The sequence below is a fragment of the Numida meleagris genome, chromosome Z, assembly GCF_002078875.1.
Source record: "Numida meleagris isolate 19003 breed g44 Domestic line chromosome Z, NumMel1.0, whole genome shotgun sequence".
NCBI classification, from domain to species: domain Eukaryota; kingdom Metazoa; phylum Chordata; class Aves; order Galliformes; family Numididae; genus Numida; species Numida meleagris.
In genome coordinates, this window is record NC_034438.1 from 45,601,469 (window position 1) to 45,659,535 (window position 58,067).

General features: G+C 39.4%; 1 protein-coding gene across 4 annotated transcripts; it reads right to left on the reverse strand.

The window, feature by feature from the left end:
- YTHDC2 (YTH domain containing 2) lies at positions 11,246-52,381 on the reverse strand. Of its 4 annotated transcripts, XM_021380756.1 has the most exons (31): positions 51,999-52,377; positions 51,642-51,732; positions 44,974-45,170; positions 42,636-42,835; positions 42,039-42,205; positions 41,705-41,740; positions 40,447-40,549; positions 39,144-39,300; positions 37,536-37,643; positions 36,771-36,919; positions 34,268-34,403; positions 33,796-33,922; positions 32,664-32,729; positions 31,128-31,306; positions 30,846-30,942; positions 30,678-30,765; positions 30,509-30,589; positions 29,509-29,591; positions 28,352-28,457; positions 28,118-28,237; positions 27,536-27,808; positions 26,967-27,093; positions 26,257-26,462; positions 25,530-25,725; positions 20,626-20,732; positions 19,760-20,043; positions 19,148-19,325; positions 17,905-18,108; positions 13,859-14,041; positions 12,288-12,382; positions 11,246-12,147 (listed from the first exon to the last, which is right to left on the reverse strand). In XM_021380756.1, the coding sequence occupies exons 1-30, from the start codon at positions 52,216-52,218 to the stop codon at positions 12,293-12,295; spliced, it is 4,359 nt and encodes a 1,452-aa protein (XP_021236431.1). In that variant the 5' UTR covers positions 52,219-52,377; the 3' UTR covers positions 11,246-12,147; positions 12,288-12,292. The 4 variants fall into 4 exon arrangements, with proteins under 4 accessions (XP_021236431.1, XP_021236434.1, XP_021236432.1 ...); XM_021380759.1 differs by lacking the exon at positions 41,705-41,740 and having other exon boundaries at positions 12,302-12,382; positions 51,999-52,380; XM_021380757.1 differs by lacking the exon at positions 41,705-41,740 and having other exon boundaries at positions 51,999-52,379.

Here is a 58,067-nt window from a genome sequence, read left to right on the forward strand (position 1 = left end):
AGGAATGAATCCAGGGTCATGTAACATTTCCACTACAGCGCATTCTCTCAAATATTGGATGCCTTTTTCCATAGTAGTCCATTTCTTTGCCTCAGGCATCAGATCATTGTTGCCCGCATTCTCCACTAGGTATGTCCACTACATGATGTTATGATGTGGAATACCAATAACCGAAAATCACAAAACCATGACATTGACAAAGATACTTTCAGAGTTTCACTCAAGTGAAAAATGTCACTGTCCTATTTTTATTAGGACTTCTACATGTCTGGGAGCTGGCTGCTAAGTTTTCTTCTTACCTTGTTCAGTGTTAATATTTGTATAATAAAGGCATAACGAAATAAGTAACCACTAGTTCAACAAAAAGATGAATGCACTTTCAGAAAGCCTAGTGCAAAAGGTAGATATGTATGAGACCATACTTCCTCTGTATGAAGTCAAGTGGCTATTACACATTGTACAGGCAGCACTGAGTGTCTTCTGCTGTAGTCATAGAATCATAGAATGGTTTGGGTTGGGAGGGACCCTTAAGATCATCTTGTTGCAACCCCCCTGCTATAGGCAAGGACACCTCCATCTAGACCAGGTTGCTCAAAGCCCCATCCAGCCTGGCCTTGAAGGTCCATTGACTAGAAATGGAAATATCTCTTAGTGGAATTGCAAGCAGCAAATTACGTTCTATGTGGAAACAGAAACACAGTCCTGCTAACAAATATGTGACAAACACTGCTAGTGCTTTCTCTTTATTCAAATAAAATTAAAAATTCAAGTGCAGAGAATATGTAAATTAGGAGAAATTAGCTGCCATGGTCAAATCTGTCCAGAATGAAGCAACAGCACTGTGATGTGCCCAAGACACTGGATGAATGAATATGGATGCTCCTTTTTCAGGAAAATTAACCGACAGTTGTTTAATTGGTAATATGTTGTAACAACTGTTTTGGGACTTTTTTGACATCCATGTTGATTCAGAAATATTGAAGAATTTATTAACACTCAAACCAAGAAAGAATGGGATTCTTAAGTTCTTGAGGTTTTGTTTGTTTGGTTTTTTTTTGGTGTTGCGTGTACTAGTCATTGCCCTGAGATACCAGCACCATTTCAGGAGTGCTTGTCAGCTCTTGTCATCTACAGCTTGTTGACTGCAGATGAAAAAGAGAAGTGTTTTCTAAGTTAGATTACAGTTTTATCTGTGTCCAGTTGAAGAGTGCCATTCCACACAAATGAACAGTTGTTAGCCACCTGCTGAACAACCATTCAGATTATGGTCTTTTTTAGTTTTATTTTCATGTGTTCTCTTTTTATTTGCACCCATTGTATCTCCTGTCTCTTAATAAGTAGTAGCTGGTACATCATGTGCCTTGTCTCTTTTAACGCTATACTTTGCCTTCATCCAAGGCTATTCAGAACAAGAAGGCTCGCTTTCCTCAAACTGTTCATTCAATGCATGTATCTTCTGAACTCTTTTCCACCTCATCTAATAATTTATTTGCCCACAGATTTTCCATGTGATACTGTATGTTCTTATGAAGCACCATATGCCACTGGCATTTCACTTATGAAAAAATGTGTATCTTCTCAGACTTCCACTTACAAGATAGTGACAGGTGTTTTTGGACATGTCACCTTGAGTATGTTCTGTTTTAGCATTTTTCATGTTAAAGGATGTAGTGTAAGAAAAGACTCCTGTAGTACAACATTTTGTACTTCTCACATCTGTTAAAAGTTTTAATGAATACCAAACTTTCTGCTATTCTTTACAAAGTTTTTGCATGCCATCTTTACTCAATACAGTGTTTTACTGAAGCTGAAATGTCAAGGCACTATAAGGAAGCTTGATTTGCCAAATTGACACCACTGATTTCCTTACATATAGTTAAGTATTCTGTTGTAAGACCAGAAAAATTGAGAAGAAAATTACTATTTTCATTTTAAATTCTCAAACTGTAACGAGTGGCCTTGTTTTTTGAATGACTTCTTGAACGAAGTCTGTCATACCAATAAACTCAGCAACTTCTGAAGTGGCAACGTTTTCTCCTTTCCATCAGCTGAAAATATTTTTAAAAATAAGATAGATATTACCTAATAATTTTTTATTCTTTAGATGGCTATATGCAATGGAGCACTACTTTTGATGTGGGCTACTGTCATACTTAACTGAAGAATGCAGACAGATAGAACTCTTTCTTATTTAGTGCTTTCTCCCTTGAGACCTCAACCCTAGAAGAAAAGAAAGCGCCCTTTGACTCAGGTTTTTTGTTTTTTTTTTATTCTGCTGCTTGGGCGTTAACTGTGAATTTCAGATTAGGTCTTTCAGCTTCCTGTTAAAATAAAATTCATCATGTTCAACCCTGACCTGAGTCATCCAGTCCAGCATAAACGTGATTTCTTTCAGGCTCATTGGATTTACTGCTAAGACTGTAACAAAACTAAAAGTGCCCCCCACTCAATCAGTAAAGTATGAGGAAAACCCAGATCAGAAGCCATGGTGGAACATTTGATGGTGTGCCTGTGTTTCTGAATACCAAGTAGTACTTGGAGTCTGCAGAATTTCCCTACTGGACATCACTCCTTGCAGCTCATTAAGTCCCAGGTATATCAAGGTCAAAACCCCCACTGACATTACTGGAATTGACTCAGAATATTCTTTTTTATAACTTTTTATTGTTCTGTGATAGGTACTGGCTTATTTCCAAATCTGCTTCTGAGGTTAAAAGACATTTCCAGCTTCTAAAGATTTTGATTGTTCTTTTCCTTCAACATATTTCTTTGGTGTTACATAGATGCCTCTTATATTAAGTCTTCTTTATTGGTTTGAATTCTAGATGTGGACAGTGGAATGAAAGCTCATAGGACAGTTCAAAAGAGGAGCTTAAGTCACAGGGAATAGGATGCATAATGTATGTATGAAAAGAAAAATCAAACCACATCAGCCGTTTTTGTCAGATGATTTTCTATTCCAGTCTGGGAATTTACTGTCATTGCAGTCTCACTTCACATCAAGTGGTGGCTTCAGAATTACTTAAAAATTACATAGAACAGCCTGCACAGTTTTTTTCTAGTTTGTCATGAAATTAATAAATCCTATTCTTTATATGGGAACTTCAGTAGTAGAGAGTACTGTCACTTTCTACATAGGAATTTGGAGATTCTGTGCTACTCTGGGTACTCAGTAGTTGAATCTGCTTTGGTCACTACATATAAGAAAATGAAAAATATTACCCGTAATTTGAAGTGGTACTATTCTTCCATGTAATTATAAATTTGACAATTAGAAACCATCTGCATATACCAGGTCTTGCAAAACATCTAGAAATTATTGTATCCATTCTATCTGGGGAAAAAAGTCAGTAAGAAATACCATTTGTTCAAGAATATGAACAAATGAAAACAAGTTTTGCAGATAAGAAAAAGCATTCTGAGCTCCAAATGTTATATTATTCTATTACTGGATATTTGTACATTAAGATATTTTGTCAATATTTGAATATTTTACTTGATATATTGTCTACAGATCCATATTTATGTAATTTATCCTGCATCATTTTCAAGTTCAAAGTGTAGAGTGAGAAATCTATGGCACAGCGAACAGGGAGCCAATCCCTGGCCCCAATTATTACCACCATTTAAATTGAATTATCTGTTAATTAATATATCTATTACTACATAATATATCTATTACTAATATTTCTCCTTACCTATGGGTGTTTTCTTGCACCTTTCATGTTCTTCCTCTTCTTTTGAGACATCATATTTCAACAACTCACAAGAATGTAGGAACTACATTTAAAGTAATAAAAAGTACATATGCATGTTTAAAAACCTCCCTGTCTTACTCACTTTACTGTGAGAATGATAAAATATTACACTAAATTGATGATTAGTACCTTATCAACTTTAGAATATTTGGATCAATATAAAATACACTGAAATACACTGCTGATATTCTAAAAAAACAATTGTCAGCAAGTGTCCTTACCATGTCACAGAGTTATCTCTAGATCTGCATGTCCATGACAGGGGAACAGCAAGCCCACAGGCCCACTGGTCTGAAAAAGGGAGGGAGGGCAGGTTGTTACCAGTTTACGGACCAGTTCAGCCCGGTTAGGTGACAAATGGGGCAGGGGACCTGCAGACCCATGCCCTTTGAAAGGGGAAAGGGGAAAAGGAGGAAGGGTAGAGAAATGGGAGATGGGCCTAAAAACAGAACAGCAGCAGTGATCTGAGGAGGAAGGTTAATTTACTAAATATGATATTGGAATGCAAGGTAACACAATATAATACAATCTGATTAGAAATGAAGCTAATAAATAAAATAAGAGAGAGAGAGAGTGCCCGAAACCGACAGCCTTACTTCAAGAACTGAAGGCATAACGGTGGGGGAACACGCACTCCCAGCCAGCTCAAAAGAGAGCGTCCCGTGACTCGCGAGGAGTTTCATCTTTCCCTCTGAACGCAAAGTCCTCCAGGGAATGTAGTTGTTCTCTTCTGAGAACCAGGTACCTGGAAATCTGCAGTCCACAGAACTGAAGCATTAACTCTTTAACTCCCAGTGCACTACATGATGTTATGATGTGGAATACTGATACTCATAAAACCATGACAGTAAGCAACACAGAGTACAGACAAGATGTTTCTCTCCTTTGATAATAAAAAGAAATCCATTGTTTTAGGGTATTAGAGTAGACTGAAACAATTTATGTAAATTAAAATAACACAATCTGAATTTTGCTTAAAATCAACCTTTCTCTTCTAAGTAGAGACTTAACACTACTGGAATAAAATCAAGAAGATTTTCTGATTAAAAAATACAAACTAAATTTACAGATATCTTAGAAGTTACTTCAGGCAGATCAGAGTGGAAAGTTACAGCTCAATGGTTTCATTTAGGTTTCCTGCCTTCATACCCTGTCCCACAATCAGATTTCTAAAAGATCAAAAGCACTGTGGAGTTACTGTTATGGCCACAAGAAGGAATTTTCAGCATCTGGGATTAAACACAGAAATAATTTGGAAAGCATTAATCTGTTTTTGATGTTAACTGATCTGAATCCTTAGTAATCTTTGTGCCCTCACAGCCCAGAAATCCAACCGTATCCTGGGCTGCATCAAAAGTAGCGTGGCCAGCAGGGCGAGGGAGGTGATCCTGCCCCTGTACTCCGTGCTGGTGGGACCTCATCTGGAGTACTGTGTCCAGACAGGGAGTCCTCAGTACAGGAGAGACATAGACCTGCTTGAGCATGTCCAGAGAAGGGCCACAGAAATGATCCACAAGATGGAACATCTTCCCTGTGAGGACAGGCTGAGAGAGCCGAGGCTGTTCAGCGTGGGGAAGAGAAAGCTGCAGGGAGACCTTGTAGTGACATTTCGGTACCTAAAGGGCGGCTATAAGAAAGAAGGGGGCAGACTCTTTAGCAGGGCCTATTGTGATAAGACAGGGGGAAATGGTTTCAAACTAAAAGAGGAGAGATTTAGGCTGGATAAAAGGAAGTTTTTTTTTTTTACAGTAAGGGTGGTGAGGCACTGGAACAGGTTGTACAGAGAGGTGGTGGATGCCCCATACCTGGAGACATTCAAGGTCATGCTGGATGGGGTTCTGAGCAACCTGATCAAGCTGCGGATGTCCCTGTTCATTGCAGGGGAATTGGACTAGGTGACTTTTGAGGATCTTGTCTCAAATGAGTCTATGATTCAATTTAGTATTTTGTATTTAGCTCTAGCATGAACAGTAGTGTACTTAATAAGTTCCATTTCACATAGAACAGAAATTCTTTCCTGAACCAACTACATACATAACATCTTCCCTTAGGAAGCACCTGTGACACATTATGGTCAGTTCCATACATGGTGACACTTGGTAGAAAATTTTACAAGCCTGTCATGTTGCCAGTTATGTCATTATTGTGAAACATTACTCAGATGTTTCCTTAAGTAAATGCTTTCTGTGCTGGGCTGGACTGCTCAGCTACCTGTGTGTAAACTTGTAGTCAAGAGTCTGCCTATGAAAAAAGCCCTCACTTGTTTCCATTTTGGTATGATTTTAAACTTAAAAAAAATGTGATATTTTATTTCAAAATAATGTAGAGATGATTTCAAAATGGAAAGTTGAAATAGTCTACGTAAGAACTATACTGAAATGTTTAAACTGAATTAAAGTCTTTTAATGATTTCACCAAATATCAAAATACAATCATATTGTGAATTCCTAAGTGACAATTTCATTTCATCCAGAATCACGTGTTTGATAAATACTTTTTGCCACACTAAGAACAGTGATCATGCAGACTCCATTTGTTAAGTCAGGTGCGGAGACTTCTCTGCTTCAATTTAACTAGCTCTTCTTTTGTCATTGTAAAGGTAAACCTGAAAGGACAGCATGGCACATGATGTGGTTGAATTCCATTACGAACAAGTTGGTGGGCTGGTTGGGAGATCCACTTTGTACTGAATATTGGCTCTTCTTTAGCACTTAGTATTCAGGAGGAAATAATGTTGTTTTGTGTTTTTTTTTCTCCTCAAAATAGCTGATGTAACTCTAGGACTTGGAGTAAATTTCAGAAGCTTCATATATTATAAATCAAGGAGGAAATATTATACTTACCTTGTTTCATCCTTGCATTATTTTGAATTTTGAAACACCTTTAAAGTTGTGTGGTTCCCTATTCCTTGGCATACATTCAGTTTTCTTTGTTGGCCTCATTTGGGATACTACGTTCAACGTATTTTTTCTGATAGGTACTTGGATGTTTCCTGTAGACATGTTCTAGACTCAAAGGTGGTTCTAGTCGGAGGGTCCTCATCTGGGTAAGCCCTAGTCCTGGGCCACACCAGGTCTGCTGTGCTCTGCATGCCACAGCACAATGTCCAAGTGAAGCGTAGCTGCTGGCCTTATTAGCACATACAGGTTTCTGTCACTGTGGAGGAATTTTTGTGGTACACAATTGTTCATGTTTTACACATTGGTAAGATACTTGATCCTGACATGACTCTGTGTCTGCACAGATCCATTTCTGTTGGCATCTTCAGCTTCCTTAACCAGACCAACATTCTGTTTTTCCTTCTTTTTACCAATTGCCTCTCTGTTAAATTCTTGTTATTGAGCCAAAGAAAGAAAGTTCTTCCCGTCTTTTCATGCAGGACAGACCTTTACACAACCAGTTTTGTCCAGATAATTATTCCTTTGTTTGATCTGCAGACTACTGACATAATATTTGCACAGCCCTGAGTTCTGCCAACAGCTTTCTGAGATTGTTCCCTCCTATGCCTTTTTGTCTTTGACCTCTCTCCTACATCAGACCACACAGTAATAATACTCTGTTCAAATCAGCTCATGAATTCACTCAGATGCTGTTTCATTGCTAGTTCTTCTGCCAATCTCTGACCAATCCAGTTGGAGAGCATTTGAAACTTGTGCTTGTACATTATGTTTTTCTGTGGTAGGCAGGAATCTTTGTCAGCTCCCTTCAGTAACTTCCTAAATCCCAAGTATAAAATTAAGAAATCTAACCAATCTTAGTCATTTTCTACCATTATCTTTAAACAAGCATTGCAACACAACTACTTTTAGGCTTACGGGTTTGCTTTTCTGCTGCTGCTATTCCCAGTGACAGAGCACTGGAGCAGGCTGTCTGGAGGTGGTGGAGTCTCTTTCTCTGGAGATATTCAAAATTTGCCTGGATGTGATCCTGTGTGATGTACTCTGAGTGACCCTGATTGACCAGCGGGGTGCACTAGATGACCTCCAGAGGTTCCTTCCAACCTTAGTCATTCTCTCTGTATGTATCTTACTTTTGTCCTAAAAAAATAATTATCAGCTACAAAATACTGTTAGAGTGGCCTTCCTGTAATAAGTAACTACTTTGCAATACTGCATTTGATCTGGCTCGCACTCTCACCTGATCAATGAGTCCAAAAATTGTTCTGCTCCTTCCAGTTCTTCCTTACGGACCTGACACTTGCCTGCCATTTGGATGAAGAACTAACAGGGTTGGCTGTACAGAAGAAATAAGGCCACTGCATGGGAATAATTGTCCCATCTTGCCAGGCTTGTAGCTATGTGACTCCCTTACACACAGATTCTCGATTGCTATTGTAGAAGCACAAGGAGCACAAGGCCCAAAATTTGTATCCCTACCAAACAATAAAAATATTGTATCACTGAGAAATAAATAAATCTGTATCACTTAGAATATATAGATTTGCCGTATTTTAAAACTGCAGTATAAACAAGAACTTACACTGGTCTGGTTAGAAAGGCAACCACAGATTTCCCCTATATACAAAAAAATGGTCACATTACATTTTTTCTACCAGCACTGGAAAACCAGCTTGCAGAGAAATGCTTCTTCAAAACTCACAAGTAGCTTCTACTTGATGAAACCAGACATTAACACTGGAAGTAATGATTTCAATCTATTTTTTCTTCCATTGCTGCTGTTAAAAGTGAAGTTACCATGCTCTTAATGATAAATTCAGCTGTTTAAATAATTTGTAAGTTATTTCGAGGAAGATCTTCATTTTAGATGTGTCTAGCACAACGGAGCCTTGCTTCTTGTGTTTCTCAGTAATAACTAAAAACATACCTAAGAAGCAGTAGGAGAGAATCTTACAGTAGTCTCAAGGTACTAGGAGTAGGTCAAAGACCAACTATTTTGTTTCTGTCAAGATGGTCACTAGTGCTTGGGATGGCTGAGAGGGCAGCTTGCAGCCTTCTTCACTTGTGTGAACTGGGAAAGAAGGGAAATTACCTTCCCTTCCTTTTTGTATCACGGATCTAATTCTGTAGCTGTTACCCAAATACACAACCCGAAAAGCCCCTAGGGACATTTAGTTAACTTTATTCTGAAGGTCAGTTAAAATGTTAATGATGCTTTTGAAATTATTTTTTTTTTTAAATCAAAGCCTAAAAAAATAAAGCCTGCCCTCTCAGAATCCTCTTATGGATGCTCTTTCAGACTTTTGGTGTATGCTATAAAATTGTATATTTGGATTTTGAATACAAAGAGAAAGTGAACCTTCCAGTTGTCAGAGAAGTTGTGTCTAGGTAAGCCAATTGGGAGAAATGGAAACAAGATGCTGATAAAGTATGCCTACAGGTTGTTTACTTGGTGATGCATAATTGTTTATCTCAGTACCCTATCAAATACTTGGACAGTTTCAGTTTTAAGCCTTTTATTATACCAATGAACTCCACATATTTTTGATATTTTACTATTCAAATATAAACATGCCTGTCTCTTTCTCATTTTAGCCCAAAGATGTAAATATATATACATGTACATACTGACAACAGGGAAGGGGCAGCGCTGAGCTCTGCTCTCTGGTGACAGCGACAGGATCCAACGGAACAGCATGGAGCTGCATCAAGGGAGGGTCATGGGGGCGTTAGGGAAAGGTTCTTCAGCAGAGGGCGGTGGGCACAGAACTGGCTGCCCAGGGCAGCAGGCAAGGTCCCAGGTGGCATGAGTGATGAGAGTATTTGGACACTGCTCTCTGATACAGGGAGTGGGTGGCACTGCATGGAGCCAGGAGTTGATGATCTTTGTGGGTACCTTCCCTCTCGGGGTATTTTGATTCTATGACTCACACAAAAATAATCTGAGCCCAATTGTTGAACGGCACAACACAGAAACATCTGTAGAACTACCAAGAAATAGCTGTTCAATTCAGATGAAAAAGGGACTGGCAAGCTGCAGGAACTACCAGTTAATTCTCCCTTGAAAAGGCAGTCTCAAAGTCACTATGATGCTCTGACATAAATGAGGGGCAGAGAGCAGCCCTCGTATGAGGAAATGCTGAGGGACCTGGGACTCTTCAACCTTGAGAAGACTGAGAGGGGATCTTACCAATGCTTACAGATATCTACCATGCAGTTATCAAGAGGAGGGGAGAGGGCTCTGTCACAGTACACCACTGAAAAGAACAAGGGGTAATAGGCACAAACTAGAACCCAGGAAGTTCCATACTAACATAGGGAAGAGCTTTACAGCGAGTGACAGAGCACTGGAACAGGCTGCCCAGAGTGGCTGTGTAGTGTCCTTCTCCAGAGATATTCAAGATCCATCTTGACACTTCATCGTGCAACCTGCCTTAAGGAACCTGCTTTAGTGGGGGATGGGACTAGATGATCTCCAGTAGTCCTTTCCAACCCCTACAATCCTGTGATTCTGTGACATGCTTACTATTAGAGAGGTGTGCACTGAGCTTACAACTATAGAGATCAGAAGTAAACTTTATTAAAAATTAGTGAAAGTATCTGCATACAGAGGACTTTTCAAGGCTTCAGTTGCTTCCAGACAAGATCCTAAGATTTGTTCTCTAACCATTACTCATCTCTGGTACGGTCTTCCCCAAGTACCAATTTTATTTGGATGAACAAAATACTTGCCAGCCTTTCTAGAATTTAAGTCATATCTCTCTTCTAAATAGTAATTATTAATGATACAATCAGCCACACTTACAGCTCAGAAAAGCAGCTATGAATTCCTACTTCTCTATTTGGCTAATGTTTAAAGAAATTTTGTATGTTTATCCTATTCAACACAACAGGGAACCCACAACAAAGGACGTTAAGTAGGAAAAACAAAAAAAAAAAAATACCATCACTATAGGCTGGGACTGTAACACTTTAAGGCAGCCCTGCCAAGTCCCAGGATTATGGTAACATATACCAGACAAATCTTTAGGGATAAACAATTATCTCTAAATAATGGTACAAGAATAAATACACATTAGTAGTAAAATTATCTATATCCTAAAGACAGGGAAGTGCAGTGATTCACTAAGACTGGGCTAGTTCTAAAACCTGTGCACATGAAGACTTGCATGACCATGGGTATCAGGCAGGCAGGAAGCAGAAAATGGCCTCTTCTCTGGACAAGTGACTTCCAAACAAATGTCAAACTCACTGGCCAGACTGTCATTTTTAATGTCACACCATGGCTTGTTGACCAGTCACATCCCAGTCCTGATACCCATCCAGTTCTAACCCTGGTGTAAACACTGTACAAGGCAATACAAGTCCACCTTGTTTTGCATGCTACAGCCCAGCAATACTGGAGAATGTGACACTAGCCTTACATCTTCATTGTATACATGGTCTCCAGAAATACCCTGTCAGGCAATACTAGCTTTATAAGGATCCGGTTAGACTTGCGCAGTCAAAACCAATTGGGTATGCATGGCAGTCACTACACAGCATGCAAGAATGAACGGAGTACTCTGTACTCTGTATGAACACACTTAGTAGAAATCAAGAAAAGGCTCTGTGTTTATTTTAAGATCAACTACAAACATTGTGCTGACAGCGAACAGACTGAATTTATTCCAATCTTACAAAACAAGAAGTTAACCTGTAAAGAGAAGCTCAGTAAAAAAAGAAAGCTATACTGGCAATTATTATTATTATTATTATTATTTTAAGTGAACCAAAATCATCTTCTAAGAATGCCCACATTAGTGTCCTATTAGAATTTCATTTAATACCATGCAACTGACACTTACTAAACTACACTCATCTTTAAAAGGTGTAAAACAACAGAGAGCAGACACTGAACAAGTCCACTCTCAAAGGAGTCTCACACTCTCTTTTATCTACATATTAAAATGAACTTTGACACTCTCCAACTGCTCAAGCGTTTGTCTGAATACATATCCATTTCTCACATTGAATTTCAACTAACACTTAACAGAATCTTTTATTCATTTTAGTAAATGAGATTTATTTCATTTCAGCAGCCTGAAAGACTAATTAATATTACACTGGTTTCTTTACCACTTATGTTGGAAAAGCTTTGAATGTAACTGTGTATTGAACAGCTTAAATTGTACTTGCTGTGCTATCTAAAACCCAGTGCATGGTGCACTGTTTCAAAGTTAGTTTTGAATTTAACCATATTTCTGAAAATCAACTGCATACTGAATATCTTACTTTATTCTACAGTAACTCACTTGAAACCAGGCTGGTGAACAACATTATGATTTTTGTTAACACATGAAAAATATTAAAACCAACTTTATTTCCATTTATTGTTCCACTGTTAGCTGCACAGCATCACTAACACTTTTGGAGTTTGTTGCACCATCTTCTTCCTCATCATTATATTGTAGGTGCATTGCTGGTTCTAAGTAATGTTTTGGCAACCAGGGCTGGAAAAAAAGCAAGAGAAGATAATGTTTACTAACTACTTATTTCTTAACAAGCTGCAAAGACAAATGCTATAAAGATATATATTGTAAAGATAGCTTTTCCTCTATCACAAAAAGTAAATAATACATGAAATACCGACTTTTATTACTTTACACTGTCAGTCGAGGTTTTTCCTGCTGAAGGAGTATGATCCCAGAGCTGTAGCAACTGCTCTCCAATTTGCGGTTCTAGCTCCTAGAAATAAGCAGAGAATTAGAGAAGTCTGTACTGTGTTGAACATAAAGAAACTACCCGTAATAAGACAGATAAAGGTGATTACTTTTAGTTCTTCTGAAAGACAAGAGACATATTGAGACATATATTAGAACTCCTTGCACAAGTTTTTTGTTTGTTTTAAATAGCGCTGAAAGAAGATAGAAGGTCAGCCCAGCTTGTTTGAGCTTCTTTCCATCCACAGTATAGTAGTCAGATTGAACAAGATAATTCTAACTGAAGAGACAACCACTATACACAGGAACATATGAATCACATACCTTGCACCTTTCTGAAGCTAGAGATTATTAATCTCTATATTTTAAGTTTAATTCAGTAAAGTGCGATGGTAAACAAGTAATAGGGTGGCTCTTTGTAGAATCATGGACATAAACAGAGATCAGTTGTGTAAAGACTTACACAAGACTCTTAAGACTCTTTAGGTCTGAAGAACTATTTGCAGCAGAAGTGCAGTTACAATCCAACACCATCACGTGCTTCTGGTGTGTTACTTTCCTCATTCTTACTAACTAGAGAGATGTTGTGAAGCAGCATGATGATAAAAGAAGTTAATAATCAGAATATATTTATCAAAGAGATTTTTTCTACCTTTTTGGAGAGGACTAGGGAGGACACAAACTACCAGAGAACTTGCATCTGTTCTCTTCCAGCTTTCTGAAGCTCCTTTTGGCTTTAACAGACTGGAGAAGTATCCTAAATTTTATTCTGTCTCAAGATTTGCTTTTGTTTTCAGTGGAAACTCAAAGTTACAGTTCTGAACACTTAGTTGGAGACAATCTTGGAAAAAAGTTTGAAGAGCTCCAGAAGCAGAATTACAAATTCTTAAGAGCTTTTATTTTTGGAACCATCCAGCTTTACTTTTTTGAATGAAAATGAAATGAATCAAAGCAAGAAACTGCACTGATTTTACTAGAGTGTTTGAACCTAATGAAAACCAAACAATATTTCAGAAAAGCTGTTCTAGCTCAAATCTAGAGGTTATGTCACTTTCCAAGAATGGATTAATATACAAAGACTCTGTATACTAACAGCTATTACAGATAAATTTTGAGATCTAAATTGTAACAGTAGATATGGAATAGGAAGGAATAAGGTCATTTTACAAAGACTTTCTATGTGTAGTATACAATTTTGTTAAAAGCATAAATACGCTCATACTGAAGCGATAATGACTCATACACTTTACCTACTGCTCTGAAGGTGCAGTGCAAAATTCTTCTAAATAAGGCTTCACCTGCCATATATACTTTTTTTGTTTTACACTAAAATACCCATTAATCCAATAGTAATACATTAGCATAATGGGCAGCATGCATCGATAAACTGAAATTCAGACTAACAGACATATGAAGACAGCTGAGAGACATGAATTCTAATGAAGGTGAAATAAGAACAGTTCCATCAAGTAAAGGAGACTCTACATGACAGTAACATTACCTGGCCATCTCTGCTTATCTGTACTTTCTTATTGTCGTTCCAAGGGTTGAGCAAATGGTGTGTAAACTGGAAAGGAATGCTTTCTTTTCGGATCCACTCCACCTTAAATACACCTCCCAAACCAGCAGATCCCCAGCACTGACTTTGCTCACATCCTATCTCTGAAGACATTCTAGCAAATCCCTAGAACAAAAATTGAAACATGAAAGAAAAAACACAGTTGAAGAACATCTACTTACTGGAATAACAATTGCACTGGAGACTAAATATTCAAATTAGTTTTAGAGTGATTCTCACACTCTCCCTCAAGAAGCTGTATGTTTAAAAATGTTAACATCTAGAGAATTAAAACTATCTTTCATTTCTCCTCTTCAAAGATGCTTTCTAAAATCTGACCACTGAGAATTCTATTAATCATTACTCATGATCACCACTGAAAGACTCAGTTTTGTAAAAAGTATTAAATATGTTGTAAAAGCACTTATGCATAAGTATGTATATATTGTATTATATAACAGTCCATTAGCTATTCTGTTAGTTGTAGATGTTTTTGCATTTTCATTCCCATATTCTCTGTTAAATTTCCACATAGAATTAATAGAAGATAGCTGTTTGTCAAAGACAGAAGAAGTCAGAGTTGCCTTGGTTTTCTTTTTCTCCAAAGAAGTGGAAATAAATTCCAAAAAAGAAAGAAGAAAAGCATTCAGATTGGACAAGAAAGAAAACAAATTCAAGATTTCTTCCAAGATATTTAAGCAGGACACCCCTACTTATCTCCCTCCTCTGACAACAAAAAATCAAAACAAAGAAACACACCCAGCTCATCCAACTATTCTGGCATCTTTTCTGCAAGTCATGATGCTCTACTCTTCTTGGACTCCTGAGTTACCAGCACACCCCACTGTTTTAAGACACTGAATTGGATTTATGTGGCAAGGTTTTGGTAGCAGGGGTCTGCATGGGAGCTTTTCCAAGCAAAGCCCAGCAGTGCCCCATGTCAGAGCAGAACAAGCTCCAGCTACTCCAAAAGGGACACGCTGCTGCCAGAGCTGAGCTATGGGAGACACTAGCTGTGCTCTGGGAGGATCAGATGTAAGAGAAGGAAAACTGCTGCACAAGAGCAGCTGGGAGAAAGGAGTGAGAAATGGGTGAGCAGTGGCCCTGCAGGCACCTAGGTCAGTGCAGGAGGAGGGCAGGAGGAGCTCCAGGTGCAGAAGCTCCCTGAAGCCTAGGAGAGGCCCATGAAGCAGATTCATAGAGGTTCAAAAGGACTTCTGGAGATCATTTAGTCCAACTCTCCTGCTAAAGAAGATCCCCTAGAGTAGGTTACATAGGAAAGCATCCAGGCAGGTTTCGAACATCCCCAGAGAAGACTGCTCAACCTCTCTGGACAGCTCATTCTAGTGCTCTGTCACCCTCAAAGTGTAGAAGCTTTTTCTCACATTCAGATGGAATTTCCTGTGTTCCAGCTTGTGTCCGTCACCCCTTGCCCTGTCATCGGGCACCAACAAAAAGAGCCTGTCCCCCATCTACTTGACACCCACACTTTAGATATTTTGAAGTACTGGTAAGATCCCTCCTTAGTCTTCTCTAAGCTGGTGTCTTAGGTCTCTCAGTCTTTCCTCATGTGAGAGATGCTCCAGGCCCCTCATCATCTTTACAGCCATTCGACACTCTCTAGAAGTTCCCAGCCTTTCTGGAACCAAGGAGCCCAGAAGTGGACACAGTACCCCAGATGTAACAAAAATGTAGGACTTGGCACTTGATCTTGTTACAAAGTCATACAGCTGGCCTCAGTCCTGGTCAAGTGAGACCTGCCTTTCATGAACACATGCTGTCTAGGCCTGATCCCCTGCTCATCCTCCATATGTTATGTGATTGCACTCAAGATTATCTGCTCCATGACCTTCCCCAGTACAGAGGTCAAGCTGACAGGCCGGTAGTTTCCCAGCTCCTCCTCCTTGCCCCTTTTTGAAAGTGAACTGACATTGGCTTTCTTCCATCCCACAGACACCTCTCCCATTGTCCATGACCTTTCAAACATGATTCAGAGTGGCTGGGCAATCCCTGCTGCCAGCTGACTTAGAACTCATGGGTGCATCCCATTGGGACGCATGGATTTGTGCATATTGAGTTTCCCTCAATGATCTCTGTCCAGAACCTCTTTGACAAAGGGGAATTCCTGGAATTCCTCCTTTCTCCAGACTCTCTCTCTCAGCTCCATGGCCTATGAATCCTGAGGAGAAGAAAAGACTGAAGCAAAGAAGGCATTCAGTAACTGCCTTATCAGTGTTCTCTGTTACCAGGGCATTGATCTTGTTCACATTTTTTCTTGTCTTCCCTCTGATATTGATATACTTAAGGAAGCCCTTCTTGTTTTCCTTGACCTCTCTCAAGAGATTTAATTCCAAGTGGGCCTTACCCTTTCTTGCTGCATCCACATATGTATCCTGACAACATTCTTATATTCCGCCCAAGTGACCAGATCCTTTTTACACATTCTGCAGATTTTTTTCTTCCACGCTGCTGCCCATGAGGCCTTATGCTGGAGCACTGCTCTCCTAAAGGATAGGCCCCATGGTAGGGATCCATGTTAGTGCAGTGCTTGGAAAGCTGCAGCCTGTGGGAAGCCTATGCAGGACCACTTCAGGAAGGACCGCATCCTGTGGGAGGAACCCCACGTAGAGCACAGGAAGGGAGTGACCCTGTACTACTCTGGGGAAGGAGGCTGATGACAGTGGATAAGGTGGAAATACATTTTTAGTTTGCTTTTAGTTCTCCCTGCACTAGTCTGTCAGTAATGGGCAATAAGTTACATTTGTTTCCCTATGCTGTCTGCTTTGCCTGTGAGCTCTTTTTCCATCAAACTCTCCTCCCCTGAGGAGGGTGAGCGACAGAGCTCTATGGTGGAGCTTCTCTACCAGCATTAAATCACCAGACACACACTTGAGACAGATTTAGCTCAAGACAGACTTAAATGGATATTAGTGGATGAATGGAAATTTTTAAAAAATGGAAAGTAAAGAAAAATTTGATGCAAGAAAACACAAATACCAATCTAAGTCTCACATTCTCAAGAATGTTCAGCATATTGTGAAAACAGGAGACAATAACATCATCAACCCACCTACACTCCAGATTTCAGCATATTTTTCTTTCCATTTCCTTTGTGGAGAGCACCAACACAACAGATAATTTTCAGTATTGTACAACATGCCGAAATTTCTTTCCAATAGTATATCTACATTTGCCAAATCACCATATGGCATCACCAAGACAGCTGCATTTATTTAGACTTGTTCATTAGACTAACTTTTATAAATAGTTTTATGTAAAATAGATAAAGTAACCTTTTGCAACCTGGTACAGTTGAGTTTAGCCCTTTCCACAACGCAGCTAACACACAGCTTCATTCAACCAGGTCAGGTCTTTAACTTCCAATCAGACATTATGTGACAAGTATCTTTCTAAACTACAATTTACAAAATAAAATATTACAGCATACTCTTTATAGGTCACAAAGGACCACATCCTCCGACCTAAAAACTAGTGAAGTCAAGACAAAGCTGTTCAAGAATCGTAACATGGCCTCCTAGTCTCCTAGGTTTTAGAAATTACGGCTAAAGCAGAATAGATTTTATTCAAGTTTGTCATAAAGACATTTATGAGTCTCCCAGACTTAGAGCTGCCACTGCATTGTAACTGCTATTCACTTACAATATTAGCTTTTGATTGCAAAGGTAACTGCAGCAATCCTTTAGCTTTGTTTTTTTGTTTTTTTGTTTACTTTTAATGGATGAATGTAGTTAATTCATTAAAAATAATCTGACAGAATATTTCTGAATGCAATTCAGTCTTTAGTATTTGAGTGACAAGGTAAGTTACCTGAGAAGACACAGAGAAAAATGAAGAACTCTTTCCTTAACCATCATATTCATTTGCTTTTACACTTTACTAACTAGAAAGTCAAAAATCCTAAGCAAAAACCTTCACACTACAGACATCTGCTGCACTCTCCTAATAATTGGTATTAAGTAAGGACTCACCTGAAAGTGTCCAGATCCTTGAACAGAAAATATTAAGTAAACCAAGCTGCTCTCCCAAAAAGCTCTATTTAGTTTCTGTTCATTACTTGGTGTAGTAGACCATATACCTTTCTCCTGAGAAATATCAAGATTTTGCAGATTGCTGCTTTTCATTATAAAGTACCGAACTGGCATACTTAGTCTTGGTGAAGGAGTTTTGGAACCCTGAAAAATTAAGTTATGATGAAGTTTTAGTTTTCAACTTTTACTACATGAAGACAAATCTTTTGACTGTATTCCTGCTCTCCATCCCAGACTGTACTACAAACATAGAACTTTGAGTTAGTTCTATATGGATTGTTTTCTAAATGCATTTCAGATTTACATTTTTGAAGCACTTTCCAAAACAATTATTTGTGAGAAGCAGCAAACAAGCAAGGCAGAATATGACTATATAGTCTAGTGACTAACTAGAATTCTTTGAAGTTCGACACACCTTGAGCATGCCCTTCTAGAAATTAATCCTTCTCAACTGCCGCCTGAAGTACTTCAGGAAACATAGTCTCTCTTTTACACTGACTAAATTTAAAAATCAATAGACTTAAAAATTACTAAACCCTCCAATGCCAATGCATCAATGCCTAGAGGAACAATAGGTTTTCTTAGTGATTGGTTTACTGTTACTTTGGCTTACTATTCAAGCACACTGGGAGAATTACTGTAGCAGCCTCAATAGAAACATGTACTGTGTTAAAGTGATTGTCATTAAAAGAGAAAACAGCAAAAATTAGGCAGGTAACAAAAAAAGCAAAAAACAAAGAGAATCAGTATCTCGATGTATGCTATTATGGAAACGGAGGCAGAATTCAAAGCAAAAACAAAGAATTCAGAATTATACTACATAATTCTTCAGATCTGTATTATGTACTGGTTCAGAAAAGAACCTAGAACATCTTCTCAGCTTATTATATATAGTCTTAAAAAAACTCTTCTGCTTTGGATAGCTTTACCTCAGCTTTCCTAGTTTGCACAGACTTGACTTCAGCAGTGTACAAATAACATTTTAACTGTATTTAACTAGCATAATGAGGATATTTCATCTAGGTTTTAAGCTCCAAGAAGAAATTAGTGTTATGCAGCTGTTAAAAATCAAAACACATTGATCTTAATTTATCCATGTAATGGACAGTAGTTGTTGAAAGGTATCAGTGAATTTACTTCTGAAATTCTATTGGTATCAGAGTGGGTAAATTATGGAAACTACCTTTCCAGACCCTGGAGAAGAAGGACTAGAAATAGGGCTAGGATAGCAACTGCTGTCTGTAGATTTCACTGATGACTGATCTGATTTGTCATCTGATGTTCGTTTGGAATGCAAAATAGTTTTTTCTTTGTATTTCCTTGGCTGATGAAATGCAGGAGGTGTAGACTTCCTTAGAACTCTAGAAGTAGAGGTAGGTATCAAAAGGTGTTAACATACAAAAGTTTGACAAGCAGTCACAGAAGTATTTGTGTATACACATCAGTGTATCACATAACTGTATGTATTACAGAAATTACAAACTATATCAAACACTTTAAATTTAAGAAATCTATACTACTCAGTATTCTAAACTGATGCATGACAAGGTCAAACTTCTCATGCTACTTCCTCCCCAAGAACTAATTGATGAACATTCTTGACTGTACTGTCATACAGCATGCATACATATGAAATAACTCTCAGTGAAATCACAGCTACAACGCAATACAGGAAAGCACCAATTCTTCCACCTATATTTCTTTTTTTTCCCCTTTTTAATCACTAGCAAAAAATCAATTGGAGCTTTTATACATGAAAGAACTCTATGTTTTCTGTAAGTTTTCAAAAGCTTACTTTTCAGCATTAGAGGTATCATCAGATAATTCATTTTCTGCTGAGCTGCTGGTTGACCTCCATGTAGGTGCTGAAGGAAGTTCATTAGAAGAAACAGGCCTTGGCCTCTGACCAACTCCTGAAGGCTGCAGCAAACCTGCAAACTGTTCTTCAGTACTTAAAACAGATATAACTGCTCTTATAGTTGTTTCATCAGCTTGAGACCATGGTTTAGAGGGAGCTCGCATACGGCGGACAAGTAAGCTATGCCACTTCAGTCTGAGTTGCATCAGCAAACCAGCAACCTGTAATGAATGTAAATTGTTAAATACTAATGAAAGTTAGATCACACAGGTATAGTCTCTCTTATCAGGCAGCATCTGGTATTCTAGAATGAACAGAGTGCAAGCCAAAGGGCAATATTAAACAACCAGTTAAGCAAGAAAAAAAGCATTTAAAGAAAGCTGCTAAGTTCCTATAAATGGAAGAAAAAAGTTGCTTTAAAGTAATTATTAGAACTCTTTATTTTAATTAGCTCTGCAAGAAATTCAAAATTATACATTAAAATTACAGAACTTCTTTTTCAGTTTTTTCTACCACGTATGTATTAAGTGTGCAGGAATACAGACTGAACAGAGAGGGAAAAAAAGCATTATGTGATTTTTAAGGAAGAGTTTTATTTCCAAGGGAGATCATTTTCTTGTGCAGACTAACTCAAATGACAACATATTTTAGAAGACCATAATTTAATTTCCATATTATCTAAAAACAGTTTTGAACATTTTTGTAAGAGATAGCATTATTATTGCATTTGACTGTTCTGAGTGTTTCATAATCCATAAATAACTCCAACTTCTAAAAACAGAGCTTCTCTATATATTACTTACTTCAGAGTCCAGTTTGAAATGGAGCCATTCATCTAGCTTCAGTAGTGCCACATTAGATCTTTCATCCTCCATTCCACTATCACTGTCATCATCAGATACCCTATTTCCTGAATTAAACATATATAAAAAGAGCAGGAAGTGATTCCTGATTTCTATTAAAAAACTATTTTTTAAGGGTAACCGCCAAAGAGCAAGACAAGAAAGTTTAAAATAGACTCTTATTTTGATTCAAATTAGAAATTCTAGGGAACAGGCAGGAAAACAGATTAACTTCTATTCCTATGGCATCAAACTTAAATGAAAAGAATAAATGAAAATTTCATTGTACTTTCAGTTACTTCTAGCTAATTGTCATTAAAAGTAGAATGTAACTGCTAATCTTTAAAATGCATTTTCCAGCTAGAAGCAATACAAATATTTTGCCATACTGTTTCAAAATTGTTATTTAGTTTAAATAAACTGGCTCAAACTACCAAATAAAGTGGTCTGCAGAGGAAGAAAGCGTATATACTACACTTTTAGTGCCAATATTGATAGTAGACATTTCATAATATTATTTGCATTTCTTATTCCATTATTAATTATATTTTATTATAATTTGTGAGACTTCAGAACTATGTAAATACAATTTAAGGACATTAATCTGCTCTATTCATATATATCAATTTAAGTAAATTAATATAAGAATACTGGCTTTCCTTTCTAGCAGAAAAAAATCAGTATTGGTTGCTATAAAAATATTACATAAGAAAGCTGTAAATTACTCTCAGGATTTTACATCTTTCATCAAACTAAGTACTACCACATCCAAATGTCCTCTGTGCACACTACTGCCATTCCTAACATCTCAGACAAGTTCTTTTGAGTTGGAACAAAATGCTTACTGTCACCTTGAAGTTAAAGCCCATATTGGTCTTGCCTTTGCAGCTGACCAGACTGACTTCTGCTATTGGATTTACCACTTAAAACTTAAGTACTGTTGAGGGCCAGGAGGAGGGGAGTAAGTAAAAGAGAGCAGAAACAGAGGAACTACTAGCATCTTCTACAGTCTAGGGACAACTACCACAGACACAGTTCAGAAAAGCTTCCAATCATTTCTAAATCTTGTTAATTAACTTTATCTAGGGAAAGAGTAGGATATACTAGATTTATACTTCTGGTTGTGTACACCGTCTTAGGGTTTATAAAGAGGCCAATTGCATATCACATCAAGTCCAGATCCACCTTGTTAATCCACTATATCAAAGCCTACCCAAATTAGGGTCTTCTCTAGGAAGCAGTAGTCATATACACACACCTTATTTCTTGTAAACTAACTTCAGGGATTAAAACAATGGCAGATTTTCAAGTTATGAAAATCATATTTTGTTATGTAGGGGTCAAAGCTGCTTTGGAAGTAGTTGGTACTGAAGCACAGCACCTTTTGGCACCCTGACTACCTGTGCTGGGCTGGATGTTCAAAGGGAGGGTACCCTCATGCAATTGCTATGTGGAGTAAGTGGATCGCACTGATACACAACAGGCTCAAACTAGGAATTCCAGTCATCTAGGAATCTTAGAAATGATTAAGGACTAGATGGAAAGCAAAGACTTCAGACTGTCACCAGAAGAGGAGGTGACATGCTGAAGAGTCTCCACTATACAATAAACTGCCAGAAAGTGAGAAGAAATATGCCTTGTTCACTGATGGGTCCTGTTGCATTGTGGGAAAGCATCAGAAGTGGAAGGCAACTGTATGGACCTACACAATGAGTTGCAGAAGATAAAAGGTGAACGAAGACGATTTGCAGAAGTGAGGACCATCCAGCTGGCTTTAGACATTGCTGAACAACAGAAGAGGACAACGCTCTACCTCTACACTGGATGGTGGCAACTGCTCTATGACGGTGGTTACACAATTGGAAGCAGAAGAACTGGCAGCAAGAAGTAAACACACCTGGGCCACTACAGAATCTACGTTTCTTGCTAGTTCATTTTTAGTTAACTAGAAATAAACTAACAAAGTAATGGAGAATTAATTATTATCATAGAAAGTATAAAGTAGCTGCCTGATCATATTTATTGAACGCTAAGTTAGAAGGGATTTGCTCAACTTTAACAAAGTGATTATAGCTCAGGTAACATTCAGTAGTATCACAGAATAGCTTAGGTTGGAAGAAACATTAAAGATCATCTAGTTCCAAACCCTTGCCATGGTCAGGGTTGCCAACCACCAGATCAGGCTGCCCAGGGCCCCATCCAACCTGACCTTAAATGCTTCCTGCGATGAAGCATCCACGGCTTCTCTGGGCAACCTGTCCCAGTGCCGCATCACCTTCTGAGTAAAAAATTTCTTCCCAACATCTAACCTAGATCTCCTCTCTTTTAGTTTAAAGCCATTACATCTTCTCATATCACCATCAGACAGCATAAAAAGTTGGTCCCCCTCCTGCCTGTAAGCTCCCCTCAAGTACTGGCCACAATAAGGTGTCCCCAGAGCCTTCTCTTTTCTAGGCTAAACAAGCTCAACTCCCTCAACCTTTGCTTACAGCATACGTGCTCCAGTCCATTGATCATCTTCGTGGCCCTCCTCTGGACCCACACCAACAGTTCTGCATCCTTCCTGTACTGGAGGCCCCAGGCTTGGACACAGTTCTCCAGATGGGGCCTCACAAGAGCAGACTAGAGGGGGTCAGTCACCTCCCTCACCCTGCTGGCCGTCTTTTGATGCAGCCCAGGATACTATTAGCCTTTGAGGCTGCAAGAGCAGTCTGCTGGCTCATGTCCAGCTTTTTGTCCATCAAGACACCAAAGCTGTTCTCTGCAGGACTGTTCCCAATGAGTTCTTCTCCCAGCCTGTACTCATATCTGGGATTGCAACATCTTGCACTTGGCCTTGTTAAACCTCATTAGGTTCCCGTATGCCCACTTTTCAAATCTGTCTGGGTCCCTCTGGATGGCATTCCTTCCTTCTGTTGTGTCAGCTGCACCACTCAGCTTGGTCATCAGTAGATCTGCCAAGGACACCCTCTGTCTGTGTCATTGATAAAGACAATGAAGAGCACCAGTCCCAAGACAGACCCCTGGAAGACACCACTCATCAACAGCCTCCACCTGGACACAGAGCCACTGACAATAAGCCTCTGGCGACAACGATCCAACCAATCATTTATTCACCTAATAGTTCAACCTTCATATCCATTTCTCTTATACAGAGAAAAGAACGTGGCTCCTTCCAGGAGGATCTGCTCTTTGCCAGACCCACATTCCTCAAGATCACAAACTTGACCAGGGCACTTTCACTGCAGTCCAGGCTGCCTCCAATCTTAACTTCTTTAATGATCTATTCAACATTGGTGAGCACCAGGTCCAGCAATGTTTCACCTCTGGTGTGTCTATGCAATACCTGGAACCAGAAAGTTATCATCAATGGACTCCAGGAATCTCCTGGATCATGCGCAGCTTCCTGCGTTGCTTTCCAAGCAGGCATCTGGGTGGTTGAAATCCCCCATCAGGATAAGAGCCTGTGAGCACAGTGCCTCTTGAAGCTGAAGTAAGAAAGCTTTGTCAACAGGCTTCCCATGATCAGAGGCAGCCTGTAGTTGACCCCAACCAACAAATGTTTTTTAGTGGTCCAGTCCCTAATTTTAACCCACAAGCTCTCAATCTTTTTATGACTGTTTCTCAGAGGCAGCTCTTCACAGCCTATCCACTTCTTAACAAGAGGAAAATTCCCCCACCTCTCCTACCTTCTCTTTCCTTTCTAAAAAGCTTAGAGCCCTCAATCACACTATTCCTGTTATGCAAGTCATCCCACCATGTTTCTGTGATAGCACTAAGATCACAGTTTTCCAATTGCACCACTGTTTCCAATTCCTCCTGCTTGTACGATGCTGTAAACATTGGTATAGAGGCACTTCAGCTGGACTTTTGGCCACATTACCCTCTTGGATGAGGCCTCACAAAAACCTGACACAAATCTGAGGTTTTCCTCACACAGCAGTGTTCCCTCATTTCTCCCCCACTGGCATCATAAGCCTTCAAATCTTAGAGAAAGATATTCTATAAAAGCACTTCTCTACTTTTCATAACACAACATAGTGCTGAACTGTTCTCAGATTAATATAACTTACAAGTAATTATTCAAATACTATCTGGGACTTAACAGTGTCTGTGTTGAAAGTTTTTTCTTGGTAACTAATCTCAGACAAACGAAAGCACACCTATTTCTGTCCAGTAAAGACATAAGTGATTTATACAGTATGTCTTCATAAACGATAGAGCAGTAAGAGAAGGAGATCTTTGTTATTCTTCAATAGCATTGTATCAGGGATGCCTAAGACTTCACCTTAATGTGAGGACAGTGTCTAAGTAATCAGTTACAACTCAAGTTATAAATATGGGGTAGATGAAACAATACTTGATAAAAAGTAATTTTTCAGAAAGGATGAACACTGATGGAAAGAATGCATAATAGGGTAACTGCAGTTTCTGTGGTGTGATCAATTAACATCTGCAAAGAAATCAACCTTTTAAACGAGAACAGCTCTGTAGACTAAGAACATAGATCCCAATCCTTGTCATGTGTTTCATAATCTTTAGCTAGAGCAGAATATAAAGTCAGGATGGTGGTCATTTCTGGCAACACATTGAAGAATTAATTTCCTAGAAAGTTACATTCAAAATAATCAAGATGCAGCACTTTATGTTTTTAAAAATCTTATAAATTTGGAAGATCACTTGTGCGTAGCTGAGACACTACTTACAGAGCCAGAAAACTATTCTTCAATAGCTACAGATACTGTAGCTCTGTAGCTTTTAAGAATTCACTAACACATGTAATCGTATTCTTGTAAATTAAGTCTTCTATGTCACATACTACTATATATCCAATTGAAACATTCCAAATCCAAAACCCCATATACCTCGAAAGGACAGAGGCTCTTGTAAAGCATTACGTGGTAACCTAGCCGGTCCAGAGAAGAGTGCCACAGTGACAGGTGTTACAACTGAACAACATCTGATATTTGCTATCCTGTGAGCTCTTGTCATTTCATCATATATAAGCCAGTCAGTAGGGAGTGCCTGAACAGCTGCAGCTTGCCCATTTGATGGCGGAATCTGCACAAGAGCAATCAAGAGACTAGGCTGTTTTAACCTCTATTTGTAATTAAAATAAATTTAATCACATTTCTCATTTTATACATATAAATATGCAAAACAGATAAAAACACAGAAAAATGCAATCATACTTCAGAAGAGCATTCTATTATCTTTGAAGCTAAATGTCTTTTATCCATGTATCTAAAAATCCAGGTTTCAGAGCAGAGCTTCTTGATACTATGATCAGAGATTATTATATCTCTAAAACAGGTTCAGAAGTCGGGTAGTTTTTTAATGCTGTATTATCTTGTTCCATCTGGAAGGGTTAAGTGAATTAACTTCTGGAAAAAAATACTGTGAAACTAAACCAGTGCTTTATTTTATCAACAGGCAGGAAAAATATTTTCTAAAAAACACAGTGTCTAAAAATAGGCACGTGCAGGCTTCTTTAAAGTACTGACAAATTTCCAGGGACATTTCTAAAACTTTCCTAAATTTGACAGAATATCTTTGAATTTGCAGCTCACAAAAAAGAGTAATAGATTTTACCTTTTTATATTGAGCCTGGCTAAGAACAGAGGTAGGATGAAATCGCACTTTCTTCTCTCTTGGTCCTGTCAAAACCAGGTTCTCCCTGTCCACATGCACCAGATTGGGATACATCCCAGCCACTAAGGCAGCTTTAACAACAGCCCAGTTTTCAGAGTTAACGTTAACATCTCTAATATCAGCACCTCCTCTGGCTCTGACAAAACCTGAAGAGGACAAAGAAATTACATTGGAGTGCATATTCATATTTTTGTTTCTGAAAAGGAATTTGAGGAAAGAAGGTGAAATAAACTATGTATTTGCTGCATTTTTCACACTGCCAACCTTAACAGAAAAAAAGCCAGACTGAAATTCTTGATGTTCTATACTAACACAAAACCCAATTCATTCCTACAATGAAGACATCTCATACAGAAACAAATTAATAGGACATAAGAATCCAAGGCAACATTTCACATATGAAAGTCATCATATTTCTTACGAAAGCCAGTGGAATGTGGATCTGTAAGAGTATTTTCACTTAGATTAGCATCTGATTCTGTTACCAGCCACAATTCCTCTCTAGCGTCTTCACCATGCTCAGAACGTGCATGTCCATTTCAGATTAGGAAAGGAAAACAACATCAAATAATACTATTCTTGAAACTATCTATATAAACTTGTACTAGTCTGAATTCAAAAACTATGTTAAAAAAATCTGAGCTACTTACCCAAAGCTCTAAGCTGACCAAGTAGTTGTGTTCTCATTCCTATGATGATTTCCATTGCAGCTTGAGAGAGAAAGTTCTTTTCACAGAAGACCCTCTCCCAGCCATCACTCCGTGCCTTCTGCCATGCCTACAAAGAGTATTTTTAGCTAAACAAATCTATAGGCAAATTTGAAAACAAGAAAATGCACTTAAGTACAGTGACATTTCTGCTAATAAAATGAGCGCAAAAACAATTCTAGAAACATAACAAACAATTTCTCTAGTCAAGTACTAAATTTTGCTCACCTAATTTTCTAAATTAACTTAATGTATCTCCAAATTGTTTTCTAGCCTGTTAAAATGATAATGGTTAGAATTTATGTTAGAAAATGTAAAGTGAAAAGCTGAAAACAAGGTTTCTTTACAACATTATTAATGAGCTCAATGCACAGGAAAGCCACTACACAAAAAGAACTGTTATTCTCTACGGACTTGCTCTAGTCAATCATTTTACAACCAATGTTATAAGTACGTCACTTATTTCAGTACATAAGCTATTATTACTATCCTTTTTGAAGACGAAATAATACCTGGAAAGCCCTGAGAAGCACCATATGGTCACTGAATGTTCCTGCAGCTAAACGTTTTCTGCACAGCATAGCTGCACGCTTTTGAGAGGCCAGCGTAGGTAGGACAAAAGGGTCTCGATATGCAAGAGTGCAAGCAATAGTCAGAATAGGATCCAGGCACTTCAGAACAACAGCACACAGCACCATTTTGCCAAGGTGCGGCTCTACAGGTAATTCAGCAAGATGATAACCAAGTTCAGTGAGGTCTTCCCAAACATCCATTGCATCTATTTTCTGATAAATAATAAATGGGTGGGAAGAGAGCATAGACAAAAATAATTTACAGTAAAAATAGAAAGGATGTGAATACAAGACATTAAATAGACTTGCTCTAACTACTAAGAATGTAAGTCAAACTCTGTATGAAGTCTGAGACCACATTTTTAAGCATTCTTTTCCCTTAAAATAAAAATAGACAAAAGCACAAAGCATCCTTAAGTAACTAAACAGAGCCTCAAAAAACCACAAACTCAGTAATATATGTTGCCACACCAAAAACATAGAAACAAATACAATTTCATCTAAATCTGTACCTATGCTGACCTTAAGCATTTGTATGGCATTCCTCACAATTAAAGCCGGTGGAGGATCAGGAGCTTTCATGAGAAAGTCAACAACTGGGCAATTAACTGGAGCCAGAAGTTTTGTGTGTAAACAAAGTTCCTACAAGTTAAAAATTTAAAAAGTTAGATCACACAAAAAACACTTACTGTAATTGATAACATAGTTTGATGTTAATATTTTTATTAAAGTTGTAATTTATAAGAAAACACATGCCTGAAGGGGCATTCTTCGAATTTCGGGAGTCTGAAATTCCAACATATTCTGAAATCGGAGCCTGCTGAAGAGATGGAAACAGACTCCAGGCCGACAACGCCCAGCTCTTGAACGTAAAATATGGGAAACTGTTAATTACAACATCTTTTAAAACAAAGAAAAAAAATGCATGTTCACAAAAAAAAGAAACAACTCGCCCACAAAACATACATATACATGCAAAAACATCCCACAAATATGGAACAGAAATGTAGAAGCATATGTAAGAAAAAAAGATTGTCATTTAGCCTAAATGCCACATATGAAGTGAGAGGTTTCTAGAACATGAACTACTTTGATATGACAGAAATTTGTTATTATAATTTTACCCTAACATTGAAAGATTTGGGAAAACAAAAATAAGTTCAGTAAGTGCTCCCTACATATCAGAAGTGGGTTTTTTTTGTTTGTTTATTTTGCTAACCCAAAGTCACTCCAAATCACATTGTTTTTGCTATAAGGAATATATTCATTTCTTCCTCTAGTAAAACATGCCCAAAAGAACTGGGAGTCAATCCAGGAGTAAGAAGTAGAACCATGACTGAACAGTTGAGTAAAGGGACAAACAGCAAACACTCACATGAACACTGAAATTCCTGCAGACTAATACCAATACTGTAGCAGCAAACATTGTTATTTGTTGCACTTAGCCCTCACCCAGCACCGGGAAGAACAAAAATCAGGAATTTTTTGGAGAAAGTGATATAGGAATTACTGTTCAATGTCTCTTCTAATAGAGTGATGAAGCAGCACAAAAAACTGGTAACAAGCAGCCCTTTATCCACAGAAAGGTAAGCTGTGTAAAATCTATGGGGTCCAGCGGGTGCTGACACTATATGGGTGAAAGGATAATGAATACCTTCATAGAGAAAAAACAAACCTACTGTAAAGTTTGGGGAAATTCCCAAGTCACATTTCTGTTGGGAAATTACTTTAAGGAAGTATATGCTGACCCTTGCTTTTTCTGCACACAATTAGTACTGGCCATTGTCAAACACTGTACCAGACTAGAGTAATTATGTTATCCAGTGCTGCTCCTCTTACTTTTAGTACGTTACCCTTAGTGTACAGGGTGGTGGACATTTGCAAGATAGAAGTATGTATGAACTATTTATTACCTCCCTCTTCTCTGGATAGCACTGGCTTTTGAAATCCATACAGTTTTTAACATTGTAACACAACTCAGTGCATCAAAAGACTTCTAAAAAAGAAAAGCAAGGAAATAAAAACAAGATTTAATACGGTACACGAAAAAAGAATTACTAATGAGTTAGATCATCAACAGATGTTCTCTTAAAAATGATACTAAGCACCATCAGCTTCTGGCATAAAGTTATACTTTAAAGTACTTTGTTGTGGGTGAATTTCTCCCACTTCTTTAGCAACATCTTTTAGAAAACTATGTAGCACAATCAGAAACTTTCTCGGTTAAGTCAATAAACGATGCCTTGTGCTTTGCACTTTCACAGAAAGCAAAAATTCCTTATTACACACAATTAAGTTTTGCTCATTTCCTCACTTGGAAATTATGTCCTAGTTTTCCTGCATTTGGTGCAGAAATACAAAATGTTTGTATTAATACAAGAACTTGATAAATTTGCTGTGTGTGTATCCCATGAAATCTAATTTGATTTTCTACTCCATACACTATGTCTTGAACTGTACTTGAATTACATTATCTACATTTATTTCACAAGTAACCAGCAAAAGGGCATTCAGTATATCATAAATATTTGAAAACTTAATATTGGATTACACCTGGTTGAGATGGAAATAAAACAGAGAATACTGGGAGTTCCCTTTAACTCCCAGGAAGATGAAGGTCTAAACTAATGGACTTTAAAATACAAACAGAACTGCTGAGTTACTTTCATATTTAACAGTAGCTTTTCCAGGGTTTTTAAGCACCTGGCTGTCATAAAACAACTTTTTTTCATCTTTATGATTTGTCATAAAGAAAAGGGATGTAAAAACTTCTCAGTAAGTTTTGTTATTCTACGTATACTGGGTTTTCAGATTGCTAATAAAAAAAACTACTTCTCCAAAAATTACAGCTTTGTGTTAGTATTTTAAAATAATCTTAGTTTACTTCCCAAAGAAAGTTTAAACTAATCATACCTCTTTCATCTTTCCCGAATCAATAACAAACACAACATCACTGACTGTGATACTGGTTTCTGCAATATTAGTAGAAAGAATCTGCAAGTAAAAAAAAAAAAACAATACAGTAACTGTAAAAGCAAAGACTACCTAAGATTAATATCTGAAGAAGTCATCTGATACTTCCTATTTTGCGGACACCAGAAGGCGGAGTTTTAAGCACATTCTTCTGATCCAAAGTCTGCATATTTGAATGAAGCATGAATACTTGGTATCTAATGCAAAACAAAGAGTAATTTTATTTGAAGGAAAAAAATAAAAACCTCAAGACAATCATTGAAACTAGAAGTTTTACCTGTGAGCATTATCAACAAATCTCTTGTCATCAAAAATAATACGGTCCCTCAAGCTAACTATCTCATCATATCCAGGAAGAAATATTAAAATTGCTCCTAAAAAAGAGAATTGATTTACAACATTAAACCAGACACTCACTTCAAATCTATAAAAATACACGTTAGTACCATGCATACTACTACCCAGAAGGTTTTCCCTTTTTGGCATTACTGAAAAAAGAACACAAATAATCTGAAGTTGAATCCACAGTAATAATATGGGACTGTGTATGTACACCTACCCCAATCAGAACTATTGCAGATGTTATAAAGTAAGTGCATAATCAGGTCCAGATCCACCTTTTCATCATCAAAACTGTGATGATAAGCTTTCAGCAATTCTCTGTCCTCTGCTCCAAGGTCATTACCACTTGCTTGGACCAGGGAACTTTCATCCAGATTTCCAAATTCCACTGAAGCACTAAAACATACAAATATATAGTCCAGAGTAAAGGCTGTTTCCTTCAGGTTTGAATTCAGTCACCAATTCAAGTTTAGATCAAGACTAAGAAGATTACACGTAACCAATTTTTAAGTCTAAACTGCAGCAGAACAGCACGTCCACAATACTACTGACTTGAGCACTAACCCCGCAGAGCATGTGAACTTCAGCTGTTAACATTCACTTTCCTATACTTCATCAAAACATGACCACAAGCAAACCTGAGAAAAATTCATGTATATGTGTATATTTTTAATCTGCTAAGGGAAAAATATTTAAAAAAGAGTATTCCCCAAACACTTCCCTACCATCAATTCTTGAATGTCCTGCATGTATGTTACGTGCATACAAAGTTATTTTAATAAAGGTATACAATGAACCAACAACACAGAATAAAACACCATAGATTTGCACTATTTTCAATTTCAGATGCTTATTTTGGAAACATGGTACAGAATCAGTATTTCCTCCATATACAAGGGCTGCTCCAAAAGTAACGCCTCCTATTTTATTACTTTGGCCAGTGTCAGCAGCAGCAGATGTTGGCAGTATGGCAGCAGAGGTTGAACCTTACCACCAATATTCCATTACATTCTGTTACTGTGTAACAGATGGCAGCAGAGGGGAAGTCTGACAAAACAGCACCTGATGCAGGGGTGTGTTGTTAAATTACTCCATGAGGAAAGAACGGCCCTCACTGGCTTGCTGAACATTTATGGAAACTAAACAGTGGGTGTTAGTAAAGTGACGCAGTGGGCGGTGCACTTCAGCAGTGGCTACAGTGATGTGAAAAAACAAGCCAGATTCTGGACAGCCATGCACAGATGCCACACCTCAGAATGAAGAGCATCTCAATCAGCTCATCCACATGAACCAGCTAATGGTGGTTATGCTGAAAAAAATAGTGCTTTGTAGCTGAGAACTTGCTTTATCAAATAGTGCTATTGTGCTCTTTGTATCTGCTGTCGTCTCCACAGAAATAAGTAGGAGACATTACTTTCAGAGTGACCTACATATTTATGTAAGTTACCATGACCACATCTTGACTAAATATGGAAATTCCAACTATGATTACATAGGACAACAAATGCTAATGATAGAAAAAAGTTTGTACCCCATATTTATCATAGGAGCTGTGTAAAAAAAAAAAATCACACAATTGTTTTTTTTTTTTTTAATATACTTCCAAAATGTTCCAACTCCCAAATGAATCTTGTTATTTAGGTCATATTTTAGAGCACAAAAAACTAGAAGTTGTTCTGATTAAAAGGGGTCAAGACACAAATGTCCACATACTGTGTTAAACAATTGTTTTAGCAAAGCAGTCACAGCTTACCTGTAAGATTCCAGCAGGTCAACCACCTCTGTTTGCCCAAAGTGCTTAGCCCAGTCTAAAGCCATCCTGAAAGAGTTGCATAATAGTCTTTATTATTTATCACTTCAAAAGGTATGTATGGGCAGCACCTTATGTGAGATGACAGCTGACACAATGCACTGTTCTATATTTCTGTATTACCATTTAAATAGTGCCATTACTGCTAGATCTGAATCTTCCCAAATGCAAAAACATGTATAATAAATAGGTACATGATTTTCAAATAGCTGCAAATTTTTACGAAGTATGAATGCAGCCTCTACACAGAAGTACATGCAAACACAAAGAAGAAGGAGTAGAAGAATGCACCATTCCTAAAATAATAATAAAAAAAACCAACGCACACAGCTAAGCCATGTCTTTTTAACGTATCCTTTTATTAATTCCTTTACATCTTCCTGATAATTCATGCCCCAGATGCTTTTCTCCAAAAGGTGTAAAAACACTGAGCTTTTTGATACCTTAGGAAAACCATTCTCTTCACAAAGCAGATCATTCTGTTTTCCTTTTAAACTGCATTCTTTCTCAAATTCTTCAAATAACAGACACCTGGAATCCTAATTCTTATCTTTCCATACTACAATGATTTATAGAAGCTCCCTGTTTTCTAAAGATAAATTCATGCTCAAGATTTCTGAATTTTTAGATATTATCAGGGATTTTCTTACACGCTACAACGTACCTGCAGCCATAACACCACAGAGACCTTTGCCCTCGGAGCATATCTTTTTTTCTTAAACCTGTATACATTATTGTCTTAGAGGTTTCAATAATCAAGTATTTTGAGTCTAATTAAATCTCAAGCTTTAATTCTCAAGATCAAGAAATATTCCCATCTTTTCCTAATCATAGGTTACATCAGGTTCCTTGAACGTAGAAGCATATAACCCATTTTTAAGACTGCTTGCAAATTAATTCAGAATTTATGGAAAACAATCTGACGAAACAAATTCTAAATTATTTTGACTATAAGAACTTACTACCACCTACAGCATTCTGATAAATCAGTAAATTAAAAATTCTGTTACATGCCCTAAGTTCTCATTTTTATATTGGGAAATAAATCTCTTTCACTTTATCTGTTTGTTTTTACCAGCCATTGGATGACTTGCAGTGGATACTTGCTCCCATACTGATTAGTTGCTCTACTTGACTTAGAAAGCCTCTCCCTGAAGCAATCATTAGTGCAGTTGCACTGGTTTCACTATGCCTATAATCAACTGAGAAGTAAAACAAATTAGCAAAAACAATACACTTTTTTTCATCTAAACAAAACACAAATATGACTTTCAAAATCTAGACCAATGAAATTTTATTTCTTCTCTTCATCCACCACTTAATTCACATGAATTTACAGTGTTTCTAAAATACTATTAACCTATTTGTCAATACTTCCAAACAAGTACAGTAAGTACACAATTCATTAACTGTTCAACATATTAGTTTTTCAAATAGACAACCATTAAAAAAAATTACACTTGAAAGAAGAGATAAAGTCATAGAAAATCAAGTCACTTTGTGATTTCTTTTTTCCTTGTGTAACAAGATGAACAAAAGCAACTTACCACTGACATTTTCAGTTAAAATGAAATGGAACACCTGAGCAAAGGAATCAATATCTTTATGTAACCAGATGTCAGAAAGACAAGAATCCATCTCTTTTATTAGCCATGGTTCAAGACAACTTCTATCTTTTTCAATCTGAAGAGAATAAAGAACAAGATCAAAATGATGATTCTCTTCAAGAAGTTCTTTTGTCTTTGTTCTCACAGATGAGGTGCTAAGAAATCTAGTTTTTAAATAACTAGAAATACAGGATTAAGCTATCAGTTAATGCATTTATGGTATCTTATGCAAGTACTTACAACAGTATGAGACTAACCACTTGATCTAAAAAATGTTATGTAAAAACATCACAATGAAAAAGCATATTTTGGCTATATTCTAGAATAGATCATCCTAATTCTAAAAAAAATGAAAAAATGTAGAGCGCGTTAACATCCTTCTAGAAACTCTACAGGAATAATATCAAAGGACTGTTTGGTGATGGAATGGATATTGAAGATCACCCAGTTCTAATAACCCAGCCATGTGCACGGTTGCCACCCACTAGATTAGGTTACCCAAAATCCCATCCAGCCTGGCCTTGAACATTTCCAGGGATGGGACATACACAGCTTCTATGGACAACCTGTTCCAGTGCCTCATCAATCTGAGTAAACAATTTCTTCCTAATACATAAACTAAATCTGTCCTCTTTTAGTTTAAAGGCATTAAGCCTTGCCCTAACTCTATACTTGATAGAGTCCCATGTAATCTTTCTTCTAAGCCTCCTTTAGTTACTGACATCTCCCCGTAACCATTTCTTCTGACTGAACAAGGCTGAACAAGCCCAGCTCACCTAGACTGTTTTCGAAGAAGAGGTGCTCTAGCCCTCTGTTCATCTTTGTAGCTGCCCCTGGACCCAACCCAACAGGTCCATGTCCCCCTGATATCCAGCAATAAACTCAAAGTCTTCTGTAAACTGACACTCCATCTAGGGAAGGTTGTTTTTCTTAGATAACCATGACATCTGGAGCCCAAAAACAGAGTCTCAATATTCTATAAGCTGTGGGGATGTGTACATATGATAAACAATTTTTTGTAAATTTATTTATTGACCAAATATGGGACCTGACCTACTTAGGACATGATCTTTTTTGACCAGATAGCACCACGCAGTGGAATCTCACAACCACTGAAGACCTCTTGCAAAAATCCTGTATTAACACAGCACATGCCTGGTATTCAATTTTAATATATATATATCAATTCTCAGAATAGGTGGGCACTTTGCAGAAATTGTATGAACATTCAAATGATAAATGTGTATCATCTGTGTGTTTGCAATTCTGTTTGTCCGTGCTTGGAGGAGCAACTCCCAGTGCACCCAGTGCTGCCATAAAGTAATGTCGGCTTTCTAACCTGTCATTCAGGCTAGTGAGTTTTATTTCTGGATTTTTGTGACAATTCTTATGCTAGGGTCCCCAGAGCTGGATGCAGTACTTCAGGTGGGGTCTCAACAGAGGAGGATAATCTCCTCCCTTCATCTGCTATCTATACTTCTTTTGACACAGTCCAGGACATGGTTGGCACACTTTTTTGCTAATGCTGTGTTTTTCTTCTACCAATAACCACTCATCTTTTTCCGCAGGGCTTCTTTCAATTCATTCTCCACTCAGCCTGTATTCATGTTTGGGATTGCCTTACCCTAGGAACAGGACCTTGTCTTCACTGCATTTCAAGAGGTTCGCATGAGCTCAACTACTGAGCCTGTCAAGGTCCCTCTGGATGGCAACCTTTACTCCAACACATTGACTGCACCACTCAGCTTTGTGTTACCCACAAACTTGCTGAGATGCACTTGATCTCATTTTCCACATTACCAACAAAGATGTTAAATAATATCAGCTCCAATACAGGCCCCTGAGGGTCAATATTCATCACTGGTCTCCACCTGGACATCAAACTATTGACGGCAACTATATGAATTCAATAATCCAGCCAATTCCTATTCTGAGTATCCAATCCATCGACTTCACATGTCCATGTTTCACCAATGCTGAATTCCCATTACAGAAGGCCATCAAGTTAGCCAAATAACATTTGCCCTTAGAGAAGACATGTTGACTGACACTAGTAATTTCTTTTCCATATGCTATAGCACAGTTTACAGAAAGATAAGCTCTATGATCTTGTCAGGCACAGAGAATGAGTGGCCTGTAGTTCCACAGATCTTTCTTATTTCTCTTTTTAATAATGGGGGTTATGTTTCCTCTTGTCCAGTCACTGAGATCTTCCCAAGACTGTCATGACATCTCAAAGATGATGCACAGCAATTTCATCTGCCAGTTTCCTCAGTACCCTCAGATGCACCTCACCAGACATCATAGACTTGTGCACACGCAGAATTCTTACATGGTCTCAAACCATTTAAGTACTTTATATTCCCAATATCTTTAGAAACCAGTTTTTAAAAGATAAAGTACATAAATCTAAAATATTTCTTCCAACAAAAGAAAAACTTACCAGATGATTGAATACTGTGTCACCACTGCTATCCAGCAGATTATACTCTTCAGATACACTTGCAACAGGTCTTTTTCTCAATGATTCTGGGTTGCTACTATTTTCTTGAGCAGAACACCACTCAGTAAGAGTGTTTTGCTGTTTTTCTTCTAGAAGGTGCAAAATATTTCCACAAAAAGTTTTATAATCACTTTAATTATCTATTGCTTTCAGTTACAAAAATAGTTACATTAAAACAGAGTTTTACCTACAGCATTCTTTTATTCAGTCAAGAATGCTGGTACCAGTCCAACATAAATTCTATGATTAAGGGCACACAAAGTGCATGACTGTAAATGTCTGCTTTAAGAGTAAGGTAAAAAAATACCACTTGAGTGCTACCAGCAGGAACTATTTCTGTGCAAGATGTACAAAATCCTGCACTGTTTAATGGCTGAATGTCAACACATCACATCATCTTATTCTGTACTTTTCATGGAGGCAACACACAAAATAACATGCAAATCTACATCATAATATTAGCAAAACATTCATCAACTGAAAGCAAAAAGTATTCCCTGTTGAAAGATTTTTTTAATTAAACAATCAACTTCAATAATATAAACATTACAAGCTTAAAGATACTTGCTAACTTTTTTGATATCTTACTTATCTAACCATTTCTCATTTTATATTCCACCTTTTAAGTACAACGGAATCATCCTGTTTACTTTTTCAAATACTCAGTGAGCCTCATTGCTTGCTCTCACGATTAAGTATACCAACCTTGCTGTTTCTCCTTTTTGTATTTTACCATCTCTTTGCTTGTATACCCAGTGCTTCGTAAAATGTCCTCCAAAAACATTTCTTTAACTTCAAATGGTCTTCCTTGTACTGCAAGTATAGATAACTCATGAAGTGTTAGATGTCCCCTAGTTCTATTGACAATTTTAAAAACGACTTTTTGTAAATATTAAAAAAAATCAATTAAAAAGTTAGAAGATCATTTAAGGAATTATTACCTTCCTTGAAAAAAATCCTTTAAGAATATCTGAGAGTTTGCTTTCTTAAGATTGCTGAGTCACAAAACAAAACAAGATTTAAAAGGGAAATGTCAGTTACGTATACTGCTTTTCATTAACCACTTTAATGCTATCTAAGCATTATAGAAAGAGATCCACATGTTTGACAGCCTATTCATTAAAGTTTTACCAAAGTGAGAAAGAGAAAAACTAGTATTCTTGTTTAAAGAAAAGAATCCACTGTGTAATACTGCCACCTGGATTAGAAACATAATAATAATACAGTTTTAATGTAATATTCCGTAAGACATTTGTCATTTTGTATAAAAACACTTTGCTCAAGACAAGTACACGAGATGCGCAGTTTCTTCAGTTACTACAGCCCTTCTTTGCTAAGTAAGGCTTGACAAGCCAGACATTCCAAATGGTCTTTATCTCCTAAGAATCCCAATTTCTTTTTCAGTATCACTGTTTTCTAAATCATTCTAACACACGTGACAGGACGCTTTTTCAAAGGACAAAAAATTATCTAGATTTCTGGTCCCTCAGTAGTAAGTAGACATTTGCCATAGCTGAATTTACATTACTCACAACTTCCCTGTTCTTCAGGAAGAACTACTTGTATATAGACATTGTTGAAAAATCAAAAGAAGCAGGTCACTCACAGAGGAGACGAGCAAGCCAGGAAAAAAAATGGGAAAAAAAAACACGCATCTCCCACATCTTACCTTTGTTAAAGATCAGTCAAATCAGGTATTAAAATAAAGGTAACTCTTTACACTTGAATGTAATCTAACTATAGATTATTAAGCCTGAACATAAACTATTACGTCTTTTCTCAAATTTTACTTGGATTAACAGTTGATGATTTCCTTTGAAAATAATTAATCACGTGATTAAAAGATGAAAAAAAAATTGCCTAGGTCTGTATTTCTGAAGTGACCAGGTATAGTCGTCTGTGTTTTATCCAGTAACAAACATCAATCTCTGAGGCCTGAAAAACTAAAAAACTTACTGGAATTAGTTAATATCTGTCATACTCTTGCAGACCTCAAGGTCTTAACGTGCTGGCTTTCTCATCCTGGAGACCAGTACATTAAGAACTTTTCCTTTTCTTGAGCTGAATATCAGGGTACAAGGCATCTCTGCACTTACAGTGCTCTGCTTCTAGCGATAAACTACTCCATTCTGAAATAGCTGCACACAGATCTAAAAACACTACGACAGTAAACTTAGAAAAATGCTTGTTCTTGTTGCTTTTTTTTTTTTTTTTTTTAACTCTCACTCAGTGTCCATATTACCCTGTTCAGATTAACTGGTATTAACAGTGGTATACAGGTATACTCAAATATAAGAGTTCGCAAATACTTACTGTGTATTACTGGGCAACTTCCAAAATACTTAATAAAGAGATTCGCATCTAGAGCAGCACTAGAAATGATTAGTTTTAAATTAGTCTGGTTTTGCAATATATCTCTCAGTTTTATTAACAAGAAATCACTGAATCTATCCCTCTCGTGTACTTCATCCTAAAACAGAAGGAAAAAAGAAACCAGTAGATAAACTTTCACAAATATGAACTATTTACAATTTATCTTTCATAGGTACATTGAAGATCATGCATTAAAACGTAGAATTCCAACTTAGTTTAACTAAGCACTTCTCAAAAAAAAAAGTATTCAAGTAAAAAACTTTTTCAAAGTTTCACAAAGATACTAGAGCAGACTGTGCTGTTAACGGACAATGGAGATAACTTGGTTTCAGAGGCCGAATGATCCTAGAGGATCTTAAAGGTCCCTTCCAAAACAAACCATTCTATGATTCTATGAAGTGCATTTCCGAAACTTTTCTAACTCTCTTTGAACAATTATCACCTCCAAGATACTGAAATGAACCACAGTTCCCACAAATCTTATTTTAATAAACTCTTCCGAGTTGAAGCATTTAAAAGAATATATAATATCACATAATCAGAAAATAAATTTGGATGCTTAGGTCCATTAAGTCACCTACAAAACTTAACATCAGTTAAGGCATGTGATTAAAACAATTATTTACTTGGCGTGTTTTGTTTTCTTTCACATTATGAATTTATCAAGCAGGAAGCCAAACACTTTAAGTTGAAAGCAAGAACATGTAACATTCTTATACTTTCAGTAAACAGGCGAGTACCTAGAATTATTTTGATTTTTCTGTTTTCAACAGTGGAAAAATTTTTCAAGGTGATTATATACTCTGCTTCCACTGAGCTCCAGGATGGGAACTATACAACTCCTTATTTTGAAAACTTTTGTGCTAACAAGTGGACTGCTAAACTGGTACTGGAAAAATAAGTATGTGACACAAGAAATTCTGACAGATCCACAATAAATCATGTATACATATGCCTAAAGCTTCCCTGTTTTCTGACAAAAAAAACAAGGGAAGTATTTAGACATCTGTCCTTCACAACTGCTTCATCATTCCAGAATTAAATGCTATCATGAGCATAAAAATAGGATACTTTTACCAAAAAAGTACACATTCCACGAGTAAAAACTTAGTAAGTACAGAAAAAATGTTAATTCAGATTCTGCCCAAACAAAAACACTTCATATGCTTAGTTAATCAAGAACACAAATTTCACAAGTAATACATGTTGCTTCACCTCACATGAAATACAACAGGATTCTTACCACAATAACATGCGTTACTGTTGATAGAGCACTGTCTCCTGCCATTAGTGTGCGAAGTAGTATGCCATTAGTGCAAAACGTTAACAGTGTCCTTGGAGAAACCCTATTGAACAGTTTATAAAGATACTTCAAACTTGCACCACTCAAATGCAAATTACCTTTTCATTACTTATTAAAAACTAAAGGATTTAACAGCTATTCACCAGAACTGGAATTAGATTACAGTTATCTCACCAAGTAATTCAACCATACTGAATGTTTTTATACTACCCTTATTTGCAGAGAACACATGCAGAATTCCGGTGCTTATATTCCAAAACTTCAGACACTGGATTCATGTTTAAATAAATATATCAGCAAATAAAAAAGAACTCTGAGACCCTCCATGTGGAAGATTTGCACGGATTACTTTGCAAAAACAGTTTCCAGTTTTTCAACTTATACTTGGGACTGCATTATTTGCACTTGCCTATACTTGACTGAAACACATAAAATCCAGCTGATCCTTTCCAAATATATCCATTTTTCCACTAAAAGTTTCAAAATCTGTTAAAAGCTACTGTTTTAGTAGCTGTGGGAATTGTGCAAAATCAGCTGTTGCCACTACTTTCTCTAGTACTGATAGTTTAAGTTCTGAAAACTTCCTTACTATCATACTCTACAGTTCTTTTCTTGAAGGCACATGAATTCTCTACTTATCATACACTTTCCAACTTTGGAATTCATCCCTCCTTTCAAAAATTCCCCTACATCCTACTGAATTTAAGGAACATATCCAAGATGGATTCCTCTTCAGTAGCCTCCTCTAGAAATCATGACTGCTACCTAACGCTTCATAAGATCAAAACAACAGAGCACTTGTGTTATTATTTCTTTATTGTTGCTCTTCTAACCAGTGTTGGAAATATCGATCTCTCTCTCAAAAAAAAAAAAAGAAAGAATAAGGTTCTTAAGGAAGATTTTCCATACATCCAATAGTTCTTCTACCTAGATCTGACCTATAGTTTGCTCTTACTTAGCTACTGAAATACTCCCACATTCAACCACCCACCTCATTTGCAATTAATCTTTTTCTAGCTCTTTACATCTCTTAATAGGCTTCTAAGCTTTTGCAGACATACTTAAATTCTTTTTTACTTTCATTAGCTATGTGTTATCTTCATTCACACGTGCAACAGAGCCAGACATATCCTTTGCCTTTATATCTGCTACAAACTGTCACTGTAAAATTTCTGTTAAAGCACTCTAGTTCTCTTACCTATTGTCAAAGCTTGTGGAACTTTTCAGTCTATGACTGGGGAGAAAAAAGGAGAGGAAAACATACACTTGATCTGAAAGCAATACAAGAGATTTCTCTCTCCCCACAAATAGAAGTCACATGAATATGTCTCTGATTCACTTACATAAGAAAGCTTACTACTTGATACCACAACCTGTAGAAGGAAATCTGTCTTCTGCAAATATTCCACTGCCCAAAACAATACATCCTACCTATAATTTATACAGTTTTTTATGTTGTAACCCCCAAAACACTGTAGCTTTAACATATATATGAACACAAGATCAACTGCCTAAAGAAATGTTGTTAATACCTGCTTTCTAATCGGATCTGATAACCAACTGTCTGTCCAACCTTTTCTCTTCTTTCTGCTGCCACTCTTTCAGCCACAGCAATAACTGCCAAACGTCTTGGCTGAGTGCAAAATATACGACAGGGAATTCCATTTTTGTAGCAGTCATCAAGAAGGAACTGAGGAATCTATAAAAAAAGTTTTTGAAGTACTTGTTAGTTTAATGAAGCTACAGGTGTTTGGTTTTTTTTAAACAATGAAGCAACTTAATTATATCTGAATATTATACAGATTGCAAAACCTTCACAATATTCTAGTCTAAGTCCAGAACTAGCAATAGAAGAACAACCAAACAATAATAGCTCCATTATTTTAAATAAATTATTTTAATGAAAAGCTAGTATTTAATCAGAAAATTATGTAGAATCTTTTATATTTTTAATAAGTATCTGCTGGCTTAGTGTTTTAATTCACTTCCTTGCATTTCAAATACAATACCTTACTATAAAGGAAAACAAGTTTAAAAATTAGCATAATGATATCCCTTATATAAACATTTTCTAGAATTGCATTAGTTTCATATAAATACTGACATCATTTACTTTAAAAAAAACATACTTGAGTAGTTTTTCCTGATCCAGTCTCTCCTATAATGAGAACAACTTTATTTTCCTTTATTATTTTGACAATTTCCTCCTTCTTTTCAAAAACTGGCAATGATTGCCTAGAAGAGTCATACTCCGACTCCCCCCTTTTCCGTGGGACTTGAGGAATACCACTGCCAAGCCGTCCACTTGTCTTCCCAACCTCTTTGTTTTCTGCAGAGAGAGCATAACAATTCAGCTATAGATACAAATGAATTGCTACAAAAGAAAATCATTAAAATACCATTTAACTCTCACATACAAAAATGAATACTCCTGACTTGGTATGCATCCCCTACAGATAAAGTAATGAATCCATCACATATTTGAAAGAAATATTCATAATACTGTGTTCTGTTATGGTGTTTGAAATAAGTATTGTTCACAGGAATTACTACTTCCAAACATATTTTGAACAAAACCAGACTTCTCCGTTGCACTACTCAGAAAAGGTCTGGAAGAGAAACAAAAAGAGAAACAGAAAGTGAACTCCAAGGAAAAAAAAAAACAGACTGGTTTATTTTCTTGGCTTTTGATCACATTTACACCTCCACAGTTTGCCTAGAAACATTCACCGTGGAGCTAAATAAATAGAACTCTTAAGATATTCCACACTGGAAAATGAGAGTTTTCTCAGTATAGCTTTGGGGGATTCTCTTGCAATCCTGGGTCCAGTCCTGTCCAGTGCCTTTATCAACAACCTGGATAAAGGGATAAAATAAACCCTTAGTAAGTCTGATGATTTAAAATTGGGAGGAGTGGCTGACACAACAGAAGGCTGTGCTGCCATTCAGTGAGACCTGGACAGGCTGGAAAATTGGGCAGAAAGGAACCTTAAGAAGATCAGCATGGGCAAGTGTAGAGCACTATACTTGGGGAGGCATAACTGTACGCATCAGTATGAGTTAGGGGCTGAAATGCTAGAAAGAAGATCTGCAGAGAAGGACATGGATGTCCTGGTGGACAGCAGGTCAACCATGAGCCAGCTGAGTGTCCTTGTGGCCAAGAAGGCCAATGGTATCATAAGGTGGATTAAAAAGAAGGGTGCTTTAGAAGCAATGTGAGACTACATGATCTCCAGAGGTCCCTTCCAACTCCTTACAATTCTGTTACTCTGAGAGTTCTGAGTAAAAAAAAAAAAAAACTTGACCGTGATTCATATCCACTCTTTCACATTCTCCCTGGTCTGCTATTACCTCATTTCAGTAAGTCTTGTTTTACGTGATGTTCTAGTCTGTAAGACTGATCTAGGTCCCTACGCCTAGACAGCACACTACCACAGACTAGAAAGCAAGGCTTAAGTATTCAAAGAAGCTGCAAGCCTTCAGAACTACTTCAAATTCAGCATCATAAATGCTATTCTAAAATCCTTTTTTTTTTTTTCCAGAAGAATAAAAAGCTTGTTGTAAATCCAATGACATATACATAACATGATTAACAGGCATACACATTTAATTGCAAGAAATATTGCCTTACCAAGACAGACACAGCCTAACAGTTTTAAAAAACCTAAAAACCTGAAGAACTAACCTACTGGAGAACTGAAAAATCGTATAAAGAGAACTCAAAAAAGAAGTACTTTGAGCACAAACCATCATAAACCTGAAACACTCCATGAAAAAGAGAAGAGTGGTAAAAGCATTTTATGTGTACTGCACCAATCTTTGTGCATAGAAGCATAACAGAATCCTTACATAAACTGTTAAAGCAAACATCTTATTCAAAGCATTCTGTCTAAGCACACAACACATCAGAAGTATGTCTTCCAATGAACTCTTTCGTGTTCTGAAAAATCAGTCTGGACAATAAGCTCTGAGGGATCATGTCTACTGCTAAAAGGCAAAACAAAACACATCTTGTTTTATCAAAAATGGAAATTTCTATAAGCAGAACAAGCAGCCTTATGTTCTCACAGGGTGTTCTTACAGAGTGACCTTGATAGCATTTCTCTCTTCAACTCCACCTTCAGGATGCGTATGATCTCCCAGATATGAAAAATGTCCTTTCAAGTAAATTTGTGTTGAACTGGCTGGATTCAGAAGTAACTTGGCATAGGCAAGACATAAAAATATGAGTGGTATGAATGCCTAAGTTACACTTTCTCGTGAAACCAGTTTGAAAACATGCTATATTAAGAATTAAGGATGAAAAAAAATTAACACCTTCATCTGGGCTGGAAGACCAGAAGTTGGTACTCAAGATGAGGTGGAAATCAATGTGGTTTTTTTGTGTGGTTCCGTTGTGGTGATTGCTATCTTTTGTGGATATCTTCCCTAAGCAGTACTAATGCTCAAGTCATACACAACACGTACCAGTTTCAAGTGCAAATGCATTTCCTCGCCGAGTCTTTGGTAGAAGTTCTATTCGTTCTTTATTTGTGAGAGGAAATCTATGAATTAAACTGTGAACAGCCTGCTTCGTTCTGGGAGTCAAACAACAAGTCATTTCTGCATGAGCTACTTCCGATCCATTCTTTTTCCTGACAGTTAAATATCGATTTAATCCTTTTCTGAGAAAGAAAAAAAATTATAAAAGTAATCTATTCACCTCTATGTAAAGATCTTTGACTAGAAGTGTTTCAAAACAGCTGTCAGATTAGTTTCAAACCAAACATATAAACAGAAATTTCCAAATAGCATCTTATGCACTATAACACATCTAAGAAAAGGGTTCTCAGTATGCAACATCAAAACCACTATTACCATAAGTCAGTGCAACATACTGCAAAATTGGGATGCCTATGCCCAGCACAACCTCACAGTCTCTATAATGTAATACTGTTTTGCTGACTTTCTTTTAAATGAACAATATATTCACTTCCTACAAGATAGCAAGCCCCATCAATCACTGTATCAATCAATACTGAGAGGTATTACACAGAATTGATTTACAGAAACATGTAAGAGACTCAGAGGTTAAAGAAAATCACTGAGTAAAAGTAACAGAAAAACAAGAAGTCCTCTATAAATATTCCAAGCCTTAAACAATCCAGAAAAAAAAAATTAATTTAATATCCGGTAAACATAAAAGACATCTGCAGTGGTTACACACTGATGGCAAGTTAAACCCCACCACACTGCCCTCACTCTCCCTATTCAAAAGAACAAGAGGGATGGGTTGAGATAAGGATAGTTTAATGAGAGAAAAAGAAATGCCAAGAGAGAAAACACATACCTTCTACTTTACATCAGCAAGCCATGTTCAGCCACATCTTGGAAAGCAGGGCCTCAATATGCACTCCAAGCCCTCCCCAAAATCCCCTCCATCTTTTGTTGACCCCTCTGCAACCCCTGCTATCCCTCAGCCTGTAGGCTTTGGGCACACTGGAGAGAGTCTGGGAGCTGCCAGAACTGACCAGCAGCAGCCCAGGCCAGTCCCATGCCAGCCACAGATGAGGAGCAGAGCACAGCGTGGCCATGGCAAACAGTAACACCATCCCTGCCAGCGCAACGTCCACCTCTAAACCCATGCCATTCACCTCATGCTCAGGAATACATATGTCTAGCCTTTTGGCTTGCCTGGGTTGCATTGAGAAAAGAGGAACTGTCCTGTGCCTTTTTTATATACACACACAATTTTTATTAAAACAGAAAAGAGCAGAAACATGAAACTAGTTTTGGAATTATTTCTAATTTGAAATAGATATTAATCCTAAGCTCTTGAAATATATACTGATTTTCTTCTTGTACTTCACTTGTATTTTATATATTGCTTTCACATGAAGTGGCCATTAATTACAGAATTCAGCAAATTTACAAATTCTGAGAAAAAGTGAATAAATGCAGGAATAATGTGCATCCCCTGTAAATCCACCTTTAGCATGACTGGATTAGCAAACTGATACATGCTTGTTTTGGTGATTATTACTGCCCCCATGTAGTCAAGAACAGCTGAAACAACATTCAAATACATATTGCAAAACTAAATAAAAACATATTACAAATTATTTTATACTTTTTGTGAGCTTCTTGAAAATTACAAAATTTGTCAGCATTGCATGAGTACTCCAGATACTTCTTCTGTAGTGAATATGTTAACTTATTTTATGAAATAACACAAGCCTAATTTGAATAATTAAATAAGAAAACTTGCCTTTCTCCTTAATAAATAAATGCGCATCTTCACAGCCACACAGATATACAGGTAGGTAGGCTGAAATATCATTATCTGAAATCACTGTGTTTCACTTGCTAAGTGGCACGAGCACGTATAACATGCAATACACGCAGATTTCAATTCAATTGAGCATGGTGGCACGAGGAACAGCCAGCACTGTACTGCACCCTCCTCTCCACAGCATTCCATTGTCACCTATGCATTCTGCAGTTGAGCTATGTGCAACCGACTCACAATCATTTGAAGCATCAAGGCTGGAAAAGAACTCCAAGATCATTCAGTCCAACTGTCCACCTATCACCAATATTTCCCACTAAACCATGTCCCTCAGTACAACATCTAAATGTTTATTGAACACCTCCAGGGATGGTGACTCCATCCTGGGCAGCCCAATCCAGTGCTTAACGGTCCAAACTTCTTTTGGAGAAGTTTTCCTAACACCAAACTGAATCTCCCCAGCACAACTTGAGGCCATTCCCTCCAGTCCTATCACCAGTTACATAGGAGAAGAGGCCGACCTCCACTTCACCATAACTTCCCTACATGTAGTTGTAGAGAGTGATAAGGTCTCCCCTGAGCCTTCTCTACTCCAGACTGAACAACCCCAGTTCCCTCAGACTTCCCTCATAAGACATGTACTCCAGACCTCTCACCAGCTTCGTTGCCCTTCTCTGAACACACTTCAGGGCCTCAATGTCTTTCTTGCAGTGAGGTGTCCGAAACTGAACACAAGGGGCAGCCTCACCAGAGCTGAGTACAGAGGGATGATCACTTCCCTGCTCCCGCTGGCAACATTATTTCTGACACAACCCAGTGTGGGAAAACAAAGACATTCTCGCTTTGATGAACAAAAGACCCTGGGATGAGTAAAGAAGCTCAGCAGCTACTTGTGCCAGACGTTAAACTTAGCTCGTACACGTGACCAAGGAGTTGTTGCGCAGGTATAAAAGGATGTAAGAACGTACAATAAAGGTCTTCATCCGGCACTAGCAACAGAGTTTGAGCCTCAATTGCCGCAAGCCAGGATACCACTGGCTTTCTTGGCCACCTGGGCATGCTGCTGGCTCATGTTCAGCCAAGCGTCAACCAATACTCCCAGGTCCATTTCCTCTACACAGTTTTCCAACAACTCTGCCCCAAGCCTGTAGAGTTGCCTGCACGACACAGCACTTGCTCGTGTTGAACTTCATATCACCAACTTCAGCCCAGCTACTCAGTACCCTCTGTAGTAGGGCCTTCCTACCCCCAGGCAGATCGACACTTCCTCCCAGTTTGGTGTCATCTGCAAACTTACTGAGGGTGCATTCAATGCCCTCATCCAGGTCATCAATGAAGATACTAAATAGAATAGGCCCCAGTACCAGCCCCTGGAGAACACCACTCATGACCAGTCGCCAGCTGGATTTAGCTCCACTCACCACCACTCTCTGGGCTGGGCAATCCAGCCAGTTCTTTATCCAGCAAAGAGTATACCTGTCCAGACCATAGGCTGCCAGCTTCTACAGGAGAATACTGTGGGAGACCATATCAAACACTTTGCTGAAGCCTAGGTAGATTACAACAGCCTTTCCCTCATCCACCAGGCAGGTCACTCAATCATAGAAAGAGATCAGATTCATCAAGCAGGACCTGCCTCTCATGAATGCGTGCTGGCTAGGCCTGATCCCCCAGTTGTCCTACACATGCTGTGCGATCTCAAGATGATCTGCTCCATAACCTTTCCTGGCACTGAGGTCAGTCTGATAGTTCTGTAGTTCCCCAGATCCTCCTCATGACCCTTCTTGTAGATGGGAGTCACACTGGCATGCCTCCAGTCCTCTGGGACCTCACCAGATGACCAGGAACACTGACAGATGATGGAAAGCGGCTTGGCTATCACCTCTGCCAGCTCCCTCAGCATCCTTGGGTGGATCCCATCTGGCCTCATGGACTCATAACAGTCCAGGTGGAGTAGTTGGTCTCTAACTGTTTCCACCTGAGTTGTGGGGGGTTTATTCTGCTCTCCATCCATGACTTCCATGTCAGGAGGTAGAGTACTATGAGGATAATTGGTATGACTTTAAAGACAGATATAAAGAAGACATTGAGAACCTCAGCCTTTTCCTTATCCTCAGTGGTCAAGTTCCCCACTGCATCCAGGAAAGCACTGAGATTCTCCTTAGCTCTCCTCTTATTGTCAATATATTTGTAAGAAAGTTTTTTGTTCTTCTTTACCCCAACAGCCAAGTTCAGTCAAAGCTGGGCTTCTGCCTTTCTAATTTTCTCCCTGCACATCCTAACAACTTCTTTGTACTTTCCCAGAGTTGTCTGTCCCTTCTTCCACAGGAGGTCAATTCTCTTTTTCCCCTGGAGCCTCAGGAAAAGCTCCCTGTTCATCCACAGCAGTCTTCTTCCCCACTGGCTCATCTTGCAGCACAGAGGAACAGCCTGTTTCTGCACCTTTAAGACTTCCTTCTTGAGGAGCGACCAGCCTACCCAGACCCCTTTACCCTTCAGGACTGAATCTCAAGGGACTCTCCCTACCAGTGCCCTGAACAGTTTGAAGTCTGCCCTCTGGAAGTCCAAGGTAGCAGTTTTCACCAAGAATCAAGATCTCTACCATTTTGTGGTCATTCTGCACATGACAGCTCTCAACATCCACCATTCTTCCACCATTTCTTCTCTGTTTGTGAACAGCAGGTCTAGCAGGGCACATCGCCTTTTAAGCTCTCTTACCAGCTGCATCAGGAAATATTGCGCCTGGAAAACATTGCTAAAAATAACATAATAATGTAAAAAGTTTATGATCACATGGGGCCACAATATTAGCTATCCAGGGCCACGTGCAGCCCAAATGTTGAACACACCTGATTTAGAACATTTGTATCCTCTGACCATCATTACTTCCCACATAAAGGTGTATACTTTTTCATCAACAAGGTTCCCTGTCCATTAACAAATATATACATACAATATTCCCACCATGTGGGCCTCTCTCAAAATGCCCGGAGAACTGGCAATGATTCAGGCCTCATCCACCAAGGTGGTGGCTCAGGACAGGAGCAACACTGTATTGGATTACTGAACGCCAACACTAGCTTAAGTCATTGCTTCACCCACCTGACTTCCTGCAAAGCTGACCTGTCACCAGCTCTTCAGTGCCTTCCCATGACATGTAGCTCAGAAAACAGATTAGTTTTTCTCAAGGCTCCATGAGGCACATACCTGACATCCCCATCCTTTCACATCATCAACCAAGTGAAGCAAAGACTGCCTCAAAAGGGTCTGCCTCTTCCCAAGGCAGGAGCAACCTACCTTCCCCAGCCTCTTCCCTAAGGGGACTTTGCCTCCTCCTACATGTGTGGGGGCTTTGTTGGAGCAGGGACAAGGCAATTCCCAGCCCTTTTGCCCACCAGGAGTCTGCCGGTTGGAGAGAGCCTTGGTAATCTGCCAGCACGACCCAGCAGTAGTACCAGCCAATCCTTTTCTAGCCACAGGTGTAGAGCACAGCACTGCACGGGCTGCAATTGGGAAAGTTAACTTTGACCCAGACAGATCCAGTACAACACTCCAGTCCTCTTAATTGCCCCTGTTCAGCTACCCATAGCACAGTTGTATGTACATATTATTGTATTGGGTTTATGCAGCAAGGTTTTGGTAGCAGGGGGGCTTCTGTGAGCAGAACTAGCAGCTGCCCCATGTCAGATCAGAGCCAGCTCCAGAAGCTCCAAAATGGACCCACCACTGCCAGAGCTGAGCCATGACTGATGCTGGGTGTGCTCTGGGAGAGCAGATTTAAGAGAACAAAAACTGTTGCATGACAGCAGTTGGGAGAGAGGAGTGAGAAATCTAAGAGAAACAGCCCTAAAAGCACCAAGGTCAGTACAGGAGGTGCTCCAGGTGTACAGCCCAGCTTGATGAGCTGCAGCCTGTGGGAAGGCCACGCATGATCAGTTCAGGAAGGATGGCATCCCATGGGAGGGGCCCCATGTGGAGCAGGAGCACAGAGCAAACATGGAAGAGTGGTAGAGACAAAGCAGCCTCCATTCTCTATTCACTTGATTTGCATGTGGGGAGGAGGAAAGAGAATTGAGAGTGACACTGGAGTCTGGGAAGAATGAGGTATGGGAAAGATTTTTAGTTTTAGTTCTCACTGCCTTACTCTCTTATTAATTAGCATTAATTAATTAGATTAATTAATCTTCCACAAGTCTGCTCTACATGACATAGTTCCAAGAATCAGCATTTTACACTCTTTTAAGAAGGATCATGCAGTACCACCAAAAATGAGTAACAGCCAGTGATACTATGGTTTTACAATAGCTTGCACATACAAAAGTCAGATATGACATTCCATCTATCCAAGCTCTTCCTGTATCTTTCCCTTTTCTATTGCTTTTCCACCTTAACTTCCCTGGCAACTGGATTCTCGGCTTTTATATATAAGCTCATATGGTCAATAAACACCAACTTCTAATTTAAAAGATCACAGGAGGATAAAAGGAAAGGGGAAAAAAACATACCGTTAACACTTGCCTGTGGGCCCCTTCCTCTCTTTTAGAGGACTCTTCTATGCTGCATTTTATCCAAAAAGTAATCAGACTCTACTCAAAACTCTTGGACATAACAGTGGCATAGGTAACACAAAGCAGAACTGGGTGAGGACTTAATGAACTCATGAAATCCACAAGACAGTAACATGACAAGCCACCTCAAATAAAGCATGCCAAGAGTTTTGTTAACTTAAACAAAGTGCAAAGATACTTATTTCATATTTCCTTCCAGACTTACTACGTCCTCTAACAATGCAGGATACACTAGATCACGTGTAGCACTTTATAGTTAAGTTTCCATGTATTTGTGGCAAACAAAACCGCCCACTCACCCTTTACTTTTAGATATCAAACCAAGAGACTGACACAGTCGGTGAACAAAGGCTCTCTCGGTAGAAGTAAAAGATGAAGGAAACGCCATCTCTGCAAAGATAACAAGAGGAAAACAAACGTATGCTACTCCCGACACGTTATCTCGAAGTCGCGAGCTCTCTGAGCCCCTCGTGTTTACGTCCCCTTGCGGAAGGGCCGCTCTCTCCCCCCGCCGGTCCGCGGCAAGTCGAGACACCGCACCCGCGTAGGACGCAAACGAGCGCTGCCACCCGCGACGGCCCGCAGGCCTGGGCCCGCGCCCCGCGGACACGACAGCGCCACCCGCCCTCGAGCCCTTGGCTGCGCTGCCGCCCCACCTTGATCATCACTGTACCAGAACCGCTCCAGCGCCAGATTCACCGCGATCTCCACTTCCTCGGCGACGCGGGCATCCCTCAGCGTCTTGCCGCGGCTGCGGCCCGAGGCGGAGGAGGAAACGGCGGAGGGTGAAGCAGCGGAGCAGGCAGTCGCGGAGGCAGAGGCGTCCCCTGCGGCCCCGTCGAGCTGCTGCGGGGAGGCGCTGCTGGGAGAGGACATGGCTTGCGGCGGAGAGAACGAGCCTCGGTGTCACTGGGAACTGACACGACGCAAACCCCGGCGACAACGAAAGAAGAACAAGTACGCCAGCCACCACCCACGGCCAAACCGTCCCCTGCGCAGCGGGGGGCAGGCAGCGTCGTTACGTCAGTGCGTGAGGCGGGCGCGCGTGAGGAGCCGTTGCGCCCCGCCTCCTGCCCGTAGCCCGTCCTGGGGGGGGGGGGGGGGCGTGTCCGTCCTTCGGGGTAGGGTGGGGCCTTTGGCTGCGGAGGTTGGCTGCGTTGTCTCTTTTACATGCCTGAGAACCCTCCCCTAGGCCGTGGAAAGGCCGCGCTTGGCGGCGGGTGGCTTTTGGTTCGGCCCTTCGAGGCGCTAATCTAGCGCTAGCGCTGGAAACTTAATTAGAGCAGAATGTCTGAAGTGTTCCTTCAGGAGTAAAGCAGCACCAGTATGTGGTGCAGGAGGTGTATTACCGAGGACCGTCGGCACTGATACTTCGCTGAAACTGGGCAGTGTAAGCACCTTGCTAAACTGGGAAAGAGAACAAAAGAGGTCCTTGCTGGTATCTTAAATGCAGTGAGGTGTGCTCATGCAGGCGTCTGTGAAGATGCCTAAGTTTTGGGGCACCGAGGTTAGAATCATAGAATTCTAGAATCTTCGAGTAACCTGAGTTGGAAGGGACCTGTAAGGATCACCGAGTTCAACTCCTGACTCCACGCACGACCACCCAAAATTCAAACTCTATGTCTGAGTGTGTGGACCATACACTCCCGGAATTCTGGCAGCTAAGGGCTACGCCCACTGCCCTGGGGAGTCTGTTCCATGCCTAATGCCCTCTGATGAAGAACCTTTCCCTAACCCTCACCTGCCCCTTCCCTGACACAGCTCCATGCCGTTCCCTCGGGCCCTGTCGCTGTCATCAGAGAGCAGAGCTCAGTGCTGCCCCTCTGCTCCCTGCGAGAAGCTGCAGCCGCCATGAGGCCTCCCCTCAGCCTCCTCTGCGCTGGACTGAACAAACCAGAGGATGTCAGCTGCCCCTCCTACATCTTTCCCTCCAGACTTTTCACCATTATTGTAGTCCTCGTTTGGACAGGTCTTATGTCCTTATATTGTGGCATCCAAACATGCACTCAGTGCTCAAGCTAAGACTGCACCAGTGCAGTGTTGAGTGGGACTATCACTTCCCTCAATTGGCTAGCAATGCCACCCATGCTTGATGCACCCTGGGATGTCGTTGACATACTGGCTGCCAGGGCACACTGTTGAATCATGTTCAAATTGCTGTCAACATAGACCCCCAGATCCTTTTCAGTGTGGCTGCTCCCCAGTCTGTACATATAGCCAGGGTTGCCCCATCCCAGGTGCAGAATCTGTTCTTGTTAAATTTCATGCAGTTGGTGATTTTCCAGCTCTCTAATTTGTCTAGATGTTTCTACAAAGCCTCTCCACCCTCAACAGAATCAACAGGTCCCCATTTATTGTTATCAGCAAACTTGCTCAAAACACCTTCTAGTCATAGAATCATAGAACAGTTTGGGTTGGAATGGACCTTTAAGATCATCTAGTTCCAACCCCCATGCTATAGGCAAGGACACCTCACCTCCCACTAGACCAGGTTGCTCGAACCCCATCCAGCCTGGCCTTGAACGGTTCCAGGGAGGGGACATCCACAGCCTTTCTGGTCAACCTGTTCCAGTGTCTCACCATCATCACAGTAAAGAATTTCTTCCCAATATCTAATCTAAATCTACTCCTTCCAGGTGAAAAGCATTTCCTGTCTTCCTGTCACTACCCAGCCTTCTAAAAAGTCCATCCCCAGCTTTCCTGTAGACCCACTTCAGTTACAGGAAGGCCACTATAAGGTCCCCCTGGAGCCTTCTTTTCTGTAGGCTGAAGAACCTGTACAGTCCAGCCCCTCCATTACTTACAGTGTCATCCCTGTACCTCTCCTGTCCTGCCTGTCTCTTCCAAAAAGCCTGTAACCAGTCGCCAATCTCCTCTCACCAGAATTCACTTACTTCAGTGATGCCATAGCTCTGGGACTGAGCCAAGGCTTCTAGCTCTTCTTGCTTGTTCCTCATGCTGCGTACATGGGTGTTGTAGCATTTCAGATGTGCTTCATTGTACCCAGAACCTTGTGGAGCAGACTGAAGGATCTCACTAGCATACAGTCCCTCTGATTATAGTGAGCCATCCTATAGTTTATCACTACTGGGCCAGGTTTTATCTCTTTCTGTCTTCAAATCTAGTTTAAAGCCCTCTTGATCAGTCCTGCTAACTCCAGTGCAAAAATCCTTTTCTCTTTCTGAGAGAGGTGCATCCCAGCAGGCACCAGTAGGCCTGGTGTCATGTAGACCTTCTCATGATCAAGAAACCCATGAGCTGTCCCATCAAATTCATATCTCTCCAACTAAGGGATAAGGATATGTTGTGGGACCTTGTCAGAGGCCTTGCAGAAGTCCAAGTAAACTACATCAGTTATTCTTCCTCTCTCCACTCCATTGTAGAAGGCTATCAGATTGTCAGGTATGATCTGCCCTTGGTGAAGCCATGCTGGCTGTTTCAGAATAACTCCTCATCTTGCATGTGCCTTGACATAGCTTCCAGGAGGATCTGTTCATGATCTTCCCAGGCACAGAGGTGATGCTCACCAGCCTATTGTTTCCTGGGTCTTCCTTTCTACCCTTTCTAAAAATGTTTCTCTTTTTCCACTCACCAGGGTCTTCACCTGACAGCCATGACTTTTCTTGAACATAATTAACCCCTATTGGTCATTCCTTCCATCACTAAGCAGTGGGGAAAAAAGCAGGAGGAGATGGACACAATGGTGCAATAAGAAAGCTATGACCTAAAATGCTATCAAATATACAAGGTGTGATGAATCACAGAACTGGAATGCTATGAGTGTGAGCTACAAGCTTTTTAGAAGGGATAGGCAGTGCAAGAGGGGTGAGGGAGTTTCCCCCCATGTTAAGAAGTGGATAGATTGCAAAGAGCTGCCTCTGAGAAACAGTCACAAACAGGCTAAGAACTTGTGAGTAAAAATTAGGGAAACAAATCTGCATTTTAAGGAGTGCAGCCTGAATTCATAGCTTCATTGTAGTTATGTTGATAGCATTATGCCAGCAGTTAATTTGTCTCCATGTGTTTAAGACCTGACTTCGTAGAATGTTAGTGAAATAAAGGGAAGCTTAACTCAGTAAACTATTAGTGTCTCAACACATTGTGAAGATGAGTGGGGTGCTGGCACACTGAGCATGATTTAAACTATCTGCTTGTTTTAGATTTTCACTATAAATATGCCTAAAAAAAAACACAGGCTGTGAACAAGTCATTCTCCCCAGAATTCTGATACAAACTGGAGTCAGGATTTAGGTAACAAAATCACCTGAACATCGTAGACTAAAGTGAAGCAGGAGAAAGACTTTATGGACAAGTAGTTGATACCTATATGCTGTATGCTATAACAAGTGCTGCTAACTTGTTGATTGCTATCTGCACTGAGTATACAAAAATAGATTGAAAACTGAACTTTGCCTTAAGTTCAAATCCTGTGCAGACTGGACTTTTCCACAAAAACAGCAAATATGCTTCTGAAAACACTAAATGTGTTTGTGGACAACCCTGAGGTTGCCCTTCAGCTCTGGTCTGTGTGCAAGCAGCAACTCTGGGCAGGATGAGCAGGACGTACTCTCTGGAGCCCGGGATACTCAAACATGTCTGTATCAGTGTCTCACAGGTCATGCCTGGTAGTCTGCCTAGGGCCAGAAGGTAGAAGCATGTGGTAAAGTGCATCATGCCTACTGGTGCTCAAGAGGCTGATTTTTCACAGCAGTAAAGGTGGAGCATGCAGCGTACATTCTCAGAAGAAAAATCTTCCCTTCATTAATGAACATGTGTATCCACAGGGTTAGAATCATAATCATATGGGATTTAACAGTCTTGGGTTTTGGTTGGTTTTCAGTGAGAATTTAACATGTGTTTTGTTATGATTAGCTTCAGTAAATCATCATGAATTTTGAAGTCACAAATTTAAATGTGTTGTATATGGTTTCCATTCAAGAGGTAGTTAGAACAGAGGAGTCAAATAAGCAGCAAAGCAAACAAACTGATCATAACTAACAAACCAAAGGGATTCTTGGGGAAAAAAGAAAAAGAAAAAAGAAAAAAATATGAATTTGGTATGAGTTGTGTGTGAATACCTGTATGTTATTTAATTTATGCATGCATTAAGTGTTTAATGCTTCATCTGTTTTGCCATAAAGCAAAAGAGCCCAGTGCCATATAGATATTGCCATTGTTTTCACCTCTGTAATTTCTCCTTTTGTAGGCAAGGAGACATTATAACTGCAAAGTGTAGTTTTGACAGTCTCCCATCTCTTTAGAAGTAATCTGTCATTTTATCATACTTGCTTCGCAGTGAATATTAATCACTGAGTAATGTAATCCAAGACATAGGCCCACTTCCCATTATGTTTTCTCCTCTCAGGCTTGTAAGAAAGGATCTTAACAAAAAGGTCTGTGCCTATGAGTAGCTTTTGGGACGCTCACGCACGTTTAGTGAGGTGCTTTGCTGCCCACTGAGAACAGGGAGGGGTAATCAGTGCGTGAGCACAGCCCACGCTGCCCATTCTGTACTGCAGCGGGTGTGAGAGGTGGGTTGAGGAGCAGGGTGTGTAAGTGCTGTCCCTCTTTCGTCAGGAGACCTGCTCTCACATTTGTAGTCTGTGAGACTGTGAGTTTAAACATGGTCTCCACCAGGCAGAGGGCTCACCTCAAGAAGACTGTGGCGACCCAGACGGAGGGCCTGCCCAGAGATGTAGCAGTTCAGGTCTCAGGCTGCAGGGAGTGCCTGAGCCTGCTGCTGCCGGGGGAGGGTGGCAGCGATTCCACCTGTGTGAGGTGTGAGCAGGTGGATGAGCTGCTCAGCATGGTAGTGGAGCTCAAGGAGGAGGTAGAGAGATTAAGATCCATCAGGGAATGTGAGCGGGAGATAGACTGGTGGTGTAACTCTCTGCAGGAAAGACGCCGGAGTGAAACCCCTCAGACAGTGGCAGATCCTCTCGCCTGCCATGATCGAGCTGAGGGAAACAAACTGGGAGAAGAGGAGGAATGGAAGCAGGTCCCAGCTCGGCGACGCAGGCAACCCCCATCCCGGCCTACCTCAGTTCCCCAGGTGCCGCTGTGTAACAGGTTTGAGGCCCTGGAACCTGAGAGAGAGGGGAGTGAGGATGCAGGAGGAGCTCCGCCTGCAAGGTTGCCAAAGTTGCCCAAGGTGAGGCGGTCAACTCCACGGCTTGAGACTACCTCTGCCAGGAAGGACAGAAGGGTGATCATCGTAGGCGACTCCCTTCTGAGGGGAACAGAGGGCCCTATATGTCGGCCTGACCCTACCCAGAGAGAGGTGTGCTGTCTCCCTGGGGCTCGGGTCAGGGATATCTCTAGAAAACTCCCCAGTTTGATCCACCCCTCTGATTATTATCCTTTATTAATAGTACAGGCTGGCAGTGATGAGACTGCTGACAGAAGCCTGAAACTTATCAGAAATGACTTCAGGAGACTAGGGCGGTTAGTTCAGGGAATAGGAGTACAGGTGGTATTTTCTTCCATCCCTTCACTGACAGAGAAGGACACTGAAAGGGGCAGGAAAACCCATCTCATAAACACGTGGCTGAGAGGCTGGTGCAAACGCAAGAATTTTGGGTTCTTTGATCACGGGGCGGTTTACTCGGCACCAGGCCTGAGGTCTGCTGATGGGTCCGGCCTGTCTCAAAGGGGGAAATGCATCCTTGCCCAGGAGCTGGCAGGGCTTATAGAGAGGGCTTTAAACTAGAGAGGAAGGGGGAAGG

Coding starts and splice junctions, on each gene's coding strand:
- YTHDC2 (XM_021380759.1), bottom strand. CDS start 52,218: ATGTCCTCTCCCAGCAGCGCCTCCCCGCAGCAGCTCGACGGGGCCGCA. Junction 30,766..30,845: donor TTTGTTGATAATGCTCACAG/GTAAAACTTCTA, acceptor GTTTTGCATTAG/ATACCAAGTATTCATGCTTC. Junction 18,109..19,147: donor CTTCTCCAGGGTCTGGAAAG/GTAGTTTCCATA, acceptor TTAATTTTTCAG/GGTTCCAAAACTCCTTCACC.